General features: G+C 46.4%; 1 protein-coding gene across 2 annotated transcripts; it reads left to right on the top strand.

The window, feature by feature from the left end:
* The first annotated feature begins 30,915 nt into the window (after positions 1-30,915).
* Positions 30,916-66,882, top strand: LOC129864952 (N-acetyllactosaminide beta-1,3-N-acetylglucosaminyltransferase 2-like). 2 transcript variants are annotated; one of them, XM_055937294.1, is made up of 5 exons: positions 30,916-31,257; positions 48,805-48,928; positions 54,759-54,908; positions 57,490-58,038; positions 65,506-66,882. In XM_055937294.1, exons 3-5 carry the CDS (start codon positions 54,792-54,794, stop codon positions 66,070-66,072), a joined length of 1,233 nt encoding a protein of 410 aa, XP_055793269.1. In that variant the 5' UTR covers positions 30,916-31,257; positions 48,805-48,928; positions 54,759-54,791; the 3' UTR covers positions 66,073-66,882. The 2 variants fall into 2 exon arrangements, with proteins under 2 accessions (XP_055793269.1, XP_055793278.1); XM_055937303.1 differs by lacking the exon at positions 48,805-48,928.
* Positions 66,883-72,089: the final 5,207 nt, after the last annotated feature.

Genomic DNA, 72,089 nt, shown 5'->3' with positions numbered 1-72,089 from the left:
TGGTGTTAGACTGGTGTTGTGTCTGGTGTTGTGTCGGGTGTTAGACTGGAGTTGTGTCTGCTGGTGGTGTGTCTGGTGTTGTGACTGGTGTTGTGTCTGGTGTTAGAATGGTGTTAGACTGGTGTTGTGTCTGGTGTTAGACTGGTGTTGTGTCTGGTGTTGTGTCGGGTGTTAGACTGGAGTTGTGTCTGCTGGTGGTGTGTCTGGTGTTGTGACTGGTGTTGTGTCTGGTGTTGTGACTGGTGTTGTGTCTGGTGATAGACTGGTGTTAGACTGGTGTTGTGGCTGGTGTTAGACTGGTGTTGTGTCTGCTGGTGTTAGACTGGTGTTGTGTCTGGTGTTGTGTCTGGTGTCGTGTCTGGTGTCATGTCTGGTGTTAGACTGGTGTTGTGTCTGGTGTTGTGTCTGGTGTTGTGTCTGGTGTTGTGTCTGGTGTTAGACTGGTGTTGTGGCTGGTGTTGTGGCTGGTGTTAGACTGGTGTTGTGTCTGCTGGTCTTAGACTGGTGTTGTGTCTGGTGTTAGACTGGTGTTGTGTCTGGTGTCGTGTCTGGTGTCGTGTCTGGTGTCGTGTCTGGTGTCGTGTCTGGTGTTAGACTGGTGTTAGACTGGTGTTAGACTCGTGTTGTGTCTGGTGTCGTGTCTGGTGTCGTGTCTGGTGTCGTGTCTGGTGTTAGACTGGTGTTAGACTGGTGTTAGACTGGTGTTAGACTGGTGTTAGACTGGTGTTAGACTGGTGTTGTGTCTGGTGTTGTGTCTGGTGTTGTGTCTGGTGTTGTGTCTGGTGTTTGTCTGGTGTTGTGTCTGGTGTTGTGTCTGGTGTTGTGTCTGGTGTTGTGTCTGGTGTTGTGTCTGGTGTTGTGTCTGGTGTTAGACTGGTGTTAGACTGGTGTTAGACTGGTGTTGTGTCTGGTGTTAGACTGGTTTTGTGTCTGGTGTTGTGTCTGGTGTTGTGTCTGGTGTTGTGTCTGGTGTTGTGTCTGGTGTTAGACTGGTGTTGTGGCTGGTGTTGTGGCTGGTGTTAGACTGGTGTTGTGTCTGCTGGTGTTAGACTGGTGTTGTGTCTGGTGTTGTGTCTGGTGTTAGACTGGTGTTAGACTGGTGTTGTGTCTGTCGGTGTTAGACTGGTGTTGTGTCTGTCGGTGTTAGACTGGTGTTGTGTCTGGTATTAGACTGGTGTTAGACTGGTGTTAGACTGGTGTTGTGTCTGCTGGTGTTAGTCTGGTGTTGTGTCTGCTGTTGTTAGTCTGGTGTTGTGTCTGCTGTTGTTAGACTGGTGTTAGACTGGTGTTGTGTCTGGTGTTAGACTGGTGTTAGACTGGTGTTAGACTGGTGTTGTGTCTGCTGGTGTTAGTCTGGTGTTGTGTCTGCTGTTGTTAGACTGGTGTTGTGTCTGGTGTTAGACTGGTGTTAGTCTGGTGTTGTGTCTGCTGGTGTTAGAATGGTGTTAGACTGGTGTTGTGTCTGGTGTTAGACTGGTGTTGTGTCTGGTGTTGTGTCTGGTGTTAGACTGGAGTTGTGTCTGCTGGTGGTGTGTCTGGTGTTGTGACTGGTGTTGTGTCTGGTGTTGTGTCTGGTGTTGTGTCTGGTGATAGACTGGTGTTAGACTGGTGTTGTGTCTGCTGTTAGACTGGTGTTAGACTGGTGTTGTGTCTGCTGGTGTTAGACTGGTGTTGTGTCTGGTGTTGTGTCTGGTGTTGTGTCTGGTGTCGTGTCTGGTGTCGTGTCTGGTGTTAGACTGGTGTTGTGTCTGGTGTTGTGTCTGGTGTTGTGTCTGGTGTTGTGTCTGGTGTTGTGTCTGGTGTTGTGTCTGGTGTTAGACTGGTGTTGTGGCTGGTGTTAGACTGGTGTTGTGTCTGCTGGTCTTAGACTGGTGTTGTGTCTGGTGTTAGACTGGTGTTGTGTCTGGTGTCGTGTCTGGTGTCGTGTCTGGTGTTAGACTGGTGTTAGACTGGTGTTGTGTCTGGTGTTGTGTCTGGTGTTGTGTCTGGTGTCGTGTCTGGTGTTAGACTGGTGTTAGACTGGTGTTAGACTGGTGTTAGACTGGTGTTAGACTGGTGTTGTGTCTGGTGTTGTGTCTGGTGTTGTGTCTGGTGTTGTGTCTGGTGTTGTGTCTGGTGTTGTGTCTGGTGTTGTGTCTGGTGTTCGACTGGTGTTGTGTCTGGTGTTGTGTCTGGTGTTGTGTCTGGTGTTGTGTCTGGTGTTGTGTCTGGTGTTGTGTCTGGTGTTGTGTCTGGTGTTAGACTGGTGTTGTGGCTGGTGTTGTGTCTGCTGGTGTTGTGTCTGCTGGTGTTAGACTGGTGTTGTGTCTGGTGTTGTGTCTGGTGTTAGACTGGTGTTAGACTGGTGTTGTGTCTGGTGTTAGACTGGTGTTGTGTCTGGTATTAGACTGGTGTTAGACTGGTGTTAGACTGGTGTTGTGTCTGGTGTTAGACTGGTGTTAGACTGGTGTTGTGTCTGTCGGTGTTAGACTGGTGTTGTGTCTGGTATTAGACTGGTGTTAGACTGGTGTTAGACTGGTGTTGTGTCTGGTGTTAGACTGGTGTTGTGTCTGGTGTTAGACTGGTGTTGTGTCTGGTGTTGTGTCTGGTGTTGTGTCTGGTGTTGTGTCTGGTGTTGTGTCTGGTGTTGTGGCTGGTGTTGTGTCTGGTGTTGTGTCTGGTGTTGTGTCTGGTGTTGTGTCTGGTGTTGTGTCTGGTGTTAGACTGGTGTTGTGTCTGGTGTTAGACTGGTGTTGTGTCTGGTGTTAGACTGGTGTTGTGTCTGGTGTTAGACTGGTGTTAGACTGGTGTTGTGTCTGGTGTTGTGTCTGGGGTTAGACTGGTGTTGTGGCTGGTGTTAGACTGGTGTTAGACTGGTGTTGTCAGACCTGGACACAGCACAGTTTCAGCAGCTACACTGGTCTTAGACGATGTGCTATGAAGTTCAGATAATAGAAATCATTGTGCTGCCTTATTTACTGACCTGTCAAAAGGCATTTGATACAGTTGACCATTTCTTACTTGTTCAAAGGTTGTTTGAAATAAGCTTAGATCAGGAATCAACAATTATCTAACGGACAGGACACAATGTGTGCTTACTGACGGTATAAAATGTAGTTTCCTCAATATAAGGGAAGGTATGCAGCAGGGGGTCGATTTTGGTCCCTGTTCTCTCCACTATTTATAGAAATAATATTGGTCTATCTGTTAAAACCTGTAACATACATTTCTACGTGGATGCTAGCTATTCACTCCTGTGCCCCCTCAGTACAGCAGGCCATTTTATGACCTTCAACATGGTTTTGACTCAATTCAAAAATCACTTACTGATCTTAAACTAGTGCTAAATGCTAATAAAACCAAATGTATTTTGTTCTCTGGGTCTAGTAATATTGACCCTGAGGACTTGCGTGTTTTGCACATTGAAGGGAACCCTAATTGTGCAAGTTCCCCATTAGAAGTACTATTGGATTCTTGTGTAAACGTTGAACATTGTTATACTCAGAGTATAGGAGCATTAGTTACAAAAGAAACATGAGGGGTGGAACCATAATGAAGCTTGGGAGGAGCTGAGTGCAGGGAACACGATCATTTGTGACAGTACTGATAAGGGGATAACCCGTTGAAGGCTCATATCACTTAGTTCCCTGCTTAGCAGAGATGCAATGTTTAGCGATAAGGAGGAGACTCCACCCAAAGTGGGGTATAAATACTACCACGGGGGGAAGCCATGTCTGTGTCCGAATTACAGCTGTATCGACCCTTTGGGAAGAATTAAACTTGGTTAGGCTTCTCTAGTGTCCGTGAGGTATTTCCTCTGACAGATTTGAACCTAACAGTACTTTTTTGGGGGGGGGGGGGGGGGGGGGGGGGGGGGGGTTGATGATAAGCTGTCTTTTAAAGCACACATTGAAAAACTGACAAAAAAAAGCTGAGAATTAGGATTGGTTTCTTTTCTAGAAAGTAGAAGGAAGATTGTTGAAGCAACACTTGACCCAGTTATGGTGATATTATCTACATACCTGAGACCTTTACATTCAGACAGTCTATCACTCAGCACTGCGCTTTACCACTGGGGACAATTTCCATACACATTACTGCATTCTGAATGGTTCTGTTGGCTGGGAGTCTCTGACTACCAGAAGGGCCCAGCATTGGCCACTTTTTGTATACAAAGCGGTTCTTCAGAGACTCCTCCCACTACCTCAGCTCATGTATTCACTGGAGATCCAGACATGTTCAGACCCGCTTTCTGGACCAGCCGGTTCTGGAGGTCCCGCGGGTCTCCACTGAGGGGGGGCGGGGGGGGGGGGGGGGGGGGGATTATTCTAGTTTTTTATGTCCTCAGCTCGTGGAATAGCCTGGTCTCCATTGGACAGATACATTTTGAGGGAGATAGTTGTGTTTGACTTGATGAATCTGGTTGTGTTTGTTGTAATGTGTTGAGGATGCTACTAGGTTGTGTTGTAATGTGTTGAGGATGCTACTAGGTTGTGTTGTAATGTGTTGAGGATGCTACTAGGTTGTGTTGTAATGTGTTGAGGATGCTACTAGGTTGTGTTGTAATGTGTTGAGGATGCTACTAGGTTGTGTTGTAATGTGTTGAGGATGCTACTAGGTTGTGTTGTAATGTGTTGAGGATGCTACTAGGTTGTGTTGTAATGTGTTGAGGGTGCTACTAGGTTGTGTTGTAATGTGTTGAGGATGCTACTAGGTTGTGTTGTAATGTGTTGAGGATGCTACTAGGTTGTGTTGTAATGTGTTGAGGATGCTACTAGGTTGTGTTGTAATGTGTTGAGGATGCTACTAGGTTGTGTTGTAATGTGTTGAGGATGCTACTAGGTTGTGTTGTAATGTGTTGAGGATGCTACTAGGTTGTGTTGTAATGTGTTGAGGATGCTACTAGGTTGTGTGTTCATGTTCAAAGGGCTCCCATGAGATTTAGACAACCTGCTCTCAATGGTGACCCTCCTGTCTAAATAAAAGTTCAATAAAAATATATATGTATTTTTAAAAAAAAAACGTAACGTCTAAAAACGTGTCCCTTGGTCTGGTGGTCATCGTGTCTGGCTGGACTCTGGTACGGTAAGAGAAACGTCTGCCTTGGTCTGGTGTTCATCGTGTCTGGCTGGACTCTGGTACGATAAGAGAAACGTCTTCCTTGGTCTGGTGGTCATCGTGTCTGGCTGGACTCTGGTATGGTAAGAGAAACGTCTGCCTTGGTCTGGTGGTCATCGTGTCTGGCTGGACTCTGGTACGGTAAGAGAAACGTCTGCATTGGTCTGGTGGTCATCGTGTCTGGCTGGACTCTGGTACGGTAAGAGAAACGTCTGCCTTGGTCTGGTGGTCATCGTGTCTGGCTGGACTCTGGTACGATAAGAGAAACGTCTGCCTTGGTCTGGTGGTCATCGTGTCTGGCTGGACTCTGGTAAGGTAAGAGAAACGTCTGCCTTGGTCTGGTGGTCATCGTGTCTGGCTGGACTCTGGTACGGTAAGAGAAACGTCTGCCTTGGTCTGGTGGTCATCGTGTCTGGCTGGACTCTGGTACGGTAAGAGAAACGTCTGCCTTGGTCTGGTGTTCATCGTGTCTGGCTGGACTCTGGTACGGTAAGAGAAACGTCTGCCTTGGTCTGGTGGTCATCGTGTCTGGCTGGACTCTGGTACGGTAAGAGAAACGTCTGCATTGGTCTGGTGGTCATCGTGTCTGGCTGGACTCTGGTACGGTAAGAGAAACGTCTGCCTTGGTCTGGTGTTCATCGTGTCTGGCTGGACTCTGGTACGGTAAGAGAAACGTCTGCCTTGGTCTGGTGGTCATCGTGTCTGGCTGTACTCTGGTACGGTAAGAGAAACGTCTGCCTTGGTCTGGTGTTCATCGTGTCTGGCTGGACTCTGGTACGGTAAGAGAAACGTCTGCCTTGGTCTGGTGGTCATCGTGTCTGGCTGGACTCTGGTACGGTAAGAGAAACGTCTGCCTTGGTCTGGTGGTCATCGTGTCTGGCTGGACTCTGGTACGGTAAGAGAAACGTCTGCCTTGGTCTGGTGGTCATCGTGTCTGGCTGGACTCTGGTACGGTAAGAGAAACGTCTGCCTTGGTCTGGTGGTCATCATGTCTGGCTGGACTCTGGTACGGTAAGAGAAACTGTGGAGAAACAACATTTGAATCATTCGTTTTAAATGACAGTTATTTCTCAACTCAGAAGTCATGTGTTTTTCAGTGTGTGACACCGACTGTGTGGCTCGGTTGGTAAAGCATGGTGCTTACAACATCAGGATGAGGAAGTTGATTTCTGCTAGAGCAACTCATTAAAGGCATACAGTGTTTATACAGTTTTATGGTTCGACAAAGCAAATTACAAGATAGAATTTCCACCCTCAGCTGGAACCCGAAACACTTCAGTGGCCCCTGCGGTTAGTCAAAGGAGACCCCAATAAACTGGTAACAGTGAGATCATGGGAGGAATGACCCTGCCTGCTCACACCAGAGGATATGTAGATGGCTGGACCGTTAGGGTCATAACCCGATTTGGTGACTCGGTAGAGGTACGCCTCCTTCACACACACAGAACAATAATGGTCTATAAACAAAGACAGACAGAAATATAAAAAAATAAGGGCTGTCAAGGATGTCCAATTTTATGGGAGGATATTCTCAAGGAGTCTATCTGGTCAGCAGTTTTATTGTTCTTCTGGCAGAGGGGATATTCCTATTTTAAACACACACGTGGTGACAGAGTATTCATGCTGAATTCAGTGACCTTGTGATGTTACCAGTGGCAACAAAGGATCTGCAGGAACTCTGAGTTCCATATGAGACACAAATTCAACCACTTCAGAGAGAGAGAGACGTGTTTCACCAGTTCGGCTTCTCGCCATGTGACCAACATCTCAGAAGGGGTAATAGCTGTTAAGAGTTTGATGTACTGGTGCCCGAGCTCACCACCTTCTGTAGCGCTTTCCGGGTCGGTTGCCTTGTAGTTGCCGTACCAAGCGGTGATGCTGTAACGGTTGTCATCTGGAAGAGAAGAAGAGGACCAAGGTGCAGCGTGGAAATTGTTCATCTTAATTTAATAAAGGTGAACACTCAAATACAAAAACAACAAATGTGACAACCAAAACAGTTCTATCTGGCGCAGACACACAAAGACTGAAAACAACCACCCACCAAACCCAACACAAAACAGGCTAACTAAATATGGTTCCCAATCAGAGACAATGACTAACACCTGCCTCTGATTGAGAACCATATCAGGCCAAACATAGAAACGGGAAAACTAGACACACAACATAGAATGCCCACTCAGCTCATGTCCTGACCAACACTAAAACAAAGAAAACACAAAAGAACTATGGTCAGAACGTGACAGAGGCAGCCAGTCAAGATGCTCTCAGTGGTGCAGCCAGTCAAGATGCTCTCAGTGGTGCAGCCAGTCAAGATGCTCTCAGTGGTGCAGCCAGTCAAGATGCTCTCAGTGGTGCAGCCAGTCAAGATGCTCTCAGTGGTGCAGCCAGTCAAGATGCTCTCAGTGGTGCAGCCAGTCAAGATGCTCTGAGTGGTGCAGCCAGTCAAGATGCTCTCAGTGGTGCAGCCAGTCAAGATGCTCTCAGTGGTGCAGCCAGTCAAGATGCTCTCAGTGGTGCAGCCAGTCAAAATGCTCTCAGTGGTGCAGCTGTAGAACTTTTAGAGAATCCGAGGGCCCACACAAAGAACAGAATATGACTTGGCCTACTGTATGTTATCTGGCAATGCTCCATCTCATTGGCTGTAGGCTTGTTTAGCTGACAAGATATGTTTTCAAGTCCCATGCCATTATTTTATTTTATATGATTTTATAGTAAGAGGAATATAATTGAACTTAGCTGAATAAAATAGAAATGGTATTTTTCCGTTCTTGAGCGAGTGTGCTTATGAAGTGTCTATGTTTAGTGTAAAAGTGATCATTTGAAACTGGTCCTATATGCTACATTTAGAGTTATTTGTCAACTTTAGATGTGACTGATACAAACCTTAGAATGTCTTAGAAATCAAAACATATACGGGCTGCATGATGTGACTATAGTCTATTGATGATTTGAGAAAGTAGCACAAATAGATTGTGTTCTGTTCCTTGCCTCAGGCTGCAACAGCTGTTCTCTCATCAAGTGATCTTATTTTAACCCTTCAGACTATTCTCAATTGTATCTTGTCTTTACTAATGTGTAAAATTAGTTTTGATTTAGAATGGTCCATTATTAAAATGGGGAGGAACAAGGGTAGGGGGAAATTACATGTCCTCTGTATCCCCTCGATTAGCAAACGCGGCAGGTAGCCTAGTGGTTAGAGCGTTGGGTCAGTAACCATCAGGTAGCCTAGTGGTTAGAGTGTTGGCCCAGTAATCAGGAGGTAGCCTAGTGGTTAGAGCGTTGGCCCAGTAACCAGCAGGTAGCCTAGTGGTTAGAGCGTTGGCCCAGTAACCAGCAGGTAGCCTAGTGGTTAGAGAGTTGGCCCAGTAACCAGCAAGTAGCCTAGTGGTTAGAGTGTTGGCCCAGTAACCAGCAGGTAGCCTAGTGGTTAGAGTGTTGGCCCAGTAACCAGCAGGTAGCCTAGTGGTTAGAGTGTTGGGCCAGTAACCAGCAGGTAGCCTAGTGGTTAGAGTGTTGGACCAGTAACCAGCAGGTAGCCTAGTGGTTAGAGTGTTGGGCCAGTACCCAGCAGGTAGCCTAGTGGTTAGAGAGTTGGCCCAGTAACCAGCAGGTAGCCTAGTGGTTAGAGTGTTGGCCCAGTAACCAGCAGGTAGCCTAGTGGTTAGAGCTTTGGGCCAGTAACCAGCAGGTAGCCTAGTGGTTAGAGTGTCGGCCCAGTAACTGAAAGGTTGCCAGATCAAATCCCCGAGTTGACAAGGTAAAAATCTGTTGTTCTGCCCCTGAACAAGACAGTTATCCCACTGTTCCTAGGCCGTCATTGTAAATAATCATTTGTTTTTAACTGACTTGCCTCGTTAAATAAAGGTTAAATAAAAAGGAGGCCATGCGCTTTCCCACCGGTACGTGTTTCGATGATGAGTAGGCTACTTCGTTTATAGCGGAGCATCTGCTTAATAATATGAGCAGCCAATAAATATAGGAACACTTTCCACACAATATAAGAACACACTCCTCGCATCGACCATTGTTTGGTCTCCTCAAACAATGGTTCTGCCCATACTCTGTGTACCATGGGCTCTCCGACCCTTTTCCTGCAGCCCAAACTCTGTGTACCATGGGCTCTCCGACGCTTTTCCTGCAGCCCAAACTCTGTGTACCATGGGCTCTCAGACCCTTTTCTTGCAGCCCAAACTCTGTGTACCATGGGCTCTCCGACCCTTTTCCTGCAGCCCAAATTCTGTGTACCATGGGCTCTCAGACCCTTTTCCTGCAGCCCAAACTCTGTGTACCATGGGCTCTCAGACCCTTTTCCTGCAGCCCAAACTCTGTGTACCATGGGCTCTCAGACCCTTTTCCTGCAGCCCAAACTCTGTGTACCATGGGCTCTCCGACCCTTTTCCTGCAGCTACTGTACCAAGCGCTTCATTTGGGAAACCACGTGTGAACACCGATAGTAACATATGCATGAGCTCTAATATGTTCATGGGTGTTCTGAATGAATCATAACCTTAGTAAGCGCTGTCCGTTTGGTTGTGTTAGGCTTTAAAACAACATCCACAACGGACATGTTTTACACTCAGTTTGCAACCTGCGGTTGAACTGCTTTCTTCAAATTGATCATCACAGTGAGGTGAGTTTTAAAAGAATGATTTTGATGTTTTGATGATCAGTGTTTGATGTGATTTTAGAATGCATTTGCAATGATGTCACAGTGATTAGAGGAACAATAGAGCCCTGAGTACCAGACCATTAGGACCTGATGGAGGGACAGTAGAGCCCTGAGTACCAGGCCATTAGGACCTGATGGAGGGACAGTAGAGCCCTGAGTACCAGGCCATTAGGACCTGATGGAGGGACAGTAGAGCCCTGAGTACCAGGCCATTAGGACCTGATGGAGGGACAGTAGAGCCATGAGTACCAGGCCATTAGAACCTGATGGAGGGACAGTAGAGCCCTGAGTACCAGGCCATTAGGACCTGATGGAGGGACAATAGAGCCCTGAGTACCAGGCCATTAGGACCTGATGGAGGGACAGTAGAGCCCTGAGTACCAGGCCATTAGGACCTGATGGAGGGACAGTTGAGCCCTGAGTACCAGACCATTAGGACCTGATGGAGGGACACTAGAGCCCTGAGTACCAGGCCATTAGGACCTGATGGAGGGACAGTAGAGCCCTGAGTACCAGGCCATTAGGACCTGATGGAGTGACAGTAGAGCCATGAGTACCAGGCCATTAGGACCTGATGGAGGGACAGTAGAGCCATGAGTACCAGGCCATTAGGACCTGATGGAGGGACAGTAGAGCCATGAGTACCAGGCCATTAGGACCTGATGGAGGGACAGTAGAGCCCTGAGTACCAGGCCATTAGGACCTGATGGAGGGACAGTAGAGCCCTGAGTAGCAGGCCATTAGGACCTGATGGAGGGACAATAGATCCCTGAGTACCAGACCATTAGGACCTGATGGAGGAACACTAGAGCCCTGAGTACCAGGCCATTAGGACCTGATGGTAGTTAGCTATTTGGAATCTACCAAAGCATGTCCAGAGTGCATAACAGGAGATTACAGTGACGTGGAATTTTACTGTTGTCTTGACTCATGACTGCTGGTGTGGTGGTAATACCATCACTGCAACAGCCCTAATACAAGTTTAATTTACTAAACAATATGAGACAAATAGAAACTCTATCTCACTTCTTCAAACAAAGTCAATCAGGCGATTTATAATGTTAACATAAGATCTTACTGTTTACCACTGACTGAAGAGAGGATCATCAACATTCTGAATGTCTGAGTCACTTCCTGGTAGTTGGGGGCTGCCTCTCTGAAACTGAAAGTTAGAACGTTTTCCCAGAAGCTAAAAACTCCATAACAAGAAAGTTATCACGTTGCCACAATAGTGACTTACTTTTTACACCAGTGTGTTCTCCTAGCAATCCCCATCTGCAAACACACACAAAATACACTCCATTTAATCACACATGATGTTGGGTGGAAACGACCCTTTTAAAAACTTTGTTTAAGCATGCTTAATTGTGTAATATATACCATTTAGCTGACACTTTTATACAAAGCGACTTTCCTGCGTATATTTTCGATATGGGTGGTCCCTGCTGGAATCGAACCCACAATGCTGGCGTTGCAAGCGATGTACAATTGCGTGCGTATATCAGATGACTTAAAAGCATTCACTAAGAGATGTGGAAAGTACCTGATCCAAAGTTATTGACTGTATAAACCTAATCTCTGTCAGGCTGATACAGGCCCTGAGGTTCTGTTTAATGTCCCAGGATCAAGGTTTCCTATGAAGCCATATCGTGGTGAAGAGGCTTTCGTGGGGTAAACAGACACAAACAACGGGTGTGGTGTGTGTGTGTTTGTGTGTGAGGTGGGCTGCAGCTGGTAGGTTCACACACAGCTGCTCTCTGTGTCTGGGTCTTTCTCTGTTTGTCAACTAATCACCAACAACATGCAGTGTCACAAACACACACACACACACACCTCATAATTAGCCAATCAGCAGCCCCTGCTCACATATTATGATTCACTCCGTCTACCCTTGTCCACCCAGGACAAGGACCATTGTCTCGCCTACCCGTCTTGTTAGATTCATTCAACCAAACAAACGTACAGATCACCTCAGAGATCACGTCATCAGAGTTCACAGCTGAACATGGTATGCTGGAAACACTAGGTTTGTTGTTTTTCTTGTTTTTGGAAAAAATAAAAAAATAAATCTTCGTAAGATATAAATACTGAACTTGTTTTTGCATGGATTCCGCAACACGGTTAGCTTTTAACAGCTAGGAACGCTATTTCTTGTCCCGCGATCCCACTTAATAGATGCTTGCTTGACAGAGTCCCCCGCTAGTTAAACTGCTAGCCATCAAGCTAACGAAGTTAGTCCCAGATGAGTTTTGCAATGGAGCCCTATTTGTCTGGAGAAGTAAATGAACGGTTCCAGCGCTGTAGGAGCTGTATCTACGGTGCTTTGTTTCGGGACAAGCTGGATCACTCTGAGTTCCAACACGCCGAGGATTATAGGATTTAAGTGGCTTCCTTCAAGCAGGTCACCAGTCTATGTAAGAAACTGGAAAACGCAGAGTGGAATGTTTACATTTTCTACGCCGGTGGCTGGACAGCGTTCGCGCTTGTTGGATGCATCTCCGCCTTGCCGTTTGTCATTGTCCAACTGGCGGGTTGTAACGGCAGTCTAGCTCTTCCTCCTCCTCGGATGAGGAGAGGCGAGAAGGATTGGAGGACCAATGTGCAGTGTGGTAAGTTTACATTATTTAATATACACGAAAACAAGACACTATACAAAATAACAAACAAACTAACCGTCACAGTCCCGTGTGGCACAAACACTGACACAGGAAACAACCACCCACAAATCCCCAACACAAAACAAGCCACCTATATATGATTCTCAAATCAGGGACAACGATTGACAGCTGCCTCTGATTGAAAACCATATTAGGCCGAACACAGAAACAGACAAACTAGACACACAACATAGAATGCCCACCCAGCTCACGTCCTGACCAACACTAAAACAAGCAAAACACATAAGAACTATGGTCAGGACATGACACCGGTGTTGCCCAGAGTTTCGTTCGCCAGGGGAGCCATCTCCTGCCTCTCCTCCCCCATCTGATAGCAGAGTCAAAGGAGCACAGCAAGAAGAGCATGCTAATCAATGATGGGCGCATGTCACGAGCAGTGGAAGCCGAAGACAGCGGCCTCCCACAAAGCAGGCTACACTCCCAACGAGAGGCCTGGAGCAGATACAAACAACGAATAGTTTCGCTGCCCTGGAGCCTGATCTTCCTGCACCTTCATCGATGTGGGTACCTGTGTCTGGAGCCTGATCTTCCTGCATCTTCATCGATGTGGGTACCTGTGTCTGGAGCCTGATCTTCCTGCATCTTCATCGATGTGGGTACCTGTGTCTGCAGTTGCTGTGCCTACTCCTTCCCCTATAATTTCAAAGTCAACGTCGGCAATCTTCCGTCCCTGCTCTGGATTGAGCGGGGCTTCTCTATCTGTCGAACGCCTGCACCAGGCGCTGGGAGCTACGGGCTCAAGTTATCCTGCCGCTCGCCCGTCCTTAAAGAATTCTTTGAATCCTGTGAAGCGTGGGAGTGGGCGGATTTTCTTGTCCTTCTCACCAGCCGTGATTTTGGGCAGCTCCATGGTAAGAAATGTCACTGTTCCTGGTGCAAAAATTACATTACTAAGCTGCTCCCAAATGTTCTACACCCCTGTCACGCCCTGACCTTAGAGAACCTTTTATTTCTCTATTTTGGTTAGGTCAGGGTGTGACTAGGGTGGGTAGTCTAGTTTTTTATTTTCTATGTTGGCCTGGTATGGTTCCCAATCAGAGTCAGCTGTCTATCGTTGTCTCTGATTGGGGATCATATTTAGGCAGCCTTTTTTCCACCTGTGTGTGTGGGATCTTGATTTTGTATTGTTGCTTTTAGCCCTACAAAGCTGTACGTTTAGTTTGTTACTATTTCTTGTTTTGTGCCGGTTATCATAAATAAAAATGATTAACCTACCCCACGCTGCATCTTGGTCCGACCATCCTTCCAACAACGATCATTACAGCCCCATGTAAATCGATTCTATCGTAGTCCATGTGGGTTTTAATGACATTATGAAGGATTTTAAAAGAGGTGATTGATTCTCTGCTAGAAACGAATAAAAGACCCATCATATCTGGCCCTGGGCCCTCTCTGAATCATATCAGGCCCTGTGCCATCTCTGAATCGTGGCATTGAACGCTTTAGCAGGATGATTCTCTTCACAACGGCTACGTGATTATCTCAGCTTAATTGGTGTAACTTTTGTTGACAATTTCGATACCTTTTGGTAACAAAACATATTTTATAAGGAGGATGGGATCCACCCGAATAATTTGGGTTCCTGGATCCTTTCACAAAATTATACAGGTGCGTTGAGACAATGACTTATCAATGACCCAAGCCCAGCTCAGTTAATCCCTACCATTGTGTCGCTGAGTTGTCATAATGCTTCAACAAATGTACATTATCCCAGGGGTGCTGGTAGACACAATGTAAGTAACCTAACTTAAGTCCCTCTTACTGCCCTGAATGCCTCTGCTGATCCCACAGCTATTGTATACAGTATCATGTGCCTATGATCCGGCGTTATACTGTTAGCACTGAGGCGGTTTGCCCTAGTAGGAAGTCCACTGTGTGCAGCTCACCCTGTTAGCACTGAGGCGGTTTGCCCTAGTAGGAAGTCCACTGTGTGCAGCTCACCCTGTTAGCACTGAGGCGGTTTGCCCTAGTAGGAAGTCCTCTGTGTGCAGCTCACCCTGTCAGCACTGAGGCGGTGTGCCCTAGTAGGAAGTCCACTGTGTGCAGCTCACCCTGTTAGCACTGAGGCGGTTTGCCCTAGTAGGAAGTCCTCTGTGTGCAGCTCACCCTGTCAGCACTGAGGCGGTGTGCCCTAGTAGGAAGTCCACTGTGTGCAGCTCACCCTGTTAGCACTGAGGCGGTTTGCCCTAGTAGGAAGTCCACTGTGTGAACCTCACCCTGTTAGCACTGAGGCGGTTTGCCCTAGTAGGAAGTCCTCTGTGTGCAGCTCACCCTGTTAGCACTGAGGCGGTGTGCCCTAGTAGGAAGTCCACTGTGTGCAGCTCACCCTGTTAGCACTGAGGCGGTGTGCCCTAGTAGGAAGTCCACTGTGTGCAGCTCACCCTGTCAGCACTGAGGCGGTGTGCCCTAGTAGGAAGTCCACTGTGTGCAGCTCACCCTGTTAGCACTGAGGCGGTGTGCACTAGTAGGAAGTCCTCTGTGTGCAGCTCACCCGACACTAACATAAATAACATGAGCATGTCTACTTCTGCTAAGCTTCCCAGTAAAGCAATGAAAACAAGCAAGCATCCCAGAAAAGTGAACAAAAAAATAGCCCACAATCAATAACTTGCTAGAAACATATGACATTTGTATTCTGACAATCTCAAACTCAGTTAGATGAATACCTTTGATACAGTGGTAGCAATACCTGGTTATAACATCTACAGAAAATACAGAAATACCAATAGCGGAGGTGTTGCTGTTTTTATTCAGGATCACATTCCTGTAACGTTTAGTGAGGATCTCATGTTATTAAATACTGTTGAAATAATATGGCTACAGGTTCGTCTGCCTCACCTAAAGCTCATTCTTGTGGGAAGATGCTATAGACCACCAAGTGTTAACAGTCAATATTTGGATAACATGTGTGAAATGCTTGAAAATGTATGTGATATCAACAGAGAGGTATATTTTGTGGGTGATTTAAATATTGACTGGCATTCATCAAGCTGCACCCTCAAGAAAAAGCTTCAAACTGTAACCAGTGCCTGCAACCTGGATCAGGTTATCAGTCAACTTACCAGGGTAGTTACAAACAGCACAGGAATGAAATCATCAACATTTATTGATCACATCTTTACTAACGCTGCAAAAATTTGCTTTAAAGCAGTATCCAAATCCATCGGATGTAGTGATCACAATATAGTAGCCATATCTTGGAAAACCAGTTCCAAAGGCTGGGCCTAATATTGTCACGCCTACCCCCGCTCTCCCTCTCTGCTGCTCGAGGGCGCCAGGCTGCCCTTCATTACGCACACCTGTCACCATCATTACGTGCAGCTTTGCAATATTGGACTCACCTGGACTCCATTACTTTTTTTTTTTTTTTGGGGGGGGGGGGTGGATCAGCTTAATATTGCGGAAAGAATGTTGCTTCCAATGTAATTGTCTGCATCATTTCCAACCCCGCATATTTTTTGGGGCAAATATATATATATCCATTCACGTATGCATACATATACACATATATACATACACATACCTACATAGACATACATACTTTTTTTTAAAGAGTATACCTTTATTATTATTCCCCGCAAACCCTACCACCGATCCCCCAATTGGAGTAAACTGATAAACATTTCTGTTTTTACCTTCAATTTATACATCTTATACACATTTTACAGACAGTCTACTTTATAATAGTTCTCTCTTGTTTGTTCTTAGTCCTTCCTCTATTTCTGTTGTCCATCCAGTTTGATTTCCACTTGTAACTGTGCTATTTCACAATAGCTCCGCACCTATACACATTTCACAGATCCCGTATGCCCTACATTGTTTATCTTCTTATTAGTCCCACCCTTCAGTTCCACTCAACCTTTCCCATCTATCTTCCAACATCATCCATTTCGGATTTTTATTTGCCATATATTTTTCAACTGTGCTGTGATGCTTCACAAAAGATTTGAATCTTCCTATTCTCATAGCTTCCACGGATTGTAAATTAAAAATAAACATTTTTGCTAAAATAATTATTAAACTGATTGATTGACTATGGCTTTTCAAATCCCCCAGTATTGCTATCTGTAGCGTTAGTTCTACGCAAATGTTGCAATTCTTCAACCATTCCTGGACCTGTGACCAAAAACGAGCTACATGCGGACAATACCAAAATAAATGGTCTAATGACTCTGCCTCCTCACAGCAGAATCTACAGAGCTGGGAAGATTGTATCCCCCATATATATAACATTCTATTAGTTGCAAGAATTTTGTACAATAATTTAAATTGAAAAATTCGAAGTTTTGAATCCGGCGTTGTTTTGCGTATCAATTCATAAACCATGTGCCATGGAATGGGTACATCGAAAATCTCTTCCCAACTATTTTGCAATTTATATGGCACAGCGGTAAGTTTTTTGGTCCTTAAATGAAATTGGTATATGTTTTTATTTATCACACTTTTCTTTAACCATTTATGTTCTTTAATATAAGGCCGACATACAAGTTCCTTACTTTTTTCCCCTTCTACTTGCCTCTTCCATTTTTGTGGTAATGCTGCAATTAATTGGTTGTAATTTTGGGTAGAGCAGACATTTCCATATGTCTGTGTTAGCTGCATGTGTGACATTACTCCACCAGTCCTATTTATGATATCATTCACAAAAATTATACCTTTTTTAAACATTTCTTCGATAAATACAGTTTTTTTATCAATTACTATATTTGAATTTAACCACAAGATTTGTTGTACTATTTGTTCCGTCCTTTCAGGTGGATTAAACTGAAATTGCAACCAACTTTCTAAGGCTTGTTTAAAAAAGAAAGATATTTTGGAGATTATTTCCTTTTCAAGCAACCGAAAGTGAGCAGGTGTAATCTGAATAAAGGGGAAAAGGCCCTTCTTGAACATAGGATGAGACATTCGTACCAGTTTACTAGAGAACCAGTTTGGATTTAAGTATAACTTTTGAATGACTGGTGCCTTTAGTGAGAGGTCTAATGCTTTAATATTTAATAATTTCTGCCCTCCGAATTCATATTCGTTATATAAATAGGCCCTTTTAATTTTATCTGGCTTGTCGTTCCAAATAAAATTGAATATTTTTTGTTCATATAATTTAAAAAGCAGGTCACTAGGTGTAGGCAAAACCATAAGCAAATAGGTAAACTGTGATATGATTAAAGAGTTAATCAGGGTGATTTTCCCACAAATAGACAGGTATTTTCCTTTCCATGGTAGCAAGATCTTATCTATTTTTGCTAACTTTCTATAAAAATTTATTGGAGTGAGATCATTTCTTTCTTTTGGGATTTGTATACCGAGTATGTCCACATCACCGTCAGACCATTTAATTGGTAAACTACATGGCAATGTAAAATGTGTATTTTTTAGTGATCCAATACGTAATATGGTACATTTATCATAATTTGGTTTTAATCCAGAGAGGATAGCAAATGTATCTAGATCCTCTAAGAGGCCGTGGAGAGATTCTAGTTGTGGTTTTAAAAGAAAACATTAATCATCAGCGTACAACGACACCTTAGTTTTTAGGCCCTGGATTTCTAATCCCTTAATATTAATGTTTGATCTAATTTTAACAGCTCCATTACTTTGTTGATTACCCCCTCTATATCTGTCTGCTCCTCAGTTTGTTCCCTGTGTCAGCATTGATGTCGTTATTTTTCCCCTGTCCAGATGCTGTTCCTGTTCTGTTTCATTAAAATGTTCCCTCCCTGTACCTGCTTCTTTTCTCCAGCGGCGATCCTTAAAGAATGCTGACACCACGAAAGGAAGCATCAGGGAGTTTTTGTTTTTTGTTTTGGTTGGTGACGTCGGGTCCGGGTGCCGTTGCCGATGGAACCGGGGATGCTTCAGCTAGCATCCACGCCTTAGCTGGCTTCCACGCCTTAGCTGGCTCGAGAGGTCTTCTTGCCTTGGTGGGCTCGGCAGGCACCCATCCCACATCATGATTCAGCCGGCCCATCAAGGCTTCCACGCCTCTGCCGGCTCGCCAGACTCCCACGCCTCTGCCGGCTTGTCCACGCCCATGCCTCGGGCCGGCCCGTCAGGCTCGCCCAGGTGGGACCCCTGGTGGCGCCCCTAGAGGGGGGTACTGTCACGCCTGCTTCCGCTCTCCCTCTCTGGTGCTCGAGGGCGCCAGGCTGCCCTTCATTACGCACACCTGTCATAATTACGTGCAGCTGTGCAATATTGGACTCACCTGGACTCCATTACTTTGTTGATTACCCCCACTATATCTCTCTGCTCCTCAGTTTGTTCCCTGTGTCAGCATTGATGTCGTTATTTTTCCCCTGTCCAGATGCTGTTCCTGTTCTGTTTCATGTTCGTATTTCATTAAATGTTCACTCCCTGTACCTTCTTGTCTTCAGCGCTGTTCCTTACAAATATAGTGTAGAAGAGGTCATACAATAAGTTTTGTAGTGATTCCTATGTTGTTGATGTAAAGAATATTCATCACAAAACCCACTGATATTGCCAATTACTTTAATTGTTTTTTATTGGCAAGATTAGAACATTTAGGCATAACATGGCAGCAGCAAACGCTGACACTACACATCCAAGTATAACTGATCAAATTATGAAAGACAAGCATTGCACTTTTGAATTCCGTAAAGCAAGTGTGGAAGAGGTTCAACAATTGTTGTCTATCAACAATGACAAGCCTTGGGGTCTGACAACTTGGATGGAAAATTACTGAGGATAATAGTGGACAATATTGCCACTCGTATTTTCCTTATATTCAAATCTAAGCCTACTAGAAAATGTGTGCCCTCAGGCCTGGAGGGAAGCAAAAGTAAAACTGCTACCAAAGAATAGTAAAGGCCCCTTTACTAGCTCAAATAGCCGACCAATTAGCTTGTTACCAACCCTTAATAAACTTTGGGAAAGAATTGTGTTTGACCAGATACAATGCTATTTGTAAACAAATTGACAGACTTTCAGTGAATAAAGAATTACCTGTCTAACAGAACACAGAGGGTGTTCTTAATGGAAGTCTCTCCAACATAATCCAGGTAGAATCAGGAATTCCCCAGGGCAGCTGTCTAGGCCCCTTTTTTCAATCTTTACTAATGACAAGCCACTGGCTTTAAGTAAAGTCAGTGTGTCTATGTATGCGGATGACTCAATACTATACACGTCAGCTACTACAGCGGGTGAAATCACCGCATTACTTAACAAAGAGCTGCAAATCAAATCAAATTTTATTTGTCACATACACATGGTTAGCAGATGTTAATGCGAGTGTAGCGAAATGCTTGTGCTTCTAGTTCCGACAATACAGTAATAACCAACAAGTAATCTAACCTAACAATTCCACAACTACTACCTTATACACACAAGTGTAAAGGGATAAAGAATATGTACATAAAGATATATGAATGAGTGATGGTACAGAACGGCATAGGCAAGATGCAGTAGATGATATAGAGTACAGTATATACATATGAGATGAGTAATGTAGGGTATGTAAACATTATATTAAGTGGCATTGTTTAAAGTGGCTAGTGGTACATTTTTACATAATTTCCATCAATTCCCATTATTAAAGTGGCTGGAGTTGAGTCAGTATGTTGGCAGCGGCCACTAAATGTTAGTGGTGGCTGTTTAACAGTCTAATGGCCTTGAGATAGAAGCTGTTTTTCAGTCTCTCGGTCCCTGCTTTGATGCACCTGTACTGACCTCGCCTTCTGGATGATAGCGGGGTGAACAGGCAGTGGCTTGGGTGGTCGTTGTCCTTGATGATCTTTATGTCCTTCCTGTGACATCGGGTGGTGTAGGTGTCCTGGAGGGCAGGTAGTTTGCCCCCGGTGATGCGTTGTGCAGACCTCACTACCCTCTGGAGAGCCTTACGGTTGTGGGCGGAGCAGTTGCCGTACTAGGCGGTGATACAGCCCGACAGGATGATCTTGATTGTGCATCTGTAGAAGTTTGTGAGTGCTTTTGGTGACAAGCCGAAATTCTTCAGCCTCCTGAGGTTGAAGAGGCGCTGCTGCGACTTCTTCACAACGCTGTCTGTGTGGGTGGACCAATTCAGTTTGTCCGTGATGTGTACACCGAGAACTTAAAACTTTCCACCTTCTCCACTACTGTCCCGTCGATGTGGATAGGGGGGTGCTCCCTCTGCTGTTTCCTGAAGTCCACAATCATCTCCTTTGTTTTGTTGATGTTGAGTGTGAGGTTATTTTCCTGACACCACACTCCGAGGGCCCTCACCTCCTCCCTGTAGGCCGTCTCGTCGTTGTTGGTAATCAAGCCTGTCGTCCGCAAACTTGATGATTGAGTTGGAGGCGTGCATGGCCACGCAGTCGTGGGTGAACAGGGAGTACAGGAGAGGGCTCAGAACGCACCCTTGTGGGGCCCCGGTGTTGAGGATCAGCGGGGTGGAGATGTTGTTACCTACCCTCACCACCTGGGGGCGGCCCGTCATGAAGTCCAGGACCCAGTTGCACAGGGCGGGGTCAAGACCCAGGGTCTCGAGCTTGATGACAAGTTTGGAGGGTACTATGGTGTTAAATGCTGAGCTGTAGTCGATGAACAGCATTCTCACATAGGTATTCCTCTTGTCCAGATGGGTTAGGGCAGTGTGCAATGTGGTTGCGATTGCGTCGTCTGTGGACCTATTGGGTCGGTAAGCAAATTGGAGTGGGTCTATGGTGTCAGGTAGGGTGGAGGTGATATGGTCCTTGACTAGTCTCTCAAAGCACTTCATGATGACGGAAGTGAGTGCTACGGGGCGGTAGTCGTTTAGCTCAGTTACCTTAGCTTTCTTGGGAACAGGAACAATGGTGGCCCTCTTGAAGCATGTGGGAACAGCAGACTGGGATAAGGATTGATTGAATATGTCCTTAAACACACCAGCCAGCTGGTCTGCGCATGCTCTGAGGACGCGGCTTTGAATGCCGTCTGGGCCTGCAGCCTTGCGAGGGTTAACACGTTTAAATGTTTTACTCACCTCGGCTGGAGTGAAGGAGAGCCCGCAGGTTTTGGTAGCGGGCCGTGTCAGTAGCACTGTATTGTCCTCAAAGCGAGCAAAAAAGTTATTTCGTCTGTCTGGGAGCAAGACATCCTGGTCCGCGACGGGGCTGGTCTTCTTTTTGTAATCCGTGATTGACTGTAGACCCTGCCACATACCTCGTGTCTGAGCTGTTGAATTGCGACTCTACTTTGTCTCTATACTGGGACTTAGCTTGTTTGATTGCCTTGCGGAGAGAATAGCTACACTGTTTGTATTCGGTCATGTTTCCGGTCACCTTACCCTGGTTAAAAGCAGTGGTTCGCGCTTTCAGTTTCACGCGAATGCTGCCATCATTCCACAGTTTCTGGTTTGGAAATGTTTTAATCGTTGCTGTGGGTACGACATCGTCAATGCACTTTCTAATGAACTCGCTCACCGAATCAGCGTATTTGTCAATATTGTTGTTGGACGCAATGCGGAACATATCCCAATCCACGTGATCGAAGCAGTCTTGAAGCGTGGAATCAGATTGGTCGGACCAGCGTTGAACAGACCTGAGCGAGGGAGCTTGTTGTTTTCGTTTCTGTTTGTAGGCTGGAAGCAACAAAATGGAGTCGTGGTCAGCTTTTCCGAAAGCAGGGCGGGGGAGGGCCTTATATGCGTCGCAGAAGTTAGTATAACAATGATCCAAGGTTTTACCAGCCCTGGTAGCACAATCGATATGCTGATAGAATTTAGGGAGTTTTGTTTTCAGATTAGCCTTGTTAAAATCCCCAGCTACGATGAATGCAGCCTTAGGGTGTGTGGTTTCCAGTTTACAAAGAGTCAGATAAAGTTCGTTCAGGGCCATCGATGTGTCTGCTTGGGGGGGGAATATATACGGCTGTGATTATAATCGAAGAGAATTCCCTTGGTAGATAATGCGGTCGACATTTGATTGTGAGGAATTCTAGATCAGGTGAACAGAATGACTTGAGTTCCTGTATGTTGTTATGATCACACCACGTCTCGTTAATCATAAGGCATACACCCCCGCCCCTCTTCTTACCAGAAAGATGTATGTTTCTGTCGGCGCGATGCGTGAAGAAACCAGCTGGCTGCACCGACTCCGTTAGCGTCTCTTGAGTTAGCCATGTTTCCGTGAAGCAGAGAACGTTACAATCTCTGATGTCTCTCTGGAATGTTACCCTTGCTCGGATTTCATCAACCTTATTGTCAAGAGACTGGACATTGGCGAGTAGTATGCTAGGGAGTGGAGCACGATGTGCCCGTCTCCGAAGCCTGACCAGGAGACCGCCTCGTTTGCCCCTTTTATGGCGTCGCTTAGGGTCGCCGGCTGGGATCAGATCCATTGTATTGGGTGGAAGGCAAAACACTGGATCCGCTTCGGGAAAGTCATATTCCTGGTTGTAACGATGGTGAGTTGACGTTGCTCTTATATTCAGTAGTTCCTCCCGACTGTATGTAATGAAACCTAAGATTACCTGGGGTACCAATGTAAGGAATAACACATAAAAAAACAAAATACTGCATATTTTCCTAGGAACGCGAAGCGAGGCGGCCATCTCGGTCGGCGCCGGAAGTTCAGTTAGTTTCAGAATGGGTGGCAAGGAATAAATTCGTCCTAAATATTCCAAAAACTAAAAGCATTGTATATGGGACAAATCATTCACTAAACCCTAAACCTCAACTAAATCTTGTAATAAATCATGTGGAAATTGAACAAGTTGAGGTGACTAAACTGCTTGGAGTAACCCTGGATTGTAAACTGTCATTGTCAAAACATGTTGATACAACAGTAGCAACGATGGAGAGAAGTCTGTCCATAATAAAGCACAGCTCTGCCTTCTTAACAACACTATCAACAAGACAGGCCATAGTTTAGTCTGGACTACTAAGAATCCATAATAAACCCCAGGAAGAGTAGCTGCTGCCTTGGCAGGAACTACTGGGGATCCATAATAAACCCTAGGAAGAGTAGCTGCTGCCTTGGCAGGAACTACTGGGGATCCATAATAAACCCCAGGAAGAGTAGCTGTTGCCTTGGCAGGAACTAATGGGGATCTATAATAAACCCCAGGAAGAGTAGCTGCTGCCTTGGCAGGAACTACTGGGGATCCATAATAAACCCCAGGAAGAGTAGCTGCTGCCTTGGCAGGAACTACTGGGGATCCATAATAAACCCCAGGAAGAGTAGCTGCTGCCTTGGCAGGAACTACTGGGGATCCATAATAAACCCCAGGAAGAGTAGCTGCTGCCTTGACAGGAACTACTGGGGATCCATAATAAACCCCAGGAAGAGTAGCTGCTGCCTTGGCAGGAACTACTGGGGATCCATAATAAACCCCAGGAAGAGTAGCTGCTGCCTTGGCAGGAACTATTGGGGATCCATAATAAACCCCAGGAAGAGTAGCTGCTGCCTTGGCAGGAACTAATGGGGATCCATAATAAACCCCAGGAAGAGTAGCTGTTGCCTTGGCAGGAACTACTGGGGATCCATAATAAACCCCAGGAAGAGTAGCTACTGCTTTGGCAGGAACTACTGGGGATCCATAATAAACCCCAGGAAGAGTAGCTGCTTCCTTGGCAGGAACTACTGGGGATCCATAATAAACCCCAGGAAGAGTATCTGCTGCCTTGACAGGAACTATTGGGGATCCATAATAAATCCCAGGAAGAGCAGCTGCTGCCTTGGCAGGAACTACTGGGGATCCATAATAAACCCCAGAAAGAGTAGCTGCTGCCTTGGCAGGAACTACTGGGGATCCATAATAAACCCCAGGAAGAGTAGCTGCTGCCTTGGCAGGAACTATTGGGGATCCATAATAAACCCCAGGAAGAGTAGCTGCTGCCTTGGCAGGAACTAATGGGGATCCATAATAAACCCCAGGAAGAGTAGCTGCTGCCTTGGCAGGAACTACTGGGGATCCATAATAAACCCCAGGAAGAGTAGCTGCTGCCTTGGCAGGAACTACTGGGGATCCATAATAAACCCCAGGAAGAGTAGCTGCTGCCTTGGCAGGAACTACTGGGGATCCATAATAAACCCCAGGAAGAGTAGCTGCTGCCCTGACAGGAATCAACCCACTGTCATCATGAAGTGCTTTGAGAGGGTAGTTAAGGATCATATCAGCTCCACCTTACCCGACACTCTAGACCCACTACAATTTGCATACCGCCCCAATAGATCTACGGACTATGCAATCTCACTGCACACTTCCCTCTCCCACCTGGACTAGAGGAACACCTAGTGTTGTGCCCCCTGTGGTGTGGCCGGGGAATGCAGCCTACACCTCGCACCTGCATTAGGCTGCATTAGGCCACACCTCGCACCTGAAGCCATTCAGCCTTGTTAGGCTGCGGAGCCACGTCCCGCACCTGAAGCCACTCAGCCTGATTAGGCTGCAACACACCTGGGGCTTATAAGGGGATGTTTCAGTTCAGCACAGGAGAAGCTCTTGGCTGAATGCTGAGCTTGCCTGACATTTGGTGGAAGTCCACGGGCATGGACTTCTGACTGCAGAAAAGCCGGAAAGGACAATCGGTGTGATATCAGCCCAGCTATTTAGTCTTTAAGTTAAGTTCCAGCCTAAATTAAGTTAATCCCCTGTTTAGCCCACTTATATCAGTGCATTTGTAACAGCTTTATATTCGATCAAATAAGCCTCACGTAGCAAATCTGTGTGTAAATACAGCCGAATATAAAGTAATCTTGTCCGAGAGAGATTGGCATAGTTATCAAAACGTCACGCCAGAGTAAGCCTATACCAAACACAGCCCTTATTTTAATTGTTTCTAAAAAAGTACCTATTTTGGAAAAATGAATGGTGGAAAAACAATTGTAACCATTTCCTTGTTTGACTGCTAGGGGTTATGGGTATTGTTGCTAGGGGTTATGGGTATTGTTATGGGTATTATGACACCTCCACTGTTGGGCTCTATAATGAATGCACCACAGAGTGTGGTCTATATAAGCTACCATATGCATGATTCATATTCAGAGCGTTGTTCATATTCATGACTGAAACTGTGGATTGGCTGACAGTAAGCTACAGGGCCAGTGGCAGACCTTACCGCGAGGGCCGGGGGCAGACCTTACCGCGAGGGCCGGGGGCAGACCTTACCGCGAGGGCCGGGGGCAGACCTTACCGTGAGGGCCGGGGGCAGACCTTACCGTGAGGGCCCGGGGCAGAAGGGCCCGGGGCAGACCTTACCGTGAGGGCCCGGGGGCAGACCTTACCGCGAGGGCCGGGGGCAGACCTTACCGCGAGGGCCGGGGGCAGACCTTACCGCGAGGGCCGGGGGCAGACCTTACCGTGAGGGCCGGGGGCAGACCTTACCGCGAGGGCCGGGGGCAGACCTTACCGCGAGGGCCCGGGGCAGACCTTACCGCGAGGGCCGGGGGCAGACCTTACCGCGAGGGCCCGGGGGCAGACCTTACCGCGAGGGCCCGGGGGCAGACCTTACCGTGAGGGCCCGGGGGCAGACCTTACCGTGAGGGCCCGGGGGCAGACCTTACCGTGAGGGCCCGGGGGCAGACCTTACCGTGAGGGCCCGGGGGCAGACCTTACCGTGAGGGCCCGGGGGCAGACCTTACCGTGAGGGCCCGGGGGCAGACCTTACCGTGAGGGCCCGGGGGCAGACCTTACCGTGAGGGCCCGGGGGCAGACCTTACCGTGAGTTCCCGGGGGCAGACCTTACCGTGAGGGCCCGGGGGCAGACCTTACCGTGAGGGCCCGGGGGCAGACCTTACCGTGAGGGCCGGGGGCAGACCTTACCGTGAGGGCCGGGGGCAGACCTTACCGTGAGGGCCGGGGGCAGACCTTACAGTGAGGGCCAAGGGCAGATCTTACCGTGAGAGCCCGGGGCAGAAGGGCCCGGGGCAGACCTTACCGTGAGGGCCCCGGGGCAGACCTTACCGCGAGGGCCCGGGGGCAGACCTTACCGCGAGGGCCCGGGGGCAGACCTTACCGCGAGGGCCCGGGGGCAGACCTTACCGCGAGGGCCCGGGGGCAGACCTTACCGCGAGGGCCCGGGGGCAGACCTTACCGCGAGGGCCCGGGGGCAGACCTTACCGCGAGGGCCCGGGGGCAGACCTTACCGCGAGGGCCCGGGGGCAGACCTTACCGCGAGGGCCCGGGGGCAGACCTTACCGCGAGGGCCCGGGGGCAGACCTTACCGCGAGGGCCCGGGGGCAGACCTTACCGCGAGGGCCCGGGGGCAGACCTTACCGCGAGGGCCCGGGGGCAGACCTTACCGCTAGGGCCCGGGGGCAGACCTTACCGTTAGGGCCCGGGGGCAGACCTTACCGTTAGGGCCCGGGGGCAGACCTTACCGTTAGGGCCCGGGGGCAGACCTTACCGTTAGGGCCCGGGGGCAGACCTTACCGTTAGGGCCCGGGGGCAGACCTTACCGTTAGGGCCCGGGGGCAGACCTTACCGTTAGGGCCCGGGGGCAGACCTTACCGTGAGGGCCCGGGGGCAGACCTTACCGTGAGGGCCCGGGGGCAGACCTTACCGTGAGGGCCCGGGGGCAGACCTTACCGTGAGGGCCCGGGGGCAGACCTTACCGTGAGGGCCCGGGGGCAGACCTTACCGTGAGGGCCGGGGGCAGACCTTACCGTGAGGGCCGGGGGCAGACCTTACCGTGAGGGCCGGGGGCAGACCTTACAGTGAGGGCCAAGGGCAGATCTTACCGTGAGAGCCCGGGGCAGAAGGGCCCGGGGCAGACCTTACCGCGAGGGCCCCGGGGCAGACCTTACCGCGAGGGCCCGGGGGCAGACCTTACCGCGAGGGCCCGGGGGCAGACCTTACCGCGAGGGCCCGGGGGCAGACCTTACCGCGAGGGCCCGGGGGCAGACCTTACCGCGAGGGCCCGGGGGCAGACCTTACCGCGAGGGCCCGGGGGCAGACCTTACCGTTAGGGCCCGGGGGCAGACCTTACCGTTAGGGCCCGGGGGCAGACCTTACCGTTAGGGCCCGGGGGCAGACCTTACCGTTAGGGCCCGGGGGCAGACCTTACCGTTAGGGCCCGGGGGCAGACCTTACCGTTAGGGCCCGGGGGCAGACCTTACCGTTAGGGCCCGGGGGCAGACCTTACCGTTAGGGCCCGGGGGCAGACCTTACCGTTAGGGCCCGGGGGCAGACCTTACCGTGAGGGCCCGGGGGCAGACCTTACCGTGAGGGCCCGGGGGCAGACCTTACCGTGAGGGCCCGGGGGCAGACCTTACCGTGAGGGCCCGGGGGCAGACCTTACCGTGAGGGCCGGGGGCAGACCTTACCGTGAGGGCCGGGGGCAGACCTTACCGTGAGGGCCCGGGGCAGACCTTACCGTGAGGGCCGGGGCAGAAGGGCCCGGGGCAGACCTTACCGTGAGGGCCGGGGGCAGACCTTACCTTGAGGGGTCTTGAGCTTTATCCAAAGTATTTGCTTTATATTTTGCAACTGATATTGTTTTTGTTGTGAAAATAACACAGGATGAGATGATAGTTCAACAGTCTTGCCGTAAATAAATAACTAAATAGACAGAGTTTGTGCATATTGTCGAAATATATTGTTTAATATAAGGACTTGAGAAATTGAAAAGGATATCTTGAAAAAAAAACGGTGCTTAAAAACTTCAACTGAAAAGTGTGAAATCCTTGGAGACAGATTTGTCTCTGAAATGAAAGACAGTAGTTGTGAATTAAAATTCACAAGAAAGGTCTGTTGTTGCCCTCGTGTTGTGCAGCTGTGGCTCAGAGACCCAGAAGGGAGTATGCCCTCACCACAGACTTCTTCCCCCACAAGGTGCTCTCTGGTTGGGGAAGCAGAGCGGGGGTTCCCCTCCCCCCTGCCGTGGAGCTGCCTACTACCCATGATGAATGAGAGAGAGACCCATCTGCCTCAAGGAAAAACCCATCTGCCTCAAGGAGAAACTCCCTCAAAACACACAAACACAGACATGCATGCGCACTCACACACCCACACACAGAAAAGAGTGCTGAGAATAGGCCTACTGTAAATACACAACTAATACACACACACAGAGGGTGTGGTTGTTTAGCAACAAAACCACCTATGCAACTCTGGGGCAAAACAGACGGGGTTGGCTTAGACTGCTGACAACATGTCAACTATATTTAGTCTCCTATGTTAATTGAAAACATAAATCAAGTTGCACAATGAGCACTTGTTGTCGCTCAGATACATCGTTACAGTTGTTGGTTAGCTAGCGAGCTAATTTTAGCCATAAACCAAAACACCTCAAAACAAGATGGGGTGGCAGGGAGCCTAGTGGTTAGATTGTTAGGCCAGTAACCGAAAAGTTGCTAGATCAAATCCCTGAGCTGACGAGGTAAAAATCTGTTGTTCTGCCCCTGAACAAGGCAGTTAACCCACTGTTCCTCGGTAGGCCGTCATTGTAAATAAGAATTTGTTCTTAACTGACTTGCCTAGTTAAATAAAAAATGAAGAACAAGATAAAACTAGCTGAATCGAGCCACTTACGATTCCCCACATGCCACTTTCTTGTCATTGTTGCTATCTGGCCATTTATAATTACAAAACCACACGACCTTCTGACCCATGGTAGTGTGCGCGTCCTTTTTGTGACGTTCTCAGCTAACCCGTTCTATAGGAAGCATTCAAAGATAAAGATACATTTTACATTTGTCTTTTTTTAAATGACTTGAAACTGTCATTTCGATGTTAACGAGGCGCCGAACTAATCAGGGACATTTGCATGATGGATGAGCATGTCATTGAGCTGGTATCACTGTAAATCATTAGGCTATTGTCAATGTACAATATACCTACCGGTCCTGGAATAAACCACACAGGATGTGTTCTACCTGTAGTTCTCGTCTGTATGTCCTCGTATCTGTTTGTTGATGTGTATTTATGTTTGCACAGAGCCACAACCAACATTTCCCCACAGGGATAATAAAGGCATTGTATTTTTTTATAGACACATTCAAAAGGCCAACAAATAGATTGAAGAGAAAGTGTCTAGTAGAGAGATGTGATCTTCCAGTCAGTGTGGTTTTTACGGAGGCGTTGTCGAACTGAAAATAACACCTACTTACTTTTCATACAGCAGTACACCAGCGGGTTAGAACTGCTTCTCAAATGGCACCCTATTCCCTAATTAGTGCACTACTTTCGACCAGAGCCCAATGGCACCCTATTCCCTAATTAGTGCACTACTTTTGACTAGAGCCCAATGGCACCCTATTCCCTAATTAGTGCACTACTTTTGACCAGAGCCCAATGGCACCCTATTCCCTAATTAGTGCACTACTTTTGACCAGAGCCCTATGTGACCTGGTCAAAGGTAGTGCACTATATAGGGAGCTACGACCCACGTGTTCCCCCTCCACTACATTAGCATGGCAGAGATAGTCATCGTAGCACACTGAGCATAGTGAGCACAGCTACGTGAATTTCAACATGTCCCTGTTCAGAGAGAGAGACAGAGAGAAAAGGTGGAGGGGTGAAAAGAGTGAAAGGGAGGGAGAGAGAGAGGGGGAGAGAGAGTGAGAGAAGAGAGCGAGAGGAGAGAGAGAGGGAGGGGAGGGGAGAGGGAGGAGGGGGAGGAGAGGGGGAGAGAGTGAGGAGGGGGAGGAGAGGGGGGAGGGAGAGAGAGAGGGGGAGGGAGAGAGAGAGGGGGAGGGAGAGAGAGGGGGGAGAGATGGATGAGAAAGAGGGGAGGGGTGAGGGAGAGGACGGGGAGAGGGGGAGAGAGAGAGGGAGAGAGAGAGGGGGAGAAAGAGAGAGGGGGGGAGAGGGAGAGGAAGAGAGAGAGCGGGAGGGGAGAGAAAGGGGCCTACAACTTTATTTGTTGCTGTTCTAAAATCACTGTGTGCAGTGTGTTGCCTGCTCTGGATTTGTTCTACTTGGGCATTACTTTGCGGTGAGCTACATGTAGTAAAACCACAGAAGAAGTCGCTCATGTGTAGCTTCATTCTTTTTGTTGTGATGCCGACCATGGAGTGTGAATACTAACGCCTCGATCACACCTACAGTCCTTTGCGTTTTGGCACACCAGAAGTACATTCATTTCCAATGGAACGCTGTGTTCGCCCTGCAGCGTTGCATTGCAGAGGCAGTTGCAGTGCGTTCTGTGTGGTACATACAAAGGATGTATCTAACGTATGCATCAAACTGTGTGCGTCAAAACAGCTTGACAGAAACGGTAGCAGAAGGTGAATGTTGAACTTTTGTTGCCCACAAATCCAGATGACGCCCCCTACCCTTTTGCGCGAAAACACTGTCGGTGTGATCAAGGTGTATGTAAAATGTAGTTTGACGATAACCTGTGTGCATGCAGCATTAGCCTACCACATATGTCCCTATAACAAATTATTACATCAAGGTATTTTTACTAAAACTCCCTCCATCATTTTTGTTTACCTGCCTTATGAATTAAAACATTTTTTTATATATATTCCTAAAGGGGGTAAATAGGCCTAACAAAGGCAACGTCATACCTTATTTTTTAGGAGGAGTCTGGTTTCCAGCCGTCAATCATCAAAGCTGTGTCACCGGTGCGAGGAGGAAGGCTAAGGAACTCTCGATGACAGAATCTAAACTCTAAATTGGAATAAACCTCGTTTGTCCTCGAGGTGTTAGTGAACATTTCGCTTAAAAAGTGAAGTAATCAACGGCGGGCTTGTTGCCTATTAGTCATTGGACGATACGTTTACAGAAAGTTTGAACGCTACCTTTTACAGCACCGATGTCAGATGCGCCATCTCCATGCGCGAATGCAGTTTTCTGAAGGAGAGTTTTCGTTTTTTGGGGAGGCGACTTGGAGACAATTGACTTCATGATGAGAGAACGAACCTGGGTTTAGGATTCAAAGACAAGGTAGCTATGATTGTTTACGATTATTAATGGGATTTATCAGCCATATTGAGCGGTTACTAATCTAGTTTCTCCAATATCCAGTCTGAATATTTAGTTTTTGTCAAACGTATTTCTGATCGCTTGACGCACGTCTTTGCTCACTCCGTCCATTTCTCTTGGATTTTCGGAGTTCGCTTGTGCGTAGTGGTCGCAACACAAACATATGCTCTCTGTGGAAATCAGTCATATGGTCAAATATTTTCCTAAGTTAATACGCCGACGTCTCGTTGTCTTCATGGGCATATTGCAAGTTTTTATTTTACTAAGTACGATAAAGAGGAGGAGCATAATGAAACCCGTAGTGGGAATTCCTTCCCTACAATAAGTAGTCTATGCTTCTAAAATACTATCGAAACCGGCTGTAGAGTGAGTGGATTATCAACAGTCACTCAACAGATGGACAGTTCAGAGGGCAACGAGTAGGATACAGAACGCTCAGATAGAAAACCAACGGTCAGAACAGCTGAGAACCTGCTCTACACATAAACAACAGGAGAGACGAGACAGACAGCTCTATAGGCTACATTTCTATCGTCAGAATGTCGCATCCCACACAGAATAAGCAGTAGTAGTCTGGAGAGTTCAGTACCGTGAAATGATGTCGCTGTAGTAGACGGAGCGTCTCTGGTGCAGTGAGTACACAACTCTCAGATATTTTTGTTGTATAAACAGGCACAGTTGTATACATACCATCTCCTAAAATGTGCACCCCATTGCCACAGTTTAAGACCCAAATTGTCTGTTTTTCATGGGCTGTACAAATTTCAATGGGGGAATATCCCTTTTTGAGATAACATAGTTAAATAAACCCTGCTAGCATTGTCTTTTGGTGACATTTTTACCACCAAGGTCATTTTGTAACTTTTGAGTCAACCATTACAACTGGAAATGCCTGGCTGTTTGGGGGAGTGTCTTGCATAAGTATCCAGGTTGGAATAGACTTGGCACACATGTACCTAGTTCCAAACCCAGAGTGGAGATGTCCACTAGAGTGACTGTGCTGCGTGAAGGGAGCTGTGTATACTGGTAGAGAGAGACAAGTAGACAGATCCAGACAGAGAGTGACTGTGCTGCGTGAAGGGAGCTGTGTATACTGGTAGAGTGAGACAAGTAGAAGGATCCAGAGAGTGACTGTGCTGCGTGAAGGGAGCTGTGTATACTGGTAGAGTGAGACAAGTAGACAGATCCAGACAGAGAGTGACTGTGCTGCGTGAAGGGAGCTGTGTATACTGGTAGAGTGAGACAAGTAGAAGGATCCAGACAGAGAGTGACTGTGCTGCGTGAAGGGAGCTGTGTATACTGGTAGAGAGAGACAAGTAGAAGGATCCAGAGAGTGACTGTGCTGCGTGAAGGGAGCTGTGTATACTGGTAGAGAGAGACAAGTAGAAGGATCCAGACAGAGAGTGACTGTGCTGCGTGAAGGGAGCTGTGTATACTGGTAGAGTGAGACAAGTAGAAGGATCCAGAGAGTGACTGTGCTGCGTGAAGGGAGCTGTGTATACTGGTAGAGAGAGACAAGTAGAAGGATCCAGAGAGTGACTGTGCTGCGTGAAGGGAGCTGTGTATACTGGTAGAGAGAGACAAGTAGAAGGATCCAGACAGAGAGTGACTGTGCTGCGTGAAGGGAGCTGTGTATACTGGTAGAGAGAGACAAGTAGAAGGATCCAGACAGAGAGTGACTGTGCTGCGTGAAGGGAGCTGTGTATACTGGTAGAGAGAGACAAGTAGAAGGATCCAGAGAGTGACTGTGCTGCGTGAAGGGAGCTGTGTATACTGGTAGAGAGAGACAAGTAGAAGGATCCAGAGAGTGACTGTGCTGCTTGAAGGGAGCTGTGTATACTGGTAGAGTGAGACAAGTAGAAGGATCCAGACAGAGAGTGACTGATCTGATACAGAGGTAGAGGGAGGAGCCTGAAGCTAACACAGATACACTGTGAACCAGGGTTCCCAAACAAGGAGAACCTGGGAAGACCCAAATACGCTGATGGGGAAAGCCACGCCGGTGTTCCGCTAACAGCTTCCTCCACTGTCCCCCTTAGTGGGATCAAACCAGGAGTCCTCCACTGTCCCCCTTAGTGGGATCAAACCAGGAGTCCTCCACTGTCCCCCTTAGTGGGATCAAACCAGGAGTCCTCCACTGTCCCCCTTAGTGGGATCAAACCAGGAGTCCTCCACTGTCCCCCTTAGTGGGATCAAACCAGGAGTCCTCCACTGTCCCCCTTAGTGGGATCAAACCAGGAGTCCTCCACTGTCCCCCTTAGTGGGATCAAACCAGGAGTCCTCCACTGTCCCCCTTAGTGGGATCAAACCAGGAGTCCTCCACTGTCCCCCTTAGTGGGATCAAACCAGGAGTCCTCCACTGTCCCCCTTAGTGGGATCAAACCAGGAGTCCTCCACTGTCCCCCTTAGTGGGATCAAACCAGGAGTCCTCTGACTGCCCTCCTTCACAGCCTATCCAACCTGTTATGCTATAGAAAAGGACCCAATTTGCTAGTTCCGTTAGCAACATTTCAAGTCAGCTGTGAAGTGGTCTTGCAGCATGTTGTGATCTCTGTTACAAAGGCAGACCCAGCGATATGTAGCAGTGATGTACTAGTCTGGTGTGTTTAGGGCTGAGGAGACGCACCCTACCTGACGCAGTGTTTCATGTAAATGACCTGCTATTATTCATATTCAGTTCGTCCTTAGTTTGTTCAACTGGTGTTTCCAAGTCATTTGTCAGTGACGGGCTGACCGCAGCCGGGGACAGGTAGTTCCAACAGCCCTCGTGGCCTCAGGCAGCTGGAGTTGTGCCTTTTAGGGCGGGGCAGCTGGCTGCATTTCCATGATCAACTGACTCTCAAATTCAGGAATTTAACATGATGACGCAAAGGCAATTAACACCTGACAGAGAATATTGTCAGGGTTCACACACACACACACACACACACACACACACACACACACACACACACACACACACACACACACACACACACACACACACACACACACTCTCTCTCTCTCCTTTTACAGAGACGGCTGACCTAGTGTCTGCCAGGTTGTCTCGTAGAGGTTGCTCTATGCAGGTATCTGTGTAAAACACCACAGTAGAACTTTGGTCAGATGTTTTTAATCCAAACATACTTCAAATACACTAGTGAGTGTGTCCATTTTTATTATGTGTATGTGGTCACCTGAGGGAATTGAACCCTTGCCCTTTGGCTGCTAGCGCCACTCAGAACCACATGAGTACCACCAATAGGTACCACCATTGAACGGCATCCGGTTTGGAGCGAGCGGTCGCATTTGCATTCGCTCTGCAGGTAGTATAACTTTTCATTTCATTTTCATTACATTTCATTACATTTCATTATAGTACAACGGTTTAATTTGTCTAACCTTAGCAATTTCTTCTTAGCTAGCTACTTAGCCGTCTGTGTATAAAAGATAATTGCGTAATTATCGTATTCCGTCGTCTATCGTAGTCCACACTTATCTGCCCAGCAGCTAGCAAACGTCCACCGAATAGTAGTATAAACTTTTCATTACATTTCATTATAGTACAACGGTCTGATTTTCATTTTCACTACAGTACAACGGTTTGATTTGTTTGATCTTAGCTAGCTACATAGCCGTCTTTGCATCAAACATAATTGTGTAGTTATTGAGGTTCGCCAGCCAGCTATTTTCGCCCTAACGTAACGCAACGTAGCAAACACTGCTAGCTAGCCAGCTTGCCACCGAATAGCAGCATTGTAGAAACGAGTGCATTACAACGGAACGACTTGATCAGTGTAGTGTTGGCTGACTACACAGTTGTCTTTGCTATCTTTGATTTGTATTTGTTCGATCTTAGCTAGCTACTTAGCTGGCTCCATAGCCGTCTTTGTATCGGTGATACTTGTGTAGTTATCAAGGTTCGCTGAGGTTCGCTAGCCAGGTATTCTCGCCGTAACGTAACGTAGTCAACCCTGCTAACTAGCCAGCTAGCCACCGATTAGCAGCACGGTAGAAACGATTACATTACAACGGAACGACTTGACTTGTGTAGTGTTAGCTAGCTACATAGTTTTCTTTGCTATCTTTTTATCTAAGATAATTGTGTAGCTTTGAGTAATTATCGGTTAGCTAGCCAGCTATTTTTCGCCTGCCGCGCTGCCGTCCTCCTACCTAGCCAACACTGCTAGCTAGCCAACTTCTACCGAATAGCAGCACTGTAGAAACTTACACTACAACGGGACGACTTGATTAGCGTAGTGTTAGCTAGTTGTCCTTGCTGTCCTTGTATCCATGATAATTGTGTAGTTTAGAGAAATTTAGTGAAATTGTCGAGGTTACCTAGCCAGCTTCACTTTCAACAACGTAGCCACTGCTAGCCAGGCTACTTCACCAGCCAGCAGTACTATATCATTTTAGTCAATAAGATCTTGTATTTTATTTTTATCTTTTTGCAACGTAAGCTTAACTTTCTGAACATTCGAGACGTGTAGCCCACTTGTCATTCTAATCTCCATTGCATTAGCGTAGCCTCTTCTGTAGCCTGTCAACCATGTGTCTGTCTATCCCTGTTCTCTCCTCTCTGCACAGACCATACAAACGCTTCACACCGCGTGGCCGCGCCCACCCTAACCTGGTGGTCCCAGCCCGCACGACCCACGTGGAGTTCCAGGTCTCCGGTGGCCTCTGGAACTGCCGATCTGCGGCCAACAAGGCAGAGCTCATCTCAGCCTATGCGTCCCTCCAGTCCCTCGACTTCCTGGCACTGACGGAAACATGGCTCACCACAGATAACACTGCTACTCCTACTGCTCTCTCTTCGTCTGCCCATGTGTTCTCGCACACCCCGAGACCTTCTGGTCAGCGGGGTGGTGGCACCGGGATCCTCATCTCTCCCAAGTGGTCATTCTCTCTTTCTCCCCTTACCCATCTGTCTATCGCCTCCTTTGAATTCCATGCTGTCACAGTTACCAGCCCTTTCAAGCTTAACATCCTTATCATTTATCGCCCTCCAGGTTCCCTTGGAGAGTTCATCAATGAGCTTGATGCCTTGATAAGCTCCTTTCCTGAGGACGGCTCACCTCTCACAGTTCTGGGTGACTTTAACCTCCCCATGTCTACCTTTGACTCATTCCTCTCTGCCTCCTTCTTCCCACTCCTCTCCTCTTTTGACCTCACCCTCTCACCTTCCCCCCCTACTCACAAGGCTGGCAATACGCTTGACCTCATCTTTACTAGATGCTGTTCTTCCACTAACCTCATTGCAACTCCCCTCCAAGTCTCCGACCACTACCTTGTATCCTTTTCCCTCTCGCTCTCATCCAACACTTCCCACACTGCCCCTACTCGGATGGTATCGCGCCGTCCCAACCTCCGCTCTCTCTCCCCCGCTACTCTCTCCTCTTCCATCCTATCATCTCTTCCCTCTGCCCAAACCTTCTCCAACCTATCTCCTGATTCTGCCTCCTCAACCCTCCTCTCCTCCCTTTCTGCATCCTTTGACTCTCTATGTCCCCTATCCTCCAGGCCGGCTCGGTCCTCCCCTCCCGCTCCGTGGCTCGACGACTCATTGCGAGCTCACAGAACAGGGCTCCGGGCAGCCGAGCGGAAATGGAGGAAAACTCGCCTCCCTGCGGACCTGGCATCCTTTCACTCCCTCCTCTCTACATTTTCCTCTTCTGTCTCTGCTGCTAAAGCCACTTTCTACCACTCTAAATTCCAAGCATCTGCCTCTAACCCTAGGAAGCTCTTTGCCACCTTCTCCTCCCTCCTGAATCCTCCTCCCCCTCCCCCCCCCTCCTCCCTCTCTGCAGACGACTTCGTCAACCATTTTGAAAAGAAGGTCGACGACATCCGATCCTCGTTTGCTAAGTCAAACGACACCGCTGGTTCTGCTCACACTGCCCAACCCTGTGCTTTGACCTCTTTCTCCCCTCTCTCTCCAGATGAAATCTCGCGTCTTGTGACGGCCGGCCGCCCAACAACCTGCCCGCTTGACCCTATCCCCTCCTCTCTCCTCCAGACCATTTCCGGAGACCTTCTACCTTACCTCACCTCGCTCATCAACTCATCCTTGACCGCTGGCTACGTCCCTTCCGTCTTCAAGAGAGCGAGAGTTGCACCCCTTCTGAAAAAACCTACACTCGATCCCTCCGATGTCAACAACTACAGACCAGTATCCCTTCTTTCTTTTCTCTCCAAAACTCTTGAACGTGCCGTCCTTGGCCAGCTCTCCTGCTATCTCTCTCAGAATGACCTTCTTGATCCAAATCAGTCAGGTTTCAAGACTAGTCACTCAACTGAGACTGCTCTTCTCTGTATCACGGAGGCGCTCCGCACTGCTAAAGCTAACTCTCTCTCCTCTGCTCTCATCCTTCTAGACCTATCGGCTGCCTTCGATACTGTGAACCATCAGATCCTCCTCTCCACCCTCTCCGAGTTGGGCATCTCCGGCGCGGCCCACGCTTGGATTGCGTCCTACCTGACAGGTCGCTCCTACCAGGTGGCGTGGCGAGAATCTGTCTCCTCACCACGCGCTCTCACCACTGGTGTCCCCCAGGGCTCTGTTCTAGGCCCTCTCCTATTCTCGCTATACACCAAGTCACTTGGCTCTGTCATAACCTCACATGGTCTCTCCTATCATTGCTATGCAGACGACACACAATTAATCTTCTCCTTTCCCCCTTCTGATGACCAGGTGGCGAATCGCATCTCTGCATGTCTGGCAGACATATCAGTGTGGATGACGGATCACCACCTCAAGCTGAACCTCGGCAAGACGGAGCTGCTCTTCCTCCCGGGGAAGGACTGTCCGTTCCATGATCTCGCCATCACGGTTGACAACTCCATTGTGTCCTCCTCCCAGAGCGCTAAGAACCTTGGCGTGATCCTGGACAACACCCTGTCGTTCTCCACCAACATCAAGGCGGTGGCCCGTTCCTGTAGGTTCATGCTCTACAACATCCGCAGAGTACGACCCTGCCTCACACAGGAAGCGGCGCAGGTCCTAATCCAGGCACTTGTCATCTCCCGTCTGGATTACTGCAACTCGCTGTTGGCTGGGCTCCCTGCCTGTGCCATTAAACCCCTACAACTCATCCAGAACGCCGCAGCCCGGCTGGTGTTCAACCTTCCCAAGTTCTCTCACGTCACCCCGCTCCTCCGCTCTCTCCACTGGCTTCCAGTTGAAGCTCGCATCCGCTACAAGACCATGGTGCTTGCCTACGGAGCTGTGAGGGGAACGGCACCTCAGTACCTTCAGGCTCTGATCAGGCCCTACACCCAAACAAGGGCACTGCGTTCATCCACCTCTGGCCTGCTCGCCTCCCTACCACTGAGGAAGTACAGTTCCCGCTCAGCCCAGTCAAAACTGTTCGCTGCTCTGGCACCCCAATGGTGGAACAAACTCCCTCACGACGCCAGGACAGCGGAGTCAATCACCACCTTCCGGAGACACCTGAAACCCCACCTCTTCAAGGAATACCTAGGATAAAGCAATCCTTCTGCCCCCCCCCCCCCCCCCCCCCCCCCCCCTTAAAAGATCTAGATGCACTATTGTAAAGTGGCTGTTCCACTGGATGTCATAAGGTGAATGCACCAATTTGTAAGTCGCTCTGGATAAGAGCGTCTGCTAAATGACTTAAATGTTAAATGTAAATAGGGCTGGGCGATATGGCCCATATATCATATTTCTATATTTGTCTTTATTTTGATTGTATGGCGGTATGTTACTCTGTTCTATGTTTCTGAATTAGTTTTATGACTAGTGCATGGACCCTAGACCGGCAACAAATGAATTATAAGTGCTTTTAAATGGTCTTTCTCCATGCTGATGGGTTTTCCACTCAGCCAAGCTAGGACAGAACTGACAACTAAGTAGTCCAATTTAGTTAAACTTTTCAGTTATTTAACACTGTATAAAAAGGTATTTTTGTTCTAGAGGGTATTGTACCAGTCTGTAGATCCATACCTGTATACTGGGATTCATGATATATGGTCCTCCTTGTATGTGGCTTCATTCATGTGTAATGAATCCTCCTGTTATTATTTTGGAAGGACTCGGGCGGAAAGCATTTCTCAGTGATGTCTACACCCTTTAGATTCACCACGTGACAAATACAAGTTTTATTACATTTTATTATATCGCCAAGATCTAACCACCAGTATGTGCTGTGTGCTCCTGACTGCCATCCATACAAGGCTTTGGCTACACTGCACTAGATTGAGAGGGATGCTAACTGCATCAAACTGGATTTCTGCATCAGACAGAGTATCCTAATGAAGACCTTTTGAGGAACATAGTGTGACCTGTTTTAGTTACATTATATCAGACAGGGAAGTGTTAAAACGCCTGGTCAATATCCTTAGCCTCATGTCGTTCCTCTTTTATACACACACAGGAAGCAGGAACAGTTAGAACAGGATGTTTGGTGGCCGTTCTACTAGAGCCAACCATCCTTAGTGTTCTTAGAGAGGACTTCTATGAGCTGTCTGGTCTAGAGCCAACCATCCTTAGTGTTCTTAGAGAGGACTTCTATGAGCTGTCTGGTCTAGAGCCAACCATCCTTAGTGTTCTTAGAGATGACTTCTATGAGCTGTCTGGTCTAGAGCCAACCATCCTTAGTGTTCTTAGAGAGGACTTCTATGAGCTGTCTGGTCTAGAGCCAACCATCCTTAGTGTTCTTAGAGATGACTTCTATGAGCTGTCTGGTCTAGAGCCAACCATCCTTAGTGTTCTTAGAGAGGACTTCTATGAGCTGTCTGGTCTAGAGCCAACCATCCTTAGTGTTCTTAGAGATGACTTCTATGAGCTGTCTGGTCTAGAGCCAACCATCCTTAGCTCATAGAAGTCCTCTCTAAGAACACTAAGGATGGTTGGCTCTAGACCAGACAGCTCATAGAAGTCCTCTCTAAGAACACTGTCTGGTCTAGAGCCAACCATCCTTAGTGTTCTTAGAGAGGACTTCTATGAGCTGTCTGGTCTAGAGTCAACCATCCTTAGTGTTCTTAGAGATGACTTCTATGAGCTGTCTCGTCTAGAGCCAACCATCCTTAGTGTTCTTAGAGAGGACTTCTATGAGCTGTCTGGTCTAGAGTCAACCATCCTTAGTGTTCTTAGAGAGGACTTCTATGAGCTGTCTCGTCTAGAGCCAACCATCCTTAGTGTTCTTAGAGAGGACTTCTATGAGCTGTCTCGTCTAGAGCCAACCATCCTTAGTGTTCTTAGAGAGGACTTCTATGAGCTGTCTCGTCTAGAGCCAACCATCCTTAGTGTTCTTAGAGAGGACTTCTATGAGCTGTCTCGTCTAGAGCCAACCATCCTTAGTGTTCTTAGAGAGGACTTCTATGAGCTGTCTGGTCTAGAGCCAACCATCCTTAGTGTTCTTAGAGATGACTTCTATGAGCTGTCTGGTCTAGAGCCAACCATCCTTAGTGTTCTTAGAGAGGACTTCTATGAGCTGTCTGGTCTAGAGCCAACCATCCTTAGTGTTCTTAGAGAGGACTTCTATGAGCTGTCTCGTCTAGAGTCATGAAACACCTGTGAGGAGAGAGATGATGGTAGGAAATCCTGCTTCCGTGTGTTCTGGTAGAGAGGGTGTGGGAGAGTAACCACTAACATGTCTTGTAAATGTTCATTTGAAAGGTGATTGTTGCACTAGTCCCACCACCTTCTACTAACAGGTTTTATCCAGTGGCTGTTCAGTGTCTTGTTTGACCGGCCTTCCACTCGCTCTGACTACTTTTGGGGCTGGGGTGAGGCAGCAGGATATTGGGCTTTGGGGAGGGAGTGTGTTTTGGGAAAACACAAAACACATGAGTAAAAGTGCAGTCCACACACCGTTTAAAAATGCCCAGACATGCTGCACAGAAGTTGCACAAACCGTGGCACAAACACTTGGCAGATCAGGCCACACATACTTTTGGAGCGGAGACAGTGTCAGCTATATCTGAAGTGTGATGGATGTATTGTGTGTATCCCAGGCTTCGTCCCAACTGGCATCTGTTTCCCTAAATAGTGCACTACTTTTGACTAGGGCTCTAGGGCCCAGTTCCCTAGAACACGTGCACTGAGTGTACAACACTTTAACGCCTTCCTAATATAGAGTTTTTTGGGGTTTCCTGCTCGGGTTTCCTGCTCTGGTTTCTTGCTCAGGAAACTTCAGCCTTATGTCATTTTATATTGTATTCTACGTCTTTACTAACATAAGTTATGAGCCCATGTAATTGTTTTATTTATTAAGAATTATATATATTTTAAAAATATGTTTTACTTTAACCAACAATGCAGTTAAGAAAGCTGTGTTAAGGGCTTGTAAGTATGCATTTCACTGTAAGGTCTACACCTGTTGTATACGGCAGATGTGACAAATTACGATTTGATTTAAGTATTTAGCGTTAAATCATTTCTGGGATATCACCTGATCTCTTTCCCAGAGCTGTTGGGCAGAATCCCAGAGGTTTTCTAGCACATTCCAGGAGTGTCTGACTGCTTGTTGTGGTCTGTGTTTCTAGGAATACCATTGGGCCATGTCCGTACAGTATTATGGCTTTGTGTGTGTTACTCTTTGTACATTTTTTAAAAAGACAAACCTTTTATTTTGTAATGGATAAAATACCATCAAATTATTGTCCATATTAATCGTAACTGTTCAGGTGTAATGTTAAAAAAAAAAAAAAAACATTTTCCAAGACCATGAACATTTTTAGCATAACGAGTTCTCATTACTGTAACATGTTCATAACCTGGATTTAATTTTTTCATTATTTATGTTATAAACTATTATTCATATAAAGAAAGATTTGTCCTGTGAATGAACTCATCCGGAATGACTGACCTTCATGTCTTAAAGTAATGGACTGTCGTTTCTCTTTTCTAATTTGAGCTGTTCTTGACATAATATGGACGTAGCCCTATTTGGTAAAAGACTATCCTCTGAATAACACCCCTAACCATCACAACACAACTGATTGGCTCAAACGCATTAAGAAGGAATTCAATTCACAAATTGACTTTTAACAAAGCACACCTGTCAATGGAAATGCATTCCAGGTGACTACCTCATGAACCTGGTTGAGAGAATGCCAAGGGTGTGTGAGTGTGCAAAGGGTGGCTACTTTTTGAAGAATCTCAAATATAAAATATATTTTGATTTGTTTAACACCTTTTTGGTTATAGCTTTGATGTACTATACTATTTTACACTGTAGAAAATAGTACAAAATTAAGAAAAACCCAGGAATGAGTAGGTGTCCAAACGTTTGACTGGTACTGTAAATATTTTTACGTTCCATGTCGGAATTATCCCAAAGGGTTAAATGTATTTTCTAGCTCAGTAAAGTTACTTTAAAATGATTTTATCCTGAAATGCCATTATCATGGATATTTACTTGGTTTTGTGCTGTAGATGCAACACAGCTGGAGACAGTGACCAGGTAAACAACACCTAAGCATGGATCTCTGTAAACCAATATGTCCTTTGTGTGACCCAAACAGTGAGAGGTGCTGACTAACAGTCTACTGTAGGCTATTAAAATAGACCCTAACAGAGTCTACTGTAGGCTATTAATACAGACCCCAATAGTCTACTGTATGCTATTAAAATAGACCCCAATAGAGTCTACTGTATGCTATTAAAATAGACCCCAATAGAGTCTACTGTAGGCTATTAAAATAGACCCCAATAGAGTCTACTGTAGGCTATTAAAATAGACCCTAACAGAGTCTACTGTAGGCTATTAATACAGACCCCAATAGTCTACTGTATGCTATTAAAATAGACCCCAATAGAGTCTACTGTATGCTATTAAAATAGACCCCAATAGAGTCTACTGTAGGCTATTAAAATAGACCCCAATAGAGTCTACTGTAGGCTATTAAAATAGACCCCAATAGAGTCTACTGTAGGCTATTAAAATAGACCCCAACAGAGTCTACTGTAGGCTATTAAAATAGACCCCAACAGAGTCTACTGTAGGCTATTAAAATAGACCCCAACAGAGTCTACTGTAGGCTATTAAAATAGACCCCAACAGAGTCTACTGTAGGCTATTAAAATAGACCCCAACAGAGTCTACTGTAGGCTATTAAAACAGACCCCAACAGAGTCTACTGTAGGCTATTAAAACAGACCCCAACAGAGTCTACTGTAGGCTATTAAAATAGACCCCAACAGAGTCTACTGTAGGCTATTAAAATAGACCCCAACACAGTCTACTGTAGGCTATTAAAACAGACCCCAACAGAGTCTACTGTAGGCTATTAAAATAGACCCCAACACAGTCTACTGTATGGAAGGACCCCAACAGAGTCTACTGTATAAGCTGCCAGTGATTTGTGGGTAAATCACCAATGTCTCAGCATCCTCTTGTATGCATCTGTGAATGTCGGTGTCCCCGTTAACACGTTTATATCAACGTTTTGTCAGATGTTTTCCCACCTCAACAGTAGTGTTTATTTAAACTTTAACTAGGCAAGTCAGTTAAGAACAAATACTTATTGACAATGACGGCTTATTAAAAGGCAAAAGGCCTGCTAAACATATAGGACAAAATACGCATCACGACGAGACAACATGAAGAGAAACACACGACGACACAGCACCATGGCAGCAACACATGACGACACAGCACCATGGCGGCAACACACGACGACACAGCACCATGGCGGCAACACATGACGACACAGCACCATGGCGGCAACACATGACGACACAGCACCATGGCGGCAACACATGACGACACAGCACCATGGCGGCAACACATGACGACACAGCACCATGGCGGCAACACATGACGACACAGCACCATGGCGGCAACACATGACGACACAGCACCATGGCGGCAACACATGACGACACAGCACCATGGCGGCAACACATGACGACACAGCACCATGGCGGCAACACATGACGACACAGCACCATGGCGGCAACACATGACGACACAGCACCATGGCGGCAACACATGACGACACAGCACCATGGCGGCAACACATGACGACACAGCACCATGGCGGCAACACATGACGACACAGCACCATGGCGGCAACACATGACGACACAGCACCATGGCGGCAACACATGACGACACAGCACCATGGCGGCAACACATGACGACACAGCACCATGGCGGCAACACATGACGACACAGCACCATGGCGGCAACACATGACGACACAGCACCATGGCGGCAACACATGACGACACAGCACCATGGCGGCAACACATGACGACACAGCACCATGGCGGCAACACATGACGACACAGCACCATGGCGGCAACACATGACGACACAGCACCATGGCGGCAACACATGACGACACAGCACCATGGCGGCAACACATGACGACACAGCACCATGGCGGCAACACATGACGACACAGCACCATGGCGGCAACACATGACGACACAGCACCATGGCGGCAACACATGACGACACAGCACCATGGCGGCAACACATGACGACACAGCACCATGGCGGCAACACATGACGACACAGCACCATGGCGGCAACACATGACGACACAGCACCATGGCGGCAACACATGACGACACAGCACCATGGCGGCAACACATGACGACACAGCACCATGGCGGCAACACATGACGACACAGCACCATGGCGGCAACACATGACGACACAGCACCATGGCGGCAACACATGACGACACAGCACCATGGCGGCAACACATGACGACACAGCACCATGGCGGCAACACATGACGACACAGCACCATGGCGGCAACACATGACGACACAGCACCATGGCGGCAACACATGACGACACAGCACCATGGCGGCAACACATGACGACACAGCACCATGGCGGCAACACATGACGACACAGCACCATGGCGGCAACACATGACGACACAAGCATGGCGGCAACACATGACGACACAAGCATGGCGGCAACACATGACGACACAAGCATGGCGGCAGCAACACAACATGGTAGCAGCACAAAACAGGGTACAAACATTATTGGGCCCAGACAACGGCAAGAAGGTAAAGACAATACATCACGCAAAGCAGCCACAACTGTCAGTCAGTGTCCATGATTGAGTCTTTAGTGTCATGTCAAGATGAGTCCACTTCGCAGGTCAACAATTACAACATTGTGCTATATGACTTAACACCCAATGAGGGATAAGATGAGCGCCACAAATCAGGAAATGACTTGGTGCTTATCTTTTCTAATCATTTAGGATTGTTGACATACAGCTGGATCGACAGAATAGATGGTCTAGGATGAGGACATTTGTTGACAGACCACTTTCAAGTTCTGAAAACATAAAACGCTTGATTTAAGTGTATGTATTTATTTTTTAATAGCCTCTAAATCAGGGAGGTCAACTTTTATAGGCCCACGGATCAATTTCCAGAAACGGGGCCCCCGACCTTTTGGAACGCAGTTAAAATAGTAGACTAGACCAAGTGCCATTTTGAAATGTGTTTGTCCATCAGCAGTCACTCAGTTAGTCATGTCAGCTGACACGTTTCTCCTGTTGATTTGTAAGTTAGTCTCGTAGTGCTGAGTGATTAACCAACCTCTCTTTTTTGGAGGGGAGGGGTTATTAAACAACTCATTGACAGACATCGGTTCAGTTTCTTGAATTCCATTTAGTTTTGTGTGTGAGCCCAGCGCTAGATTTCATTCACCAGAGAAATCAAGTCGAGAAGGATGTGGGACGCTGGGCTGAAGGGAGTAGTTTTCATTAAGCAAATATTCACCCAGTTCAGTGTAGAAACTTTCATTCATTACAATGACCATAATCCATTGCGGCAGTTTTTCCCAGCTCAGGGACGAAGAGGCGACCCGAGAAGTTTCACTTTCGCCAAAATCTGGCCTAAATAAACCCAATGCGTTTCTATAGGCTTCTATTGAACATAAAGTTGTCGCCTTCCTGCCTTTGGGACAACGACTCCCATTGAGGGCAGAGACATGAGCATCTCCTCATGGTATACACTTCTCTGGATGGATAGGCCTACACTTTATTTATGCCTGCTACGTTAGGTTATTTACACACAGACTTCGAGAGAGGAATGAACACAACGACGAGAGAGGGACTGAGATGACCGTTTTTGAAAGTATACCTCATCTACTTTGAAGAACTAGTGAAAGGATTTTGTCAGGATTATTTCATATACATTTTACTATTTCATAGTAATTTCCTATTTTTCTATTTGGACCTGACAGACAATGGAATATTTTCAATATTTTGGCAATTAAATGTTCACTAATTTTGGCTTTGGAATTTCCATTAAAAAGCTAAAATCATTAACGTCATTTTCATAATACATTTATGGGGAAAAAATAACTTCCAGGATACGTCCACCATATTGCTTAGACCGTCACATGATTTCCAATAAGTCCAGTCACATGATTAACTTCCAGGATACGTCCACCATATTGCTTAGACCGTCACATGATTTCCAATAAGTCCAGATAGAGAAGAGATGAAGCCACTTTAGACTGAAGCACAATGGGAGCATCTCAATTGCATACTCCTCACGTCCTCTCGTACTCTCCCTCCTCGCTTCCTTCTCAAAACCCATTGGAGGAGAAGGTCAGAGGGGAGAGACATCTGGCTTTCTCATCCAATGGGTTTTTGAGGAGGAGAGAGGACGCGAGGAGTTTCTAATTGAGATTCTCCCATTGTCTGGCTGGACAGCTCTCCTAACAAGCTTCATTCAGCATGACATCATTCTGCTTAGACTCCACTTGCATTGCACACTATGAAAAATGATATTTTGCATTTCAAACTACTCCATTTTATTTGTATTCATCAGCCAACAGTCAGAGCAGTATTATGGTCAGAGGTAATGAGGGTGTGTGTTTGAGTTAGACTTCCTTCCTGCTGTTATCTCGTATAATTGTTTAATGAGGTCTTTGGCTGCGACCTCTAGTCTTCAGAGACTGATTTAGGACTTATTCAAATTGAAGAGATTTCTAGCAGAGGCACCGTGATGAGATTCAAATGTACATAATATTAACATCAAACTTTTCAATTTACATTAGCAACGGACTGTCCTGTGCCTGCCGAGAGAGTTTGGGTGCTTGGCAACGGACGTTCTTGCTCTGTAGTTTTAAAATGTACTGTAAATATCCCAGTAACGTAGGCAACTGAGAGTGTGTCTGACTCACTGCCATCAGTCTGACAGTGTGTGAATAGTGTGGTCCACTCTACACATTTTTGGTGTGCTGACACAAACCTAGACCTCGGCCTACGTCTCTCTATCACCCTTCGTCATTTGTGGTTACACGTATAGTAGGGATACACATGTAGGGTTACACATATATACATGTATAGTAGGGTTTAGGCCTGGGCGGTATAACGGGCTATTTGGAAATGGCCAAAGGGATGATTTTTACAATACCGTCAACAATGTTAAGTATTTATTTTAAAGTTTTATAACATTTTTATAAATGTGAATGCTTTTTAAGTAAATACCTGAAGTCAGCTTGTGAAATACGTTAGGAGATAAAGAAGATTGTGTCCTTCATTTCACCGATCACAATGTTTCATTATGAAGCATAGCGCTAGTCCCCCGTCACTTGGTGTTTGTTTACAAGCACACAATGAGAGACCGGAGCCTTGTGAGTCAGGTGATGTAGTTACATGACGCAATTCACAACTAAATGTTTGCCAGCTAGGTAACTTAGTTGATAACTGTCTAAAATGTGCTAAATACTCTGCAGTTGTGCAGTTTGGATTGCTAAGTGGTTAGCTTCTTCCAAAATCAAGTTTCGCTTGGTAACAGCAGATAATTCCCTCCTGGATCAAGATCCTTCCTGTCTATTTGTTTTGTGTGTGTGCAGCAATCTGTGAGGTAGCATTTTTGAGATCCTTGTATAACTTTGAGCTGGGATGTCTGTTCTGCTAATCAATGCACTCTTTAGCATTTAGTTAGCATTCTCTATGGGATTTTACATGTACTTGTTAGCATTGCTAACCTTTGGATTACAGTAGCACCCCCTAGTGTTCAGTGCCGGTATTCCCGGATATCCCATTATGGCACAAGGTTGGTATGACAGTCTGGATACCTCCCAAGCCTAGTAGGAATTAACATGGGTAACCAGGATCCCGGGACGGTCCTGGGATCACTTTTCACATGTCCCACAGTGTGTTGAGTGGCTGCCTGCTTTTTCTTGTTGCTGACCCCTCTTGTTTGCTCAGAAAGCCAATAAGTTAATGATTATCACAGTTCTCTGTACCCTGCTGTAGAGCATGAGACCAGGACCATCATGCAACAGCATGTCTAGGTGGCACTGAAATGAGAGAGTCCACAGAATGTCTGATTGATTGTAAATAACAGAAGCCCTCAGCAGTGGTAGAATGAAAGAAATGACACAACAAATCCACAAGGCAAGAATTTAGACTCGTCTTGAGGCCTTGGGTGGGAATAATATTTGCCTCTCTCGTTCTCTGTGTGTTTGAGAACAGCTTAGTTCTGAACACAGTGTCTCATACTGTTCTTGGTCATCTCTATCGTGAGGTGTTGACACAGTTGGTCTTTCTTGCCTACAGGTTAGTGCCAGACCCCTCCCCCCTCTTTGTACCATTGGCTGCTGTTGCCCAGGGGGTGGGACTCAGTATGGGTTAAGAGCTGTGAGGACAGTGAAGCCTGAAACACACTCCACCCGCCGCACAGGTAAAACCAACTCCCGTTACACACACACACACACACACACACACTCCACCCACACACACACACACACTCCACCCACCGCACAGGTAAAACCAACTGTTATGCTCACTCACACACTGCCTGAAACACACTCCACCTACACAGGTAAAAGAACAGTAGGTAGTCAATGCAATAAAGATTGCTTGTGTACTATAGATGTGAGGGGAGGTATGCTGAGGGAGAGAGAATGAAGAAGAGGGAGGATGAGAGGACACAGGGGGCCTGAAAGCACTGGGGCAGAGTTGTTGCTAGGAGGCAGCGGAACTGAAACACAAGACAGCGAAAGGGTAGAATGAGGGAGAGATGAGGAAGCAAGATAAAGGACACCTGGAAGTAGTGAGAGGAAGAAATCAGACATAGAGGGGGGAGGATTATGGTGGGTAAGAGGAGGGCATTGTGTTTCAATGAGAGAAGTACTCTGAGAAGGGTTAGTGGGGGAGGGAGAGAGCCTGCTTTCAGCCTTGCTCAGGTGGGTTGTTCTGCTCATTCCAACTCGAATAGCAAGAGAAGAATGTAAATATTTGATTTTGTCAGAACAGGAATCCTGTCTTTTTTGTGTGATGCCGACCAGGTGGTGACCAGGTCTTAGCAGCAGTTCAATACAACACAATATGTTCTTGTCAACAAAATCAAAGCAAACGTTTAGCCTCAGTTTAAATGCAAATGATTTGCCAATTTTTGCATTTCACCCGGTGTCAGTGCAGACAATAACTAGTAAATGAAGTAACCCAGTGATGGTGTCAGTAGAGATAATAACTAGTAAATGAAGTCACCCAGTGATGGTGTCAGTAGAGACAATAACTAGTAAATGAAGTAACCCAGTGATGGTGTCAGAGATAATAACTAGTAAATGAAGTAACCCAGTGATGGTGTCAGATAATAACTAGTAAATGAAGTCACCCAGTGATGGTGTCAGATAATAACTAGTAAATGAAGTCACCCAGTGATGGTATCAGATAATAACTAGTAAATGAAGTCACCCAGTGATGGTATCAGATAATAACTAGTAAATGAAGTCACCCAGTGATGGTATCAGATAATAACTAGTAAATGAAGTAACCCAGTGATGGTGTCAGTAGAGATAATAACTAGTAAATGAAGTAACCCAGTGATGGTGTCAGATAATAACTAGTAAATGAAGTAACCCAGTGATGGTGTCAGATAATAACTAGTAAATGAAGTCACCCAGTGATGGTGTCAGATAATAACTAGTAAATGAAGTAACCCAGTGATGGTGTCAGATAATAACTAGTAAATGAAGTAACCCAGTGATGGTGTCAGATAATAACTAGTAAATGAAGTAACCCAGTGATGGTGTCAGATAATAACTAGTAAATGAAGTCACCCAGTGATGGTGTCAGATAATAACTAGTAAATGAAGTAACCCAGTGATGGTGTCAGATAATCACTAGTAAATGAAGTCACCCAGTGATGGTGTCAGTAGAGATAATCACTAGTAAATGAAGTCACCCAGTGATGGTGTCAGTAGAGATAATCACTAGTAAATGAAGTCACCCAGTGATGGTGTCAGTAGAGATAATCACTAGTAAATGAAGTCACCCAGTGATGGTGTCAGTAGAGATAATCACTAGTAAATGAAGTCACCCAGTGATGGTGTCAGTAGAGATAATCACTAGTAAATGAAGTCACCCAGTGATGGTGTCAGTAGAGATAATCACTAGTAAATTTAGTCACCCAGTGATGGTGTCAGTAGAGATAATAACTAGTAAATTTAGTCACCCAGTGATGGTGTCAGTAGAGATAATAACTAGTAAATGAAGTCACCCAGTGATGGTGTCAGTAGAGATAATAACTAGTAAATGAAGTCACCCAGTGATGGTGTCAGTAGAGATAATAACTAGTAAATGAAGTCACCCAGTGATGGTGTCAGTAGAGATAATAACTAGTAAATGAAGTCACCCAGTGATGGTGTCAGTAGAGACAATAACTAGTAAATGAAGTAACCCAGTGATGGTGTCAGTAGAGACAATAACTAGTAAATGAAGTAACCCAGTGATGGTGTCAGTAGAGATAATAACTAGTAAATGAAGTAACCCAGTGATGGTGTCAGTAGAGACAATAACTAGTAAATGAAGTAACCCAGTGATGGTGTCAGTAGAGATAATAACTAGTAAATGAAGTCACCCAGTGATGGTATCAGATAATAACTAGTAAATGAAGTCACCCAGTGATGGTATCAGATAATAACTAGTAAATGAAGTCACCCAGTGATGGTATCAGATAATAACTAGTAAATGAAGTAACCCAGTGATGGTGTCAGTAGAGATAATAACTAGTAAATGAAGTAACCCAGTGATGGTGTCAGATAATAACTAGTAAATGAAGTCACCCAGTGATGGTGTCAGATAATAACTAGTAAATGAAGTCACCCAGTGATGGTGTCAGATAATAACTAGTAAATGAAGTCACCCAGTGATGGTGTCAGATAATAACTAGTAAATGAAGTAACCCAGTGATGGTGTCAGATAATAACTAGTAAATGAAGTAACCCAGTGATGGTGTCAGATAATAACTAGTAAATGAAGTCACCCAGTGATGGTGTCAGATAATAACTAGTAAATGAAGTAACCCAGTGATGGTGTCAGATAATAACTAGTAAATGAAGTCACCCAGTGATGGTGTCAGTAGAGATAATCACTAGTAAATGAAGTCACCCAGTGATGGTGTCAGTAGAGATAATCACTAGTAAATGAAGTCACCCAGTGATGGTGTCAGTAGAGATAATCACTAGTAAATGAAGTCACCCAGTGATGGTGTCAGTAGAGATAACTAGTAAATGAAGTCACCCAGTGATGGTGTCAGTAGAGATAACTAGTCAATGAAGTCACCCAGTGATGGTGTCAGTAGAGATAACTAGTCAATGAAGTCACCCAGTGATGGTGTCAGTAGAGATAACTAGTCAATGAAGTCACCCAGTGATGGTGTCAGTAGAGATAACTAGTCAATGAAGTCACCCAGTGATGGTGTCAGTAGAGATAACTAGTCAATGAAGTCACCCAGTGATGGTGTCAGTAGAGATAACTAGTCAATGAAGTCACCCAGTGATGGTCTCAGTAGAGATAACTAGTCAATGAAGTCACCCAGTGATGGTGTCAGTAGAGATAACTAGTCAATGAAGTCACCCAGTGATGGTGTCAGTAGAGATAACTAGTCAATGAAGTCACCCAGTGATGGTGTCAGTAGAGATAACTAGTCAATGAAGTCACCCAGTGATGGTGTCAGTAGAGATAACTAGTCAATGAAGTCACCCAGTGATGGTGTCAGTAGAGATAACTAGTCAATGAAGTCACCCAGTGATGGTGTCAGTAGAGATAACTAGTCAATGAAGTCACCCAGTGATGGTGTCAGTAGAGATAACTAGTCAATGAAGTCACCCAGTGATGGTGTCAGTAGAGATAACTAGTCAATGAAGTCACCCAGTGATGGTGTCAGTAGAGATAACTAGTCAATGAAGTCACCCAGTGATGGTGTCAGTAGAGATAACTAGTCAATGAAGTCACCCAGTGATGGTGTCAGTAGAGATAACTAGTCAATGAAGTCACCCAGTGATGGTGTCAGTAGAGATAACTAGTCAATGAAGTCACCCAGTGATGGTGTCAGTAGAGATAACTAGTCAATGAAGTCACCCAGTGATGGTGTCAGTAGAGATAACTAGTCAATGAAGTCACCCAGTGATGGTGTCAGTAGAGATAACTAGTCAATGAAGTCACCCAGTGATGGTGTCAGTAGAGATAACTAGTCAATGAAGTCACCCAGTGATGGTGTCAGTAGAGATAACTAGTCAATGAAGTCACCCAGTGATGGTGTCAGTAGAGATAACTAGTCAATGAAGTCACCCAGTGATGGTGTCAGTAGAGATAACTAGTCAATGAAGTCACCCAGTGATGGTGTCAGTAGAGATAACTAGTCAATGAAGTCACCCAGTGATGGTGTCAGTAGAGATAACTAGTCAATGAAGTCACCCAGTGATGGTGTCAGTAGAGATAACTAGTCAATGAAGTCACCCAGTGATGGTGTCAGTAGAGATAACTAGTCAATGAAGTCACCCAGTGATGGTGTCAGTAGAGATAACTAGTCAATGAAGTCACCCAGTGATGGTGTCAGTAGAGATAACTAGTCAATGAAGTCACCCAGTGATGGTGTCAGTAGAGATAACTAGTCAATGAAGTCACCCAGTGATGGTGTCAGTAGAGATAACTAGTCAATGAAGTCACCCAGTGATGGTGTCAGTAGAGATAACTAGTCAATGAAGTCACCCAGTGATGGTGTCAGTAGAGATAACTAGTCAATGAAGTCACCCAGTGATGGTGTCAGTAGAGATAACTAGTCAATGAAGTCACCCAGTGATGGTGTCAGTAGAGATAACTAGTCAATGAAGTCACCCAGTGATGGTGTCAGTAGAGATAACTAGTCAATGAAGTCACCCAGTGATGGTGTCAGTAGAGATAACTAGTCAATGAAGTCACCCAGTGATGGTGTCAGTAGAGATAACTAGTCAATGAAGTCACCCAGTGATGGTGTCAGTAGAGATAACTAGTCAATGAAGTCACCCAGTGATGGTGTCAGTAGAGATAACTAGTCAATGAAGTCACCCAGTGATGGTGTCAGTAGAGATAACTAGTCAATGAAGTCACCCAGTGATGGTGTCAGTAGAGATAACTAGTCAATGAAGTCACCCAGTGATGGTGTCAGTAGAGATAACTAGTCAATGAAGTCACCCAGTGATGGTGTCAGTAGAGATAACTAGTCAATGAAGTCACCCAGTGATGGTGTCAGTAGAGATAACTAGTCAATGAAGTCACCCAGTGATGGTGTCAGTAGAGATAACTAGTCAATGAAGTCACCCAGTGATGGTGTCAGTAGAGATAACTAGTCAATGAAGTCACCCAGTGATGGTGTCAGTAGAGATTACTAGTCAATGAAGTCACCCAGTGATGGTGTCAGTAGAGATAACTAGTCAATGAAGTCACTCTGAGATGAGGTCCAGATTAGTGAGGGGGTGTTGAGGGGGAGGTTTTAGGGAGGGAGGTGGGTGTGTTGGGGGGGTGTTTAGGGGGAGGGGTGTATGTGTGTACCCCCTCATCCTTGTGGTTATGATCCCACCTTGGTTGGCTGTATCAGCTGTGCTCTTGCAGGGTTGGAAGCCAAACCTGCACAGCCAGTATGTCTCCTAGGTTGTGCAGTTGTCATCAGTCAGACCAGGACCACAGATTAGGATCATGAGGGCTCTGGAATATAAAGCACATGATCAGTGATTCGCTGCCTAGAAACACTGAATTTCCCTAAATAACCTTTCCAACTGTCCTGACTGACTTTCTGGCCATTTCAAAGTAAATATTTCAAATGTTCAAACATCTCCATCTTAGAGTCAAGCAGAGTTTGAATAAATTGTAGTTTTGAATAAATAGTAGATTTGCAGTGTGATTACCATTCGGCTCAAATTGCTCATGCATTCTGTGGAAATGGTTAAAGGCATTATTCTGGAGCATTGATTCTTAGAAACCCGTGTTCTCTTGAAGTGAAGACATTAAATCCTCCCCCGAGGCCTTAAAGTAGAATGAAATGTGGGCTATTTGTAGTCATGTGTTTTTACACTAACTGGCCATAATAACTGAGGAGATTTCTTTTTTTTAAATGTTTTAATGAAGAGTTGACCACTAATTCGTGTGTGTAAAGCATTTAAGCATTTTGTTGCATTGTGTATATGACAAATAAACAAACTTGAATGTGTCCCTCATCTCGCTCTCGCTCTCTCCCCTCTCCCTCCCTCTAGGTGGCTAGAGATCAGAGGTCGTAGCTAGAGGTCATGGCGGGCCTGAGGAGGAAGCTGAAATTTCTGGTGACGTTGATGACGGTCAATCTCTTCATCTTCATCCTAGTGTTCCACAGAGGAGGAGGAGGACAGGACAAGGGACACAACAAGGTGAGGAGGGGGCACCACAAGGTGAGGAGGGGGCACCACAAGGTGAGGAGGGAGCACCACAAGGTGAGGGGTGTGGGCACCACAAGGTGAGGGGTGTGGGCACCACAAGGTGAGGGGTGTGGGCACCACAAGGTGAGCGGTGTGGGCACCACAAGGTGAGCGGTGTGGGCACCACAAGGTGAGCGGTGTGGGCACCACAAGGTGAGCGGTGTGGGCACCACAAGGTGAGCGGTGTGGGCACCACAAGGTGAGCGGTGTGGGCACCACAAGGTGAGCGGTGTGGGCACCACAAGGTGAGCGGTGTGGGCACCACAAGGTGAGCGGTGTGGGCACCACAAGGTGAGCGGTGTGGGCACCACAAGGTGAGCGGTGTGGGCACCACAAGGTGAGCGGTGTGGGCACCACAAGGTGAGCGGTGTGGGCACCACAAGGTGAGGACAAAGGGTGGGGGGGGGTGGTGACAGGACAAGAGCGGACACAACAATATTCATTGTGATGTAAAACTGCTTCTCAAACCTCTCTTCTGTGACCCCCAGAAGTTTCACAAAGTTCAGTGATACAAAAACAATCTCCCCTGATTCACACTAATCAAGGGCTTGATGATTAACTGATGATTGAAGGTGTCTGATTTGACAGTTCATGCAGCTTTAGTATTCTGATCAGAGAGTTCTGGACACATCATGTATCTATGTGTAAATGTGTCTACCGGGTCACAGTGTGTCCCAATCCCCTTTTCCTGCTCTATATTCCATTTCAACTATGCATTCTACCAACAGTGCCCACTGTACGCGCTTTCGGTAGCCTGATTTACGTCTGTTACGTTCCCCAGTTTCTGTGTTGTTGTGGGTTTGTATGTTCATTTCAGGAAATGGCTTCCTGGATTCTAAGCAGCTGATTGGTCAGCCCCATTGTGGATTGAGCTCTGACCCCTCCCTCTCGTCAGGGGATACAGCTGTCTCTTCATTACCAACTCCTTCTCCAGCTTGATAAAAGCCAGTGTTCCTTTGTCAGGGGAAAATAGTTTATTTTTATGTCCTGTGTTGATTGTTGTGACGGGCAGTAAAAGTTTTGTGGATATTATTTTGTAGCCGCTCCTTCCGGGGTATGTGTATCCCAATAGGACTTAGTGTTTTTGGTTATTGAAATTGTTCACTTAAAGTATTAGTCATTTTTCTGTTTAATTTGTTCCCGGGGGGGGACTCACCTTGGGAACGTTTAGGCAAGAGGCCCGCGGGTATACATGACCCGTAGTGTTGAATCTGTCTATGCACACTAGGTAAGACCTGGGTGGATCACCACCTGTATTTTGGTTAGCGCACCAGGTGGTGCTTAAGGTTAGGTAAGAAGTGGGGAGGCGGGTAAGAAGTGGGGAGGCGGGTAAGAAGTGGGGAGGCGGGTAAGAAGTGGGGAGGCGGGTAAGAAGTGGGGAGGCGGGTAAGAAGTGGGGAGGCGGGTAAGAGGTGGGGAGGCGGGTAAGAGGTGGGGAGGCGGGTAAGAGGTGGGGAGGCGGGTAAGAGGTGGGGAGGCGGGTAAGAGGTGGGGAGGCGGGTAAGAGGTGGGGAGGCGGGTAAGAGGTGGGGAGGCGGGTAAGAGGTGGGGAGGCGGGTAAGAGGTGGGGACTCTAACTTTAACTTTCTTTGCTTTGGTTGCGTCCAGCCCCTTTTCCCCACCTCACCGTGTGAAGGAAGAATGAATTCCCCGTCAACAGTGTTTTTCTCCGTCGTCCTGCACCTCCCATCACCATACTGTTTCACTCCACGGGGAGCTGAGATGTAGCAGGGTGTCGCGTTCCCTCCTCCAACGTACGTAACAACGTCCAAAACCTCCTGAAGTGGTCAGCCAGATGGGAAACGCAGTCAGACCACAAAGCCACTTGTGCGTTTAGACCCGTCTTTTCAATGTGATCCTTGTATTCTGATAGCAGAAGTCGCATGTAAGTATCAAGTCTAGACACAAGCGTACATGGAATGCAGTGGAGGCTGCTTTGCAAATACGACGGGGCCTGTTGACTTTTTTGTGTTTTGAATAATATTTCCACACGAACCATGTTTCACTTGGAGGATGAAATAAGACTGAAAATGATGATGATGCCCTTTTTTTAGTGTAAAAGCTTTAAAGAATAATAATAATTAACGCCTGGATTTTTTTTGCATGTTCAGGTGTGATGGAGTTTTTGTCCCTCAGCATGACATCACAATCTGATCTGATTATTCTGACCTATGACCAGTCATCTCTTATTTGCATATGTATCCTCCTCCTTTGAAGGGGTATGAGGGGTAGGATCTCTACAGTCAACACGCCCACACCATCAGACTCAGCGTTTCCATAGCAAGAGGAGGCTCGGGGGAAATAAATAATAAAACATATTTGGAGTTCATGAAATGAACAGTGATTTATTAAACATAATGTGATTTTTAAATATGAAATGAATAAGACTGCACAGGGCTTTAGTTGTTGAATTGTGTTAAATCATCAGTGTTGAATTGTCTTTTTTAATCCTCTTTTTATTGTATGTATTGTTGTTCTCGGTTTAGGACACTTCATTTATTTATTCATTTCGTCCTTCCTTCCTCCATTCAAGGTCCTTGTGCCCTCCAAGCGCTTCTGGTCCAAACTGGCTCCTAGTCAGGCCTACTGGAACCGCCAGCAACAGAGACTGGACCTCCAACACAACCCCATCCTCGCCTCCTCCAACAGTAACAACACTAGCGATGAGTTTGTCAGACCTGTCCCTGATTGGCTCAACGACACGGGACTGAACCCTGACCCCTGCCAACCGGACTACAGAGTCACCACTGACGTTAAAGACTACAATTCCCTACCTCCCCGTTTTAAAGACTTCCTGCTCTACATGCGCTGTCGGTCGTACCCTCTAGTGGTGGACCAGCCTCACATCTGCCAAAAGACCCGGAGAGGGGAGCCGCCCTTCCTCCTACTGGCCGTCAAATCCCTTACTCCGCACTTTGACCGCCGCCAGGCCATCCGCCAGTCGTGGGGTCAAGCCGGCGTCCTCGCCAACCGGACGGTTGTCACGGTGTTCCTGCTCGGCAACACCACGGCCGTGGACCACCACCCAGATCTGTCGGCGATGCTGCGCTATGAGAACGCTCACCACAGCGACGTCCTCCAGGTATCAATAATATACATGTTAACGTCCTCCAGGTATCAATAATATACATGTTAACCTCCTCCAGGTGTCAATAATATACATGTTAACCTCCTCCAGGTGTCAATAATATACACGTTAACCTCCTCCAGGTGTCAATAATATACACGTTAACCTCCTCCAGGTGTCAATAATATACACGTTAACCTCCTCCAGGTGTCAATAATATACACGTTAACCTCCTCCAGGTGTCAATAATATACACGTTAACCTCCTCCAGGTGTCAATAATATACACGTTAACCTCCTCCAGGTGTCAATAATATACACGTTAACCTCCTCCAGGTGTCAATAATATACACGTTAACCTCCTCCAGGTGTCAATAATATACACGTTAACCTCCTCCAGGTGTCAATAATATACACGTTAACCTCCTCCAGGTGTCAATAATATACACGTTAACCTCCTCCAGGTGTCAATAATATACATGTTAACCTCCTCCAGGTGTCAATAATATACATGTTAACCTCCTCCAGGTGTCAATAATATACATGTTAACCTCCTCCAGGTGTCAATAATATACATGTTAACCTCCTCCAGGTGTCAATAATATACATGCTAACCTCCTCCAGGTGTCAATAATATACATGCTAACCTCCTCCAGGTGTCAATAATATACATGTTAACCTCCTCCAGGTGTCAATAATATACATGTTAACCTCCTCCAGGTGTCAATAATATACATGTTAACCTCCTCCAGGTGTCAATAATATACATGTTAACCTCCTCCAGGTGTCAATAATATACATGTTAACCTCCTCCAGGTGTCAATAATATACATGTTAACCTCCTCCAGGTGTCAATAATATACATGTTAACCTCCTCCAGGTGTCAATAATATACATGTTAACGTCCTCCAGGTGTCAATAATATACATATTAACGTCCTCCAGGTGTCAATAATATACAGTGGGGCAAAAAAGTATTTAGTCAGCCACCAATTGTGCAAGTTCTCCCACTTAAAAAGATGAGAGGCCTGTAATTTTCATCATAGGTACACTTCAACTATGACAGACAAAAGGAGGAAAAGAAATCCAGAAAATCACATTGTAGGATTTTTAATGAATTTATTTGCAAATTATGGTGAAAAATAAGTATTTGGTCACCTACAAACAAGCAAGATTTCTGGCTCTCACAGACCTATAACTTCTTCTTTAAGAGGCTCCTCTGTCCTCCGGGTATCAATAATATACACGTTAACGTCCTCCGGGTGTCAATAATATACACGTTAACGTCCTCCGGGTGTCAATAATATACACGTTAACCTCCTCCGGGTGTCAATAATATACACGTTAACCTCCTCCGGGTGTCAATAATATACACGTTAACCTCCTCCGGGTGTCAATAATATACACGTTAACCTTCTCCGGGTGTCAATAATATACACGTTAACCTCCTCCGGGTGTCAATAATATACACGTTAACCTCCTCCGGGTGTCAATAATATACACGTTAACCTCCTCCGGGTGTCAATAATATACACGTTAACCTCCTCCGGGTGTCAATAATATACACGTTAACCTCCTCCGGGTGTCAATAATATACACGTTAACCTCCTCCGGGTGTCAATAATATACACGTTAACCTCCTCCGGGTGTCAATAATATACACGTTAACCTCCTCCGGGTGTCAATAATATACACGTTAACCTCCTCCGGGTGTCAATAATATACACGTTAACCTCCTCCGGGTGTCAATAATATACACGTTAACCTCCTCCGGGTGTCAATAATATACACGTTAACCTCCTCCGGGTGTCAATAATATACACGTTAACCTCCTCCGGGTGTCAATAATATACACGTTAACCTCCTCCGGGTGTCAATAATATACACGTTAACCTCCTCCGGGTGTCAATAATATACACGTTAACCTCCTCCGGGTGTCAATAATATACACGTTAACCTCCTCCGGGTGTCAATAATATACACGTTAACCTCCTCCGGGTGTCAATAATATACACGTTAACCTCCTCCGGGTGTCAATAATATACACGTTAACCTCCTCCGGGTGTCAATAATATACACGTTAACCTCCTCCGGGTGTCAATAATATACACGTTAACCTCCTCCGGGTGTCAATAATATACACGTTAACCTCCTCCGGGTGTCAATAATATACACGTTAACCTCCTCCGGGTGTCAATAATATACACGTTAACCTCCTCCGGGTGTCAATAATATACACGTTAACCTCCTCCGGGTGTCAATAATATACACGTTAACCTCCTCCGGGTGTCAATAATATACACGTTAACCTCCTCCGGGTGTCAATAATATACACGTTAACCTCCTCCGGGTGTCAATAATATACACGTTAACCTCCTCCGGGTGTCAATAATATACACGTTAACCTCCTCCGGGTGTCAATAATATACACGTAAACCTCCTCCGGGTGTCAATAATATACACGTTAACCTCCTCCGGGTGTCAATAATATACACGTTAACCTCCTCCGGGTGTCAATAATATACACGTTAACCTCCTCCGGGTGTCAATAATATACACGTTAACCTCCTCCGGGTGTCAATAATATACACGTTAACCTCCTCCGGGTGTCAATAATATACACGTTAACCTCCTCCGGGTGTCAATAATATACACGTTAACCTCCTCCGGGTGTCAATAATATACACGTTAACCTCCTCCGGGTGTCAATAATATACACGTTAACCTCCTCCGGGTGTCAATAATATACAGTGGGGCAAAAAAGTATTTAGTCAGCCACCAATTGTGCAAGTTCTCCCACTTAAAAAGATGAGAGAGGCCTGTAATTTTCATCATAGGTACACTTCAACTATGACAGACAAAAGGAGGAAAAGAAATCCAGAAAATCACATTGTAGGATTTTTAATGAATTTATTTGCAAATTATGGTGGAAAATAAGTATTTGGTCACCTACAAACAAGCAAGATTTCTGGCTCTCACAGACCTGTAACTTCTTCTTTAAGAGGCTCCTCTGTCCTCCACTCTTTACCTGTATTAATGGCACCTGTTTGAACTTGTTATCAGTATAAAATACACCTGTCCACAACCTCAAACAGTCACACTCCAAACTCCACTATGGCCAAGACCAATGAGCTGTCAAAGGACACCAGAAACAAAATTGTAGACCTGCACCAGGCTGGGAAGACTGAATCTGCAATAGGTAAGCAGCTTGGTTTGAAGAAATCAACTGTGGGAGCAATTATTAGGAAATGGAAGACATACAAGACCACTGATAATCTCCCTCGATCTGGGGCTCCACGCAAGATCTCACCCCGTGGGGTCAAAATGATCACAAGAACGGTGAGCAAAAATCCCAGAACCACACGTGGGGACCTAGTGAATGACCTGTAGAGAGCTGGGACCAAAGTAACAAAGCCTACCATCAGTAACACACTACGCCGCCAGGGACTCAAATCCTGCAGTGCAAGACGTGTCCCCCTGCTTAAGCCAGTACATGTCCAGGCCCGTCTGAAGTTTGCTAGAGAGCATTTGAATGATACAGAAGAAGTTTGGGAGAATGTCATATGGTCAGATGAAACCAAAATATAACTTTTTGGTAAAAACTCAACTCGTCGTGTTTGGAGGACAAAGAATGCTGAGTTGCATCCAAAGAACACCATACCTACTGTGAAGCATGGGGGTGGAAACATCATGCTTTGGGGCTGTTTCTCTGCAAAGGGACCAGGACGACTGATCCGTGTAAAGGAAAGAATGAATGGGGCCATGTATCGTGAGATTTTGAGTGAAAACCTCCTTCCATCAGCAAGGGCATTGAAGATGAAACGTGGCTGGGTCTTTCAGCATGACAATGATCCCAAACACACCGCCTGGGCAACGAAGGAGTGGCTTCGTAAGAAGCATTTCAAGGTCCTGGAGTGGCCTGGCCAGTCTCCAGATCTCAACCCCATAAAAGAATCTTTGGAGGGAGTTGAAAGTCCGTGTTGTCCAGCAACAGCCCCAAAACATCACTGCTCTAGAGGAGATCTGCATGGAGGAATGGGCCAAAATACCAGCAACAGTGTGTGAAAACCTTGTGAAGCCTTACAGAAAACGTTTGACCTCTGTCATTGCCAACAAAGGGTATATAACAAAGTATTGAGAAACTTTTGTTATTGACCAAATACTTATTTTCCACCATAATTTGCAAATAAATTCATAAAAAATCCTACAATGTGATTTTCTGGATTTCTTTTTCTCATTTTGTCTGTCATAGTTGAAGTGTACCTATGATGAAAATTACAGGCCTCTCTCATCTTAAGTGGGAGAACCTGCACAATTGGTGGCTGACTAAATACTTTTTTGCCCCACTGTACACGTTAACGTCCTCCAGGTATCAATAATATACATGTTAACCTCCTCCGGGTGTCAATAATATACACGTTAACCTCCTCCGGGTGTCAATAATATACACGTTAACCTCCTCCGGGTGTCAATAATAGACACGTTAACCTCCTCCGGGTGTCAATAATAGACACGTTAACCTCCTCCGGGTGTCAATAATAGACACGTTAACCTCCTCCGGGTGTCAATAATAGACACGTTAACCTCCTCCGGGTGTCAATAATAGACACGTTAACCTCCTCCGGGTGTCAATAATAGACACGTTAACCTCCTCCGGGTGTCAATAATAGACACGTTAACCTCCTCCGGGTGTCAATAATAGACACGTTAACCTCCTCCGGGTGTCAATAATAGACACGTTAACCTCCTCCGGGTGTCAATAATAGACACGTTAACCTCCTCCGGGTGTCAATAATAGACACGTTAACCTCCTCCGGGTGTCAATAATAGACACGTTAACCTCCTCCGGGTGTCAATAATAGACACGTTAACCTCCTCCGGGTGTCAATAATAGACACGTTAACCTCCTCCGGGTGTCAATAATAGACACGTTAACCTCCTCCGGGTGTCAATAATAGACACGTTAACCTCCTCCGGGTGTCAATAATAGACACGTTAACCTCCTCCGGGTGTCAATAATAGACACGTTAACCTCCTCCGGGTGTCAATAATAGACACGTTAACCTCCTCCGGGTGTCAATAATAGACACGTTAACCTCCTCCGGGTGTCAATAATACAGCTACTCATTACAGGGTTTATCTTTATCTTTACTATTTTCTACATTGTAGAATAATAGTGAAGACATCACAACTATGAAATAACACATGTGGAATCATGTTTAATACTTTTTGGGTTACTACATCTCAAAATATATGTTATATTTGAGATTCTTCAAAGTAGCCACCCTTTGCCTTGAAAGCTTTGCACACACTTGGGATTCTCTCAACCAGTTTCATGAGGTAGTCACCTGGAATGGATTTCAATTAACAGGTGTGCCTTGTTAAATTGTAATTTGTGCATTTTCTTTCCCAGTGGAATCCTCATACAAGGGCAGTGTGAGTAATAAGACAACGGAGGCTTTCGCTTTTCTAAACCCTTTTTTTATATGTTTTACTTTGAAGAGGACTGAGATTGGTTACTTTAAAGAGGACTTTATGCGAAAAACCCCTAAAAGGTGGGGTGGGGGTTGTAAGCTGAAATATAATTGTTTTAAGATGGTCATATCATGGATCATTTAGCTATTATTATTTATCTTTTAGGACCCCTTTAGGTATATATATAAAAATAAGATTTGATAAACTATTGAATTTGTCCTTTTACTACCAAATCCCATAGAAACGCATTGAATAACACATTCATAAATGCCAGAAAAGACAAATCATAACGAACAAGGTTAAGGGGCTGTCCTATATCAAGGACATATAAGAAAGCTCAGGAAATGTTAGATATTTGTTTTTACATTTTTAACCCCCTTTTTTTGTTGTGCAAAACAGATCTCTATCTGAAACTGGCAGATTTTGTTGGATTTATTTTATTATGTTACTTAGATTCACACACCGGTTCATCAATCGACAAGGTTTTTTTTTTTAAATATAATATCGGATTTGTGTGGTAATGTATTGTCTTTTTAACTCCCTGAGTGGTCCACAATGTTGGTTTTGATCTGTAATACAGTTGGAAGTCGGAAGTTTAAATACATCTTAGCCAAATGCATTTAAGCTCAGTTTTTCCACAATTCCTGACATTTAATCTGAGTAACAATTCCCTGTTTTAGGTCAGTTAGGATCACCACTTTATTTTAAGAACGTGAAATGTCAGAATAATAGAAGGCCATGATTTATTTCAGCTTTTATTTCTTCCCAGTGGGTCAGAAGTTTACATACACTCAATTAGTATTTGGTAGAATTGCCTTTAAATTGTTTAACTTGGGTCAGACGCTTCGGGAAGCCTTCCATAAGCTTCCCACAATAAGTTGGGTGAATTTTGGCTCATTCCTCCTGACAGAGCTGGTGTAACTGAGTCACATTTCTAGGCCTTGCTCAAACACGCTTTTTCAGTTCTGCCCACAAACAGTTCTATTTTTGTTTCAACAGACCAGAGGACATTTCTCCAAAAAGTACGAACTTTGTCCCCATGTGCAGTTGCAAACCGTAGTCTGGCTTTTTTATGGCGGTTTTTGAGCAGTGGCTTCTTCCTTGCTGAATGGCATTTCAGGTTTTTGTCGATTATAGGACTCGTTTTACTGTGGATATAGATACTTTTGTACCTGTTTCCTCCAGCATCTTCGCAAAGTCCTTTGCTGTTGTTCTGGGATTGATTTGAACTTCTCGCACCAAAGTACGTTCATCTCTAGGAGACAGAACGCGTCTCCTTCCTGAGTGGTATGACGGCTGCGTGGTCCCATGGTGTTTATACTTGCGTACTATTGTTTGTACAGATGAACGTGGTACCTTCAGGCGTTTGTAAATTGCTCCCAAGGATGAACCAGACTTGTGGAGGTCCACAATTTTTTTTCTGAGGTCTTGGCTGATTTCTTTTGATTTTCCCATGACGTCAAGCAAAGAGGCGCTGAGTTTGAAAGTAGGCCTTGAAATACATCCACAGGTACACCTCCAATTGACTCAAATGATGTCAACTAGCCTATCAGAAACTTCTAAAGCCATGACATAATTTTCTGGAATTTTCCAAGCTGTTTAAAGGCACAGTCAACTTAGTGTATTTATGTAAACTTCTGACCCACTGGAATTGTGATAGTGAATTATAAGGGAAATTATGTGTCTGTAAACAATTGTTGGAAAAATGACTTGTGTCATGCACAAAGTAGATGTTCTAATCGACTTGCCAAAACTATAGCTTTTAACAAGAAATTTGTGGAGTGGTTGAAAAACTAGTTTTAATGACTCCAACCTAAGTTTATGTGAACTTCAACTGTATGTCTTGTTAAATGTTTCAGTATTGGTGAGTGACACTCTGGGATGCAGGGACACTCAGACTCTAAGTGTGATGACATATAAAATGGGATAAACAGTGGAGTAATGAACAAAATACTCAAATCTGTATATTGTTTTTTTTGTAAAAAAAAATGTTTCAACTCTACCTCCAGTGGGACTTCCGGGACTCGTTCTTCAACCTGACCGTCAAGGAGGTGCTCTTCCTGGACTGGATGACCACGCGCTGCCCTGGAGCTCAGTTCATCTTTAAAGGGGACGATGACGTCTTTGTCAATACGTTGAGGATCCTGGCCTTCCTCAAGGGCCTCTCGGGGCCCCGGGCAAGGGACCTGTTTGTAGGGGATGTGATCACCAACGCGGGGCCAAACAGGGATAAAAAGGTCAAGTACTTCATCCCAGAGAGTCTGTTGGTTGGCAAGTACCCGCCCTACGCGGGTGGAGGAGGGTATCTCTACTCTGGGGACCTGGCCAAGCGGCTCCACGGGGCCTCGCAGCACGTACCGCTCTACCCCATCGATGACGTCTACACAGGGATGTGTCTGAGGAAACTGGGGCTGGGGCCGGAGAAACATAAAGGCTTTAAGACGTTTGACATTGAGGAGAAGTACAGGAGGAACCCGTGTGCCTATAAAGGTCTGATGCTGGTACATAGCCGGACACCGCAGGAGATGATCCAGATCTGGGCCTGGCTCAATGACCCCAACTTGACCTGTCAGTAACTACATAGCCAGTGTCCATTTTGACTTGAGCTACCAGAAACTGGGGACAACAGGTGTCTGTGGCCATTTTTGATTTGAGCTGTCAGTAACCAGGGAAGACAGGTGACTTAAACTGCCTGGACCAGACACCACGACAGGTGGCCATTTTGTTATGTTGGTTGTTATAGTAACTCTGTGAGAGGTCAGTGGCCACTGTCTTGTGACACTTGGTAGGGTTGTTACATTCTAAAGGTCAGCCACAATTTGAGACTTTTTCTATTTATATCTTTTTTGAGGGTAGGATTATTACTCTAGGAGGGTCAGCCGAACATTGGCAGCTTTAATGTTGTTATTATCATGGTTGTTGATGTTAACCATGTTCAAAGTTGAATCTTGGATAAACAGTTCAGGTTTTGAATCCCGAGATAAAGATGGCGGCACAACGCCAGACCAACGTGTCTCTGAGCTTTCTGAAGGGTCAAGACGGGGTTGTGATGGTGAAGTCTGATGGACCTTTCATGATTCCCCGCTGTGTGTCTGACGGCACAAAGAGCCTGTACCATGCCGTATTATGAGGAGTTGGAGACAGAGGTTGTGTGAATGAGCAGCCTGATCCCAGATCTGTTTGGTGTGAAAATGACCTTAAAGAGTTGGCAAGACTGGCACAAACTGATCTGGAACCAGGCTAATGGATGAGTGCTCAGCTGGTCTGGGTCGTGCTAGTTAGAAATGTCCACAAAGATGTTTGGTCGTTCCACCAAACGAGTCCCTCTTGGATGATGTCACTTGGGAAAATAAATCCAATAAAAAGAGCACATGTTCAACTGAAAAACACAACACTTCTTCCAGTCTGAAGAGATCTGACTGACCTTTATGATGATACTTTAACACTGTGTGTCTGACGGCACAGAGAGCTTTTAAAATGCTGTAAAACACTGACTATAGTAAGTGCCAAATAAAGTACCGGGGGTTGACCGTAACCGGGGGTTGACCGTAACCGGGGGTTGACCGTAACCGGGGGTTGACCGTAACCTGGGGTTGACCGTGGACCGGGGGTTGACCGCGGACCGGGGGTTGACCGGGGGTTGACCGCGGACCGGGGGTTGACCGCGGACCGGGGGTTGACCGCGGACCGGGGGTTGACCGCGGACCGGGGGTTGGCCGCGGACCGGGGGTTGGCCGCGGACCGGGGGTTGGCCGCGGACCAGGGGGTTGGCCGCGGACCAGGGGGTTGGCCGCGGACCAGGGGGTTGGCCGCGGACCAGGGGTTTGGCCGCGGACCAGGGGGTTGGCCGCGGACCAGGGGGTTGGCCGCGGGCCAGGGGGTTGGCCGCGGACCAGGGGGTTGGCCGCGGACCAGGGGGTTGGCCGCGGACCAGGGGGTTGACCGCGACCGGGGGTTGACCGTAAACAGGGGTTGTAGAGTTCATGGCTGATTTAAGATGAATCTCTTTGTGACGGGGGGAATGGAAGCTTGTTGTGTGCAACAGGGAGGGGCATTTAAATGCAAACTTATTTAAAAAATATATATTTCTGGGTAACATGTAACGTGTTCTGCTCAACCCACTCAGTTTCCCATCAGAACACGTCCAAAAAGAGCAGAACCGGCTCACCCGCTTTTACACTGATTTCACTATTCGATGTTCAATGTTTCTTTGGGGAAAAAATAATATTTAAGAAGGAATAGTTTCACCATATTAAAGCGAGAGTTCAGTTCATGTAACCCGGGGTGACCTTAAAATCAGGGACAGGTGTGTTTTATTTTACCTTAAAATAAATCACGAATCACATTTAAATGAATGGATCTCTAGAAATGACTTTGTAAAAGCAACAGAATGACTAGGGCTTTACAATGGTGGTGACAACTTTTGGGGTTTAAAGGGGCAGTCAGCAGTTGCTACGTCCGTTTTTGATTCTTGAAGAATATAACTGATAAATACCTTCCATGAGCTTAGTTCCACTGTCACAGCACATCAGTCCTTGCATCCATAGCCCTGTCTATTGAATTTGAGTGGTTACATTTCTTCAGTAATTTATTGTTTCTACTGCTGATTGCAGCTTTAAGTGGGTTAAAAATCTTCCTAGAAGTCAAAGGGAAATGCCAAAATACTGACTTTACGGCACCCTAGCAAGTCTTTTCATATTAAGTCAGATTTTGGGGTCTATATTAAAGGGCACTTCATTTAATATAGAAGGCTGTTAAAATACAGTATTGGTGCACAGTTGTTACTTAAATATCAAAGGGATGCAAAATAAAGGTTTGTGGAACAACCCTGTTCAGCGTTGCTTCAGGTCCTCCTTATAAACCAGCCATCTTCATTAACAACCCTGTTCAGCGTTGCTTCAGGTCCTCCTTATAAACCAGCCATCTTCATTAACAACCCTGTTCAGCGTTGCTTCAGGTCCTCCTTATAAACCAGCCATCTTCATTAACAACCCTGTTCAGCGTTGCTTCAGGTCCTCCTTATAAACCAGCCATCTTCATTAACAAGGAAACTGTCATGCTGAAATGGCTGGTTATAGCATATTTTCACAAAGACCCCCCCTCCCCCCCCACAACTATAACCAAGATAAAGCTTCAACCGTGACCAAGGTGATTGGCTAGTGGGTCATTCATGTTTTTAAGCTTTTGTTTTGCAACTGTGTTCACTGCCTGTTTGCGAGTAGATCAGAGAGAAATACTGTTTTATTTATCCACAATAATTACTGTTCTTGTCAGATGGTAAAAAAACAAACATGTCAACGGTCAAATCCAGAATGTTCTATTCCACCGCTGCCTTAACGGTTTCTAGGAAGACGGGTGTCAGAGTTCCTTCCATTTATGTCAGAGAATTTCCATTATTGAAATGGGAATGTTGGTGTAACATTTGATCTCCCCGCAGTGATCTGCGTCGAGGACGATCTAACCTAAAGAGCTGTATGTTTTATATAAAGTCTTTATTTATCAACTAATGTATTAATCAACTGTCTGCCCAATTTCTTATTGGGTGGCAATTATAGTACATTTTGTTTTTGTGTATTTTACTGTTGACAGAAATGGATGTTGAATAAGTTACATATATACACTGCCCAGGTCAGGAATGACTTGGTCAATTAATATATCTATATGCTGTATGTAGAGGGGTGTTGTGCCGGGAAGATGGGCTGTACGTAGAGGGGTGTTGTGCCAGGAAGACAAGCTGTACGTAGAGGGGCGTTGTGCCAGGAAGACAAGCTGTACGTAGAGGGGTGTTGTGCCAGGAAGACAAGCTGTACGTAGAGGGGTGTTGTGCCGGGAAGACAGGCTGTACGTAGAGGGGTGTTGTGCCGGGAAGACAGGCTGTACGTAGAGGGGTGTTGTGCCAGGAAGACAAGCTGTACGTAGAGGGGTGTTGTGCCAGGAAGACAAGCTGTACGTAGAGGGGTGTTGTGCCGGGAAGACAGGCTGTACGTAGAGGGGTGTTGTGCCGGGAAGACAGGCTGTACGTAGAGGGGTGTTGTGCCGGGAAGACAGGCTGTACGTAGAGGGGTGTTGTGCCGGGAAGACAGGCTGTACGTAGAGGGGTGTTGTGCCAGGAAGACAGGCTGTACGTAGTGGCAGCGTGCCAAGAAGACAGGCTGTACGTAGTGGCAGCGTGCCAGGAAGACAGGCTGTACGTAGTGGCAGCGTGCCAGGAAGACAGGCTGTACCTAGTGGCAGCGTGCCAGGAAGACAGGCTGTACCTAGTGGCAGCGTGCCAAGAAGACAGGCTGTACGTAGTGGCAGCGTGCCAGGAAGACAGGCTGTACCTAGTGGCAGCGTGCCAAGAAGACAGGCTGTACGTAGTGGCAGCGTGCCAGGAAGACAGGCTGTACGTAGTGGCAGCGTGCCAGGAAGACAGGCTGTACGTAGTGGCAGCGTGCCAGGAAGACAGGCTGTACGTAGTGGCAGCGTGCCAGGAAGACAGGCTGTACCTAGTGGCAGCGTGCCAGGAAGACAGGCTGTACCTAGTGGCAGCGTGCCAGGAAGACAGGCTGTACCTAGTGGCAGCGTGCCGGGAAGACAGGCTGTACCTAGTGGCAGCGTGCCGGGAAGACGGGCTGTACCTAGTGGCAGCGTGCCAGGAAGACAGGCTGTACGTGGTGGCAGCGTGCCGGGAAGACAGGCTGTACCTAGTGGCAGCGTGCCGGGAAGACAGGCTGTACGTAGAGGCAGCGTGCCAGGAAGACAGGCTGTACGTAGTGGCAGCGTGCCGGGAAGACAGGCTGTACGTAGAGGCAGCGTGCCAGGAAGACAGGCTGTACGTAGTGGCAGCGTACCGGGAAGACAGGCTGTACGTAGTGGCAGCGTGCCGGAAAGACAGGCTGTACGTAGTGGGGTGTTGTGCCGGGTAGACGGGCTGTACGTAGTGGCAGCGTGCCAGGAAGACAGGCTGTACGTAGTGGCAGCGTGCCAGGAAGACAGGCTGTACGTAGTGGCAGCGTGCCAGGAAGACAGGCTGTACGTAGTGGCAGCGTGCCGGGAAGACAGGCTGTACGTAGTGGGGTGTTGTGCCGGGAAGACAGGCTGTACGTAGTGGGGTGTTGTGCCAGGAAGACAAGCTGTACGTAGTGGGGTGTTGTGCCAGGAAGACAGGCTGTACGTAGTGGGGTGTTGTGCCGGGAAGACAGGCTGTACGTAGAGGGGTGTTGTGCCGGGAAGACAGGCTGTACGTAGAGGGGTGTTGTGCCGGGAAGACAGGCTGTACGTAGAGGGGTGTTGTGCCGGGAAGACAGGCTGTACGTAGAGGGGTGTTGTGCCGGGAAGACAGGCTGTACGTAGTGGCAGCGTGCCAGGAAGACAGGCTGTACGTAGTGGCAGCGTGCCAGGAAGACAGGCTGTACGTAGTGGCAGCGTGCCAGGAAGACAGGCTGTACCTAGTGGCAGCGTGCCAGGAAGACAGGCTGTACGTAGTGGCAGCGTGCCAGGAAGACAGGCTGTACCTAGTGGCAGCGTACCAAGAAGACAGGTCATTGGCTTCGTCTTAATAGTAATATTTGTAACATGCAAATACACATCTGAGCCTCATTCAGTATGCAAACCAAACGTTGTGGAGCGTTGCAGACATAACTATCATGAAGAGAGCTGTATGATTCCTTATCCTGCAGGTCAGAGAGGCATGTTAGTTCTTCAACCAAATATATCTGAACATTCCACAACAGTGTGCGCTGCTGAACACAGCCTTGTTGTTTACAAGTCATCTGCCACAGTGATAATGATCCATTCCCCCTGGGGGGGCGCGTTCAGCAAGACACAATGTTTGGGAACGTTCAGATAGAAATATGCTATGTAGAACAAACATGCCTCTCTGACCTGTAGGATAAGGAATCATGTTGGCTCTATTTCTGGTGTTTCTATCTGCAACATTTTGGCTGCTGAACGTGGCCCTGGGGTTCTATTGACGTAACCAGGAAGTGGGCAGGAAACAGTGAGGGCAGGGCCTCTGCTTCAAAGAGGGCGGAAGTCAGTCTCCAAAAAAAACCTCTGTTAGACTGTCCAATGTGTACAGTAAAAGAGTTGGTGCTGTTTTATTGAAAACACTGAATCTGTTCAGCTGTTTTATGTACACCGCGTGCAGCAAAACCAATCCCTGATTTATTGCAACCTCGTAGAGACACGCCTCATGATTCTGCGAAATGGAACCAATGAAATGACTCCCCTGTTTGCCTGGGTCGGTGTACAGGGCCGTATTCCTCTAGTCACCCTGAAGACAGAGATCCTGTTGAATTCTTCCTTCAGTCCTTTCTTGGTGATTTATATGTGGTTGTTTTCTCTCATCACATCTGTCACCAGACCATGTCAAATCAGATCAATTATCAAGGAAGGAAGGAAGGAAGGATATAGAGGCATTTGTAGAAAATATAACAGGCGTGAAGACCTGGTACAGCCTAATGGTGCTGAGTGTTCTCTGATCTGTACTAGTCCAATAACAAACCATTTAGGTTACAAAAGTTTTCAAAGCTATTTTCAATGGTGTACCCTAATGAACACGCCCCAGAAGTCTAAGCTAAGAAGCTCGTAAATGAGTTTTTCCTATGAG

The sequence above is a fragment of the Salvelinus fontinalis genome, chromosome 1 (assembly GCF_029448725.1).
Source record: "Salvelinus fontinalis isolate EN_2023a chromosome 1, ASM2944872v1, whole genome shotgun sequence".
NCBI classification, from domain to species: Eukaryota; Metazoa; Chordata; class Actinopteri; order Salmoniformes; family Salmonidae; genus Salvelinus; species Salvelinus fontinalis.
The sequence above is the reverse complement of the archived record's forward strand: the minus strand, read 5'-3'. Positions and strand labels throughout refer to the sequence as shown.

What these genes read in the sequence shown, in the direction of transcription:
- LOC129864952 (XM_055937303.1), top strand. Translation starts at nt 54,792, where the DNA reads ATGGCGGGCCTGAGGAGGAAGCTGAAATTTCTGGTGACGTTGATGACG. An exon ending in AGGACAAGGGACACAACAAG is followed by an intron (nt 54,909 to 57,489) that starts GTGAGGAGGGGG and finishes CCTCCATTCAAG; the next exon opens with GTCCTTGTGCCCTCCAAGCG. An exon ending in ACCACAGCGACGTCCTCCAG is followed by an intron (nt 58,039 to 65,505) that starts GTATCAATAATA and finishes CTCTACCTCCAG; the next exon opens with TGGGACTTCCGGGACTCGTT.